We start from the raw sequence: 72,089 nt of genomic DNA, 5'->3' as shown, positions 1-72,089 counted from the left end.
TCTCAATTCCAGCCAATTCTGAGTTGAAAAAGTCAAATGGTGCGCCTTCCCTTCCAAGCTCTGCCATGCGCCCAAACAGTGTTTTACCCCCACATGTAGGGTATCAGCCTACTCAGGACAAATTGCAAAACAATTTTTGGGGTCCAATTTCTCCTGTTACCCTTAGAAAAATAAAAAATTGGGGGCAAAAATATCATTTTTGTGGAAAAAAATGATTTTTTTATTTTCACCCCTGGTCGTAATAAACTTCTGTGAAGCACTTGGGGGTTCAAAGTGCTCACCACACATCTAGATAAGTTCCGTGGGGGGTCTAGTGTCCAAAATGGGGTCACTTGGGGGGAGTTTCAATAGTTTAGGTACATCAGGGGCTCTCCAAACGCACATGACACCCGCAGACCATTCCATCAAAGTCTGCATTCCAAAGCGTCACTGCTTCCCTTCTGAGCCCCGACATGTGTCCACACAGTAGTTTTCTCCCACATATGGGGCGTCAGCATACTCAGGACAAATTGGACAACAACTTTTGGGGTCCAATTTCTCCTGTTACCCTTGGGAAAATAAAAAAATGGTGACTAAAAGATCATGTTTGTGGAAAAAATACGAATTTTTTATTTTCTCGCCCGGGCGTTATAAACTTCTGTGAAGCACTGGGGGGTTCAAAGTGCTCACCACACATCTAGATAAGTTCCTTAGGGGGTCTAGTTTCCAAAATGGTGTCATTTGTGGGGGTTTCCACTGTTTTGGTACATCAGGGGTTTTCCAATCGCGACATGGTGTCCGATCTCAATTCCAGCCAAAAACGTCAAATGGCGCTGCTTCCCTTCCGAGCTCTGCCATGCTCCCAAATAGTGGTTTACCCCCACATGTGGGGTATCAGCGTACTCAGGACAAATTGCACAATAACTTTTAGGGTCCTGTTACCCTTGGGAAAATAAGAATTGAGGGTGAAAAGATCATTTTTGTGGAAAAAATATGATTTTTTAATTGTACTGCTGTACGTTATAAACTTCTGTAAAGCCCTTGTGGCTTCAAAGTTCTCACCACATATCTAGATAAGTTCCTTGGGGGGTCTAGTTTCCAAAATGGGGTCACTTGTAGGGGGTTTCCACTGTTTAGGTACATCAGGGACTCTCCAAACGTGACATGGCGTCCGATCTGAATTCCAGCCAATTTTACATTGAAAAAGTCAAACGGCGCTCCTTCCATTCTGAGCTCTGCCATGCGCCGAAACAGTCGTTCCCCCCCCACAAAACGGGTATCAGCATACTCAGGACAAATTGCACATTTAACTTTTGCAGTCCAATTTCTCCTGTTACCCTTGGTAAAATAAAAAAAATTGAACCTGAAGTATTTTTTTTGTGAAAAAAAGTTAGATGTTCATTTCTTTTTAAATATTCAAAAAAATTCCTGTGACGCACCTAAAGGGTTAATAAACTTCTTGAATGTGGTTTTGAGCACTTTGAGGGGTGCAGTTTTTAGAATGGTGTCACTTTTGGGTATTTTTTTATCATATAGACCCCTCAAAGTGGCTTCAAATGTGATGTGGTCCTAAAAATAAAATGGTGTTGTAAAAATGAGAAATCGCTGGTCAACTTTTAACCCTTATAACTTCCTAGCAAAAAAAAATTTTGGTTCCATAATTGTGCTGATGTAAAGTAAACATGTGGGAAATGTTAGTTATCAAGTTTTTTGTGTGCCGTATCTCTGTGATTTAGGGGCATAAAAATTCAAAGTTGGAAAATTGCGAAATTTTCAAAATTTTTGCCAAATTTCCATTTTTTTCACAAATAAACGCAAGTTATTTGAATGAAATTTTACCACTAACATGAAGTACAATATGTCAGAAGAAAACAATGTCAGAATCACCGGGATCCATGGAAGCGTTCCAGAGTTATTACCTCATAAAGGTACAGTGGTCAGAATTGTAAAAATTGGCCTGGTCATGAACGTGCAAACCACCCTTGGGGGTGAAGGGGTTAAATAAAAATATAATAAAACTTTTGCAGTTAGCTTCCCCTTTAGTGACTAGAAGCAGCCCAGAATTTCAATTTTCTTTTGCTGTGACAAAAAACAAAGGAACAGCTGAACTGTAAGGTGCAATTTTCAGTGTGAAGCAATTGTTAAGGTCGGCCAGGGCCATAGTCATGGCCGAGGACACTGGGGCACCAGAGCACTAGCCTGCCTTCACAGACACACTACATTTCTCTTGTAGTTCATTTGCTTCTACATTCCTGGCGATGAGGTCCACCTTCCTTTTCGTCGGGTCGCCTTTGGCCTTGGATGAAAGATCAGAGACACAGCCGAAGTATAATTCAAAATACGAAACTTTACTCTTGGAACTTTGCAGTACATCCAGATCCGGTACAGCATTTACAGCAGTATTCACATCACACAACATTTCTTCCTTCCCTTCCTTACTTGCTCTGTTACACGGCTCGAGATCGTGTCGTACCGTTCTATACTTTTCCTCGGTATTCTCCCTGTGCAGTCTGGCTTCCTTTGAGAGTTCCCCTGGCCATTTCACCCTGGTCATGAGGGCGTCTGCCCATGCTAGGAACTGCCACATGATGAGTAAACTGCCCATCTGTCCTGCCGTGTACTCCAATGTAGTTTCTTCTCTAGAAACATCTGTAGCTACTTGCACTTCAGCTATAACTTTGCTGCTTCTTGCTCTGACTGTGGTGATGCTGCTCCCCACATTCTGGATGACTGGGCTCTCACTTTTAGATAACGATGCGGGCACCTAGTCTGCCCGGGCCAGAGGCCACCCGAGCTCTATGGGCGCTCTCGCCCTCACTGTCCGTAACCAGGAAGCTCCCTTCCCTTAAACTTAGGGACCCCTCCTATATTAACTATTTACATTCCCACTATACCCTCAATTGTCCTATATACACCTCAGTACCCCCATGTAGTCGCCCATTAACAATATTACATTAAATAACCTGGTATACACATACTAAACACAGCATAATAATGAAATTACGTAGCAACAAATTATACATGCATAGTTACAGTAATTAGCAGCATAGGGAGCTTAAAGGGGTAAAACCTTCAACACCTTACACAATGCCCCCCCCCTCGTTGATGCTCTTGGTTTTGGCCTAGAGGACTAACGATACAAATCTCTCACCTTAAAATTGCAAAAAAAATAAAAGTAAACCTCAAATATTCTTTCGATCATTAAAAAAATGATTTGCTGTCTGCACTTGTACCCTGTTAAAAAGGAGAAAAAAAAATCCACTGCAATATTTTCATCTGTGCTTTTGATTAATGCCATTTCCTCATCATTTTCTATCTGCCCTTCCCTTCCCTCTTACGTCTTTGGAAGGCGTCTGATGTTCATCCATAATCATAAGAAGGGTTGCATTGGAAGGGAGGTATGTGACATGGTAGCTGATTTTATCAGTGAGGCTTTTGTAGAAAAGCCAGGTATTTTCTTCTCCACCGCTGTGATGAATTGTTGATGACTGAGGAGGCAAGCTTCCCGAAATGCCCCGTGTGTTACAATTTCTATAGAAAGAGTGCAATGTCTGTCATCTTTCACCCTAATGAAAATGATGCAGTTTGCTTGCGATTATAGACTCCTATTGATTTCCAATTTTCACTAGGCATGTTGAAGTCCCTTGGGCTCTACTTGCTTGTAGATTCTTATCAGTCTTGCTGTAAAGAAACAGTGTGATAACTGGCACAGCATAACTGTACAATTCTTCTGTTCTACTTTCAATTTACTCCTTTATTGCAATTTCTTGACAGCAGATTTCTTCTTGGTGGTAATAGCCTCCTGTACTCTTTCTGATGATTGGGGTAAACTTTACAAAGAAGGTTTTTTTTTTCCATTAATATCTTAGCTGAAAAAAAAATCAATATGATGCAGCAAATTGATAATGCTACTCAGTATCCTTATTTTTAACAGCCATGTGTTCTGTATATTGTTAGCCTTGCTGAAAATGATGCAGAAAGATTTGTAACCACATGTATCTAAGGAAATGCAGAGCTAAGCGCTAATAAATTAAATTAAAAAAAATGTGGAATATTAACTTAAAGAGAATTAGTTATCAAAGGACAATAATCCAATGCTTTAATATTATTAGCGATACGGATGATGCAGATTCCTGTAACAGTGAGCTTGTCTGATATCAATAAAATAAATAGAATAAATATCAGGGTCTGTAACCATTAACTCTTCTGAACAATATCTTCTCTGAATTATGACCCCATCAAAGTTGAGCTGCAACAAGCAAAGGGGAGCTGGATGCTGTCATTTTGTGCTTGTGAGCTGCAACATGAATGAGCTGGCTTGAAAACATAGACTTGTCTCCACATCACATCCACAGTGGTGATAGAGCTTCACATGTACCAAGATTACATCCACAGTGGTGATAGAGTGTCAAATGTCCCCACATCACAACCACAGTGGTGACAGAGCTTCACATGTCCCAAGGAACGGCATAAAAAATAAATTAAAAAATAAATAAAACCAATTCTTCACCTGCTGTTGATTTTTTCATTAAGCCTCCCAAAGATCGCAGTAAGGCTCCGCCCACATTTATCCTGTGCTCTACGCTGAGCGCTTACACCGGGGTTTCCATGTAAATCTCTGAAATACAAGATTCAGACAGAACCCCCGGCAGAAGATTCACTATAATGAGACAGATGGAGACACTGTGGACCTCATGGGACCCATGATCTGGCAGTGTCCGTATTTTTAGGATTCCATAAAAGTGCTATCAGCCACAGTTTTGTGCACGTCTGAAAAGGACACCATTGAACAGAGGCCAGACGGAGTCCAAAGTATCTCTGCTGCCTTCATCTGACACGTTATGCAGGGATTTAGGGCCCCGGCACACATAGCGATCTCGCTAGCGAGATCGCTGCTGAGTCACAAGTTTTGTGACACAACAGCAATCTCACCAGCGAGATTGCTGTGTGTGACAGTGATCAGCCCCCCTGCCGGTATCGCTGATTGCTGCAGGAAATCCCAGGACTTTTTTTTGGTCGCTGGTCTCCCGCTGGCCAGCACGCATCGCTGCGTGTGACAGGCGGGAGACCAGCGATCAGCTGGTAACTAACGTACACATCGGGTATCCATGGGACGTGCGTCCCTTAGATACCCGATGTGTACCTTAGTTACCAGCACGCTGATGCAGGGAGCTGGTAACTAACGTACACATCGGGTATCTAGGGACGCACGTCCCTTAGATACCCGATGTGTACGTTAGTAACCAGCGCGCTGATGCAGGGAGCTAACTAACGAACACAGCGACGCTGCGCGCTCGGCGTCGCTGTGCTGATCACTGGTGAAGCTGTCTGTTTGACAGCCCACCAGCGATCACATAGCGATTCACCAGCGATCCTGACACATTGATATCGTTGTCAGTATCGCTGGTGAGTCGCTATGTGTGACTCCAGCTTTAGATGGAAACCTCAAAATAATTGTTCAGCGTAGAGCGCCGGATAAATGTGATCCCAAACATTATGTAAACTGTTCCCAATAAAAGCTTCAACTCAATCCACAAAAAAGCAAGTCCCCATTCAGGTCTGTCATCTGTTAATGGAAATATAGGGGGCTTCCCCATTACTGGTAGCACAAAGGCTCTGGAATAGCGAAATACCTCCTTGTTCCCCAAAAGAAATTCAGCAAATTCTCTGCTTCCAAATCCAAATGCCCCCTCCCTTCACACAGTATGCCTAAACCACATATAGCGCCCACTTTTGGCATTTCTGTAATGATGAGAGCCCACCTAATTTACAGGTGCATGTCTCCAGAAGCACGGACAGGGCATAATGTACTGGTCACTACTGCGTACCGGTCACTATAACGGCAGTTTGCAATTTTCACTCAGCAACATCCACTACTGCTTGTTTCTGGAAAACACCTATGGAGTCAAAATTGTCACTACATCTGTAGATACATTCCCAAAGGGGTATAATATAAAAAATGGAGTCACTTGAGGGGGGATTCTGCTTTTCTATTACTTAGGGGCTTTTTATATGGAATCCACAAACTATTCTAGGAAAATCTGCACTCCAAAAGACAAATAACGCTCCATCTCTCCTGAGTCTTGCCACCTCAAGGGCTCTGCCAATGTAACATGGCACTCTCAAACAAGTGCAGCAAAAGTCTGCACTGTAATATGGCGCTACCTCCCTTCTGAGCTTTGCACTTTGGCTGAAAAGTAGTTTTTGACCACATATGGGGTATCGGTGAACTCAGTAGAAAGTGCACAACAAATTTTGGGTCCATTTTCTCCTGTTACTCTTGTGAAAATACAAAATTTTAAGCTAAAAAAGATTTTTGTGAGAAAAATTACATTTTTTTATTTTCACGGCTTAACGTTATATATTCTATGAAACACCTGGAGGTTCAAGGCGCTCAATACACATCTAGAAAAGTTCCATAAGGGGTCTAGTTTCGAAAATGATGTCACTTGTGGGGGGTTTCCACTGTCTGGGCACATCAGGGGCTCTCCAAACGTGACATGGTATTCACTAATTATTCCAGCAAATTTTACATTAAGGCTGGTTTCACATTTGCGTTTTTTTGCGCTGGAAAAAAACGCATACGTGCTCATGCGTTTTTTCCCCTATATTTAACATGGGTGCGCATACCTGCGCGCTGGCATGCGCACGTATGCGATTTTCATGCGCTGCGTTTTTTTGGGGTGTGCGTTTGTATTTTCCAGACGCAGCATGTTGCATTTTTTGGCCCTGCAAAAAAGCGCATGCGCACGTATGCGCATGTTTTGCGCTAAAAATGGCCATTATAGCCTATGGATGCGCATACGTGCGCATTGGCATGCTTATGTATGCGTTTTTTTGCACATGCGTTTTTTTTTTTAACATTAGTTTAGACAATGGAATTTAGGGGTTTGGGTTAGAGTTAGGGTTAGTTAAGGGGTTTAGGGTTAGGGTTAGGGTTAGGGTTAGGGTCAGGGTCAGGGTTAGGGTTAGGATCAGGGTATGGTTTGGTTAAGGGTTAGGGTTAGGGTTAGGGTCAGGGTCAGGGTTAGGGTTAGGATCAGGGTATGGTTTGGTTAAGGGTTAGGGTCAGGGTTAGGGTTAGGATCAGGGTATGGTTTGGTTAAGGGTTAGGGTTAGGGTCAGGGTCAGGGTTAGGGTTAGGATCAGGGTATGGTTTGGTTAAGGGTTAGGGTTAGGGTCAGGGTTAGGGTTAGGGTCAGGGTCAGGGTTAGGGTTAGGGTATGGTTTGGTTAAGGGTTAGGGTCAGGGTCAGGGTTAGGGTTAGGATCAGGGTATGGTTTGGTTAAGGGTTAGGGTTAGGGTTAGGGTCAGGGTTAGGGTTAGGGTCAGGGTCAGGGTTAGGGTTAGGGTATGGTTTGGTTAAGGGTTAGGGTTAGGGTCAGGGTTAGGGTTAGGATCAGGGTATGGTTTGGTTAAGGGTTAGGGTTAGGGTCAGGGTCAGGGTTAGGGTTAGGGTCAGGGTCAGGGTTAGGGTTAGGGTTAGGGTATGGTTTGGTTAAGGGTTAGGGTCAGGGTTAGGGTTAGGGTCAGGGTCAGGGTTAGGGTTAGGGTATGGTTTGGTTAAGGGTTAGGGTTAGGGTCAGGGTCAGGGTTAGGGTTAGGATCAGGGTATGGTTTGGTTAAGGGTTAGGGTCAGGGTCAGGGTTAGGGTTAGGATCAGGGTATGGTTTGGTTAAGGGTTAGGGTTAGGGTCAGGGTTAGGGTTAGGGTCAGGGTTAGGGTTAGGGTATGGTTTGGTTAAGGGTTAGGGTTAGGGTCAGGGTCAGGGTTTGGGTTAGGATCAGGGTATGGTTTGGTTAAGGGTTAGGGTTAGGGTTAGGGTCAGGGTTAGGGTTAGGGTCAGGGTCAGGGTTAGGGTTAGGGTATGGTTTGGTTAAGGGTTAGGGTTAGGGTTAGGGTATGGTTTGGTTAAGGGTTAGGGTTTGGGTTAGGGTCAGGGTTAGGGTTAGGGTATGGTTTGGTTAAGGGTTAGGGTTAGGGTTAGGGTTAGTAAAGTCATGGTTTGGGTTAGTGTGAGGGGCCACCTAATGTTTGGAAAAAACGCAAATGCGGTAAAAACGCACTAAAAACGCTTACAAACGCATAAAAACGCTGCGTTTTTTTCATGCATGCTCATAAAAATGCTTGAAAAAAACGCAGCAGTTGTATGCTTTTGTATGCGTTTTTTCAATGCGTTTTTTTGCGGGAAAAACGCGCTGCAAAAAAAAGCAAGTGTGAAACTAGCCTAAGAAAGTCAAATGATGCTCCTTCCTTTCCAAGTCTTGCTGTGCGTCCAAACAGTAGTATTCCTCCACATATGGGGTATCGGAATACTCAAAAGAAATTGCACAACAAATTTTATGGAGCAATTTCTTCTGGTACTCTTATGAAAATGCAAAATTTGAAGCTTAAAAAGATTTATTTGGGAAAAATGTAATTTTTTTTTTCCACGGCTCTACATTATGAACTTTTGTGAAGCTCCTGTGGATTCAAGGTGCTCAATACACATCTAGGGGTCTAGTTTCCAAAATGTTGTCACTTGTGGGGGGGTTTCCACTGTTTAGTCACATCAGGGGCTCTCAAAACAAGACATGGCGTCTGCTAATTATGTCAGCAAATTTTACATTCAAAAAGGGAAATGGTGCTCCTTTGCTTCCGAGCCCTGCCGTGTGTCCAAACAGTGGTTGTCCCCCACATATGGGATATTGGCATGCTCATGAGAAATTGCACAACAAATTGTATGGTTCATTTTCTCCTGTTACCCTTGCGAAAGTAAAAAAAAGTTAGGTCTAAAAGAAAACTAAAAGAAAGTTGAATGTTTATTTTTTCCTTCCCTATTACATTCATTTCTGTGAAGCACTTGAAGGGTTAACAAACTTCTTTAATGTGGTTTTGAGTACCATGAATGGTGGAGTTTTCAGAATGGTGTCACTTTGGGGTATTTTCTGTCATTTAGGCCCCTCTAGGTCACTTCAAATGAGAGATGGTCCATAAAAAAAATGGTTTTGAAAATTTTGTTGTAAAAATTAGAAATTGCTGGTCAACTTTTAACCCTTATAACTTCCTAAAAAAGTTTTTCAAAAATTGTGCTGCTGTAAAGTGGACATGTGGGAAATGTTATTTATTAACTATTTTGTGTGACATAGCTCTCTGATTTAAGGGCATACAAATAAAAAGTTTGAAAATTGTGAAGTTTTCAAAATTTTCTCCAAATTTCCAATTCTTTCACAAATAAATGTAAGTCATATAAAAGAATCTTCACCACTACCACGAAGTACGTTATGTCTCCAGACAAATACTTCAGAATCAGTGAGATGTATTCAAGCGTTCCAGAGTTATGACCTCATAAAGTGCCAGTAGTCAGAATTGTAAAAATTGCCCTCGTTGGGAAGGTGAAAACAGGCTTCGAAGTGAAGGGGATAAAGCCATCCATTAAAAAGGAAAATTAAGTTAACTGGGGTAGTGTTCCTTTTCTACAGACCTCAAAACAGCTACTGTTTCTGTAAAGCCACAAAAATATATAAAGTGCTCTCAGTGAGAGAAACAAAATAGGAATCTTGTGGGTATGATACCTTTTAATGGCTAACAAATAATAGTGAATGGTGTGTAAAGCCACACACACGCTATAGTACAAATGCAAGTACAGAGCATGGTTGACACCAGAATACTTTGTTAATCTGAACAGCCTAGTGTACTGACTTCTGACAGATAACCCAACCTCTAGCAACTACATTCTTGTCTCAAACGAGAGGACATTTCAACTCTCCTTTTTTTTATTTCTTCTACCTCTTGCATTGTGAAGGACCTTTGGATGTGTGGCAATAATGTCACCATTGGTACTTTTAGCTTCAGAAGCTTTACTGATAATGCATGGCTGGAATTATCAGTGTAATTATTAGCTTATAAATGCAGATGACCACCTGACTGCCCAACCCACTGAGCCTTCTGCTGTGTACAGTCCTGCTGGAGGTAAAATTGCCAAGCTCTGTTGGAAAATAAGTTACTGCCAAAGTTGACTGACAGTAACTTTCTTTGCTCTTCTTTAAATCACAAGAATCCTCTACTAATGGTACGTTACACCTAGCGATGGACCAGCGATCCTGACCAGCGACATGACGCGGTCAGGATCGCTGGTGCATCACTAGGTGGTCGCTGGTGAGCTGCCACACAGGCAGATCTCACCAGCGACATCGCTGGGGACGGGGATCGCTACTTACCTGTCAGACGCGGCGATCCTGCGTCCTCCCACCCGGCTCCAAGCGTCGCTCATCGTCACAGCGGGAAGAGCCGCAGGAAGTGACCGACGAGGAACGGTCCAGCAGCTTCTCGCGCGATCAGCGATAACTAGCGGGGGAGCCGGTCGGAGGTAAGTATCACATGCAGCGATATCGCTAGCAATATCGTTGTAACGTCACAAAATCGGTGACTTTACAGCGATATTGCTAGCGATATCGCAGTGTGTAACGGGGGCTTAAGTCAGCTTTCCTCAATCAGAACTCGTACAGTCGACAGTGGGAAAAACTATTATGCTCTAAATTTACTGGGAAGTTTGATGAGATGCCTTAACTAGTCTACCATCCATACTTCCTAAAAAAAAAGTTTTAATGAGTTTTTAATTGATTTAAATAAATAAAACTTAGTAAAACAGAACCAATGTTGATATTATATAGGGACATGATTTTTAAATATCTATTCATAAAGGTTATCAATTGCATTACCTTTTACAAGTACATGGATTTCTAGCTGAGCGGTTTTTATCTGACTTCTACATTTATTTCTTTTAGTCTGATACATTAAACCTCCTTACCATTCTTACAATTATTTGGACTTTTTCCCCACAAATAGGAACCAGTAAATGAATATATCAAGATGTAAGTAAGGTGGGATGTCAGATTTATATACAGTGCAAGTTATATCCCTGCACCCTGACAAGCAGTGAGTGTACGCAAAGTTACATTCATTTCACTGCTAAAAGCATATGTCTTCTTATGGCACTTAGTTCTTTCTGGACATTAGAATTGCAGATGAAACATACATACTTGAAGGGTTTTTTGGGACTGTTACCATAGAAACTTATAAATGGTTCTTTGTGTACTACATATAACCAGGGACTCATTATGGTATTATGTTATGAGCCTGGTAGATGCTGATACTGTGCAGCCACTTGTTAGCCGGTCAGAGTCTTAAACCTGTCATATCAGATATAGAATCCTCACTGTTCTTGGGTTAGCATGAATGTACTAAGGAGAAGAGTTCAGTCGCAGACTTAAATTACTTTCCAACAGCTGATTCAGTAAAGTTTTTGTTGTAGCTCTTGCCACTCAGCCAGGGCCACCATTAGGGCATTACTGCCCTGACTGGCATATGGGGCTCGATGAGCAGAGGGGACCCGCATCGTGATTCTGCAGGTGCAGTAACTGACCCTGCGCCTGAGATGCAGGTTCAGTAAACTGTATTGCCGTGCAGGCCCACATGGTAATAGTTAACAGCCGCTAGCCAATAGGAGGCTGGCAGTTGACGTCAGCATGCACTTCACTGGCGCATGATGTCATTGTCATTCAATGGCGAGTACGCGCTTGAAATACCTGGAGGGAACATCGCCACTGGAGTGCTGCCTGGTGAGGAGAAAGTTTGTTTTTTTTATTGAAAGCAGAAAGCTGCAATATGTTTGGGCTGCAGGATGGAGCCACATGGAACATGTGTCTCCATCCTGCCCCATCTGTCTCCTTCCTGCCTCATGATCCTGCATCATGTGACATGGTGCAGGATGGAGACAAATGGGGTACAATGGAGACAAATGGTGCAGGATGGAGACATGGGACTGGATAGAGACAGATGTGCAGAATCATGGGCAGGATGGAGACAGATTGGGCAGGATGGAGACAGATGGTGCCAGATCATGGGGCAAGATGGGGACAGATGGGACACGATGGAGACAGATGGAGCAGGAAAATGGGACAGGATTAAGAGAGATGGAGCAGGAACATGGGGCAGGATGGAGCAGGAACATGGGGCAGGACGGCAACAGATGGGGCAGGAACATGGGGCAAGATAGAGACTGATGGGGCAAGATGGAGACAGATGGGGCAAGGTGGATACAGAAGGGGCATGATGGAGACAGATGGGGTAGTATCATGAGGCAGGATGGAGACGCATGGTTCAGGATAATGTGTCAGGATGGATATGATGGAGACAGATGGGGCAAGATGGAGACAGGTGGGGCAGGATGGGGAGATCATATGGGGCAGGATGGTGAGATCATATGGGGCAGGATGGGACATCACATGGACTGACAGAACTCTGGAGTTATTAGAAGTCGCAGACAAGTAAGAAGAAGCACTAGCAGCTGCTGGTCTACAGGAGCTATCTTGCAGCCCGTAGCCAGGTTGATGTGTACACACAAACCACAAGTCACAGATTCAATACCAAGGCCTGTGAATATGCTTTAGATGCCCTTATATATAGGCCTAGGCAGTTCATCACATGGAAGCACCAGAAAGTTCAAAGAACCGGGGCAGAAATAAAAAATTAAAAACATTGTTACCTTTTTGCTCATCACTGTATTCAAATTGGGAGCAATGACTGAACATTGTTACACATCTAAATTATAGAATCATAGAAAAGATAAGCAGCATCATCCAGCTCATTTATAGCAATCTCTTGGCCAAGGAAATTGACAAACTGCATCATATGAGTGCCATGACAGTTGGAATAATACAAAATTAAGTGCATCCATTCAGTCAAAAGGTGGATGTCCTTGCAAAATATCAGAGTCAAAAAGTGAGTTCATCACAAGCAGGGGCGTATCTAGGGGGGGGCAGCCTTGGCAGTTGCCCCGGGCGCAGCCGGCAGGGGGCGCAGTCCGGGCCGCCTAATGCAGCGGTCCGCAGTGTCCTCCCTGGCGGCTGCGTTCTGCCGCCCCCCTGGCCTGAGAGTCGGCGGTTCTCTGTGTCAGCTGTCAAGCTGACAGCTGGCGCAGAGAAGGTGCGTGTGCCGGCTCCCAGGGAACTGGCGTCTGTATAGACGCCAGTACAATTGCAGCTCTGACCGCTGGGCCAGAGCGACGTCAGCAGCGTGACATGTCATGTGATCACGCTGCTGACGTCACTCCCCGGCGTCCAGAGTAAACGCTCAGCACTGGTGGTAAGTGTGCTCCAATGTGGAGCTGAAGAAACCACCGAAGATGGGGGGTGTTAATGTCTGGCGATGGGAGATAATGTGTGGGGGGGTTAATGAGTGGGGATGGGGATTAATGTGTGGGGGGTTAAAGAGTGGGGATGGGGTTAATGGATGGGGGTTAATGTGTGGGGATGGGGGTTAATGAGTGGGGGGTTAATGAGTGAAGATGGGGGTTAATGTGTGGGGGGTTAATGAGTGGGGATGGGGTTAATGTGTGGGGGGTTAATGAGTGGGGATGGGGGTTAATGAGTGGGGATGGGGTTAATGTGTGGGGATGGGGGTTATTGAGTGGGGATGGAATTAATTTGTGGAGGGTTAATGAGTGGGGATGGGGGTTAATGAGCGGGGATGGGGTTAATGTGTGGGGGGTTAATGAGTGGGGATGGGGTTAATGTGTGGGGATGAGGGTTATTGAGTGGGGATGGAATTAATTTGTGGAGGGTGAATGAGTGGGGATGGAATTAATGTCTGGGGGGTTAATGAGTGGGGATGGTGGTTAATGTGTGGGGGATTTGGAGTGGGGGGTACATAATGTGTTGGGGGATTTGGGAGTATGGACGGGGGGGTTAATGAGTGGGGATGGGGGTTATTGTTTGGGGGGGTTAATGAGTAGGGATGGGGTTAATATGTGGGGGGTACATAATGTGTGGGGGGGATTTGGGAGTGGGGATGGGGGTTATTTAATGTGTGGGGGATTTGGAGTGGGGATGGGGGTTAATGAGTGCGGATGGGGTTAATGTGTGGGGGATTTGGAGTGGGGGATTTGGAGTGGGGGGGGCGCTGAACCAAATTCTTGCCCCAGGTGCCAGGAAGCCTAGATACGCCTCTGATCACAAGGTCTATCAGTTCTGGCACAGCAGCAATATGGCAGTGGAGGTGGCTCGTATGCTTCGTAATAGTGAGATTGTAAACATCCATGCATGTATCGTGTGACAAACGTTACACAAGTCTGGAATGGTGGTCCGATAAAAGGTGAAGAAGCTTTGACTCCAATATCGTCATAAGAAGTGTTAGCTCGAGTGCAAAAAAAAGTATGAAAAGTGGACTGCAGAAGATTGGAAACAGATGATTTGGAGTGATGAGGTTAATGTCAATAGACCTGGCTCTGACAGGTGCAAATAGGTCTGGAAGAAACAAGGGAAAAAGGAGCTAACAGATCGGGAAATTGAAGGAACTACCAAGTTCGGTGGAGGAAACCTGATGATATGGGGTTATTTCATAGTTAAAGGTGTAGGATACTTTACTAGGATCAATGATGGTCTCAATGCTGAGCTCTATGTGAGTGTCCACCAAGGGAGGAGTTACTTCATACACTTAGGGTATGAAAATGATGACATAGTGTTCCAGCGGTACAACAAACAGAAGCATACGTCGAGATTGGTGAAGACATGGTTCAATGACAATGAAGTAGAGGAGCTGGACTGGCCCTCACAGTCTCCAAAACTCAGCCTAATCGAACACTGGTGGGCAAAGTGGAAGATGAAGGTGTATATGTACACAAATGAGTCGAGCAGTATGTACCAACTTTGAGAACATGTAGAAGAGACGTGGAACCTGATTTCAGTCGAGACATGCTTGAATCTGATCGACCAGAAGGATTAAGGCAGTGTTGATAACCAAGGGTGGATTTCCAAAATGCAATGACATGTCATTTGACAGCATGGTAATGATTTTACCACTGATCAAAATCAATGTTTGCCACATTGTCATGCACATGACAGCATGACAAACACTGGATGTTCAGGCCCCCAGTTCAAACTTTTTTTTAACTCTTCGGCTGAACCCGCCGGACCTAAACATCCAGTGGTCCGTCCATCTCTATACATATACAGTGGGGCAAAAAAGTATTTAGCAATAGTGCAAGTTCCACCACTTAAAAAGATGAGAGGCGTCTGTAATTTACATCATAGGCAGACCTCAACTATGGGAGACAAACTGAGAAAAAAAAATCCAGAAAATCACATTGTCTGTTTTTTTTTCATTTTATTTGCATATTATGGTGGAAAATAAGTATTTGGTCAGAAACAAGCAATCAAGATTTCTGGCTCTCACAGACCTGTAACTTCTTCTTTAAGAGTCTCCTCTTTCCTCCACTCATTACCTGTAGTAATGGCACCTGTTTAAACTTGTTATCAGTATAAAAAGACACCTGTGCACACCCTCAAACAGTCTGACTCCAAACTCCACTATGGTGAAGACCAAAGAGCTGTCAAAGGACACCAGAAACAAAATTGTACCCTGCACCAGGCTGGGAAGACTGAATCTGCAATAGCCAACCAGCTTGGAGTGAAGAAATCAACTGTGGGAGCAATAATTAGAAAATGGAAGACATACAAGACCACTGATAATCTCCCTCGATCTGGTGCTCCACGCAAAATCCCACCCCGTGGGGTCAGAATGATCACAAGAACGGTGAGCAAAAATCCCAGAACCACGCGGGGGGACCTAGTGAATGAACTGCAGAGAGCTGGGACCAATGTAACAAGGCCTACCATAAGTAACACACTACGCCACCATGGACTCAGATCCTGCAGTGCCAGACGTGTCCCACTGCTTAAGCCTGTACATGTCCGGGCCCGTCTGAAGTTTGCTAGAGAGCATTTGGATGATCCAGAGGAGTTTTGGGAGAATGTCCTATGGTCTGATGAAACCAAACTGGAACTGTTTGTTAGAAACACAACTTGTCGTGTTTGGAGGAAAAAGAATACTGAGTTGCATCCATCAAACACCATACCTACTGTAAAGCATGGTGGTGGAAACATCATGCTTTGGGGCTGTTTCTCTGCAAAGGGGCCAGGACGACTGATCCGGGTACATGAAAGAATGAATGGGGCCATGTATGGTGAGATTTTGAGTGCAAACCTCCTTCCATCAGCAAGGGCATTGAAGATGAAACGTGGCTGGGTCTTTCAACATGACAATGATCCAAAGCACACCGCCAGGGCAACGAAGGAGTGGCTTCGTAAGAAGCATTTCAAGGTCCTGGAGTGGCCTAGCCAGTCTCCAGATCTCAACCCTATAGAAAACCTTTGGAGGGAGTTGAAAGTCCGTGTTGCCAAGCGAAAAGCCAAAAACATCACTGCTCTAGAGGAGATCTGCATGGAGGAATGGGCCAACATACCAACAACAGTGTGTGGCAACCTTGTGAAGACTTACAGAAAACGTTTGACCTCTGTCATTGCCAACAAAGGATATATCACAAAGTATTGAGATGAAATTTTGTTTCTGACCAAATACTTATTTTCCACCATAATATGCAAATAAAATGAAAAAAAAACAGACAATGTGATTTTCTGGATTTTTTTTCTCAGTTTGTCTCCCAGGTCTACCTATGATGTAAATTACAGACGCCTCTCATCTTTTTAAGTGGTGGAACTTGCACTATTGCTGACTGACTAAATACTTTTTTGCCCCACTGTAACCATGGTCCCAGTCAGGTGCCAGGTTTCAAAACCAAAACATGCCCAAAACCATAACTGCTTAGGTTTTTAAGAACAATTAGCAAAATTGATTCAAATGTAAGGTACAAATATGAAAAGACACATCCATAGTGATATACAAGTTCTTCTCACTAAAGTAGAATATCATCAAAATGTTAATTTATTTCAGTTCTTCAGTACAAAAAGTGAAACTCTTATATAGAGTCATTACAGAGTGATCTATTTCAAGTGTTTATTTCTGTTAATGTTGATGATTATGGCTTACAGCCAATATAAACTCATTATCTCAGTAAATTAGAACAATTAACAAAAAACACCTTCAAAGGCTTCCTAAGAGTTTAAAAAGGTCCCTTAGTCTGTTTCAGTAGGCTCCACAATCATGGGGAAGACTGCTGACTTGACAGATGTTCAGAAGGCAGCCATAAGCCATAATGGCTTACAGCCAATGAAAACCGAAAAGTCATTATCTCAGGAAATTAGAATACTTATAACACCAGCTTGAAAAATGATTTTGAAATGTTGGCCTACTGAAATGTATGTTCAATAAATACACTCAATACTTAGTTGGGGCTCCTTTTGCAACAATTACTGCATCAATGTGGCGTGGCATGGAGGCGATAAGCCTGTGGCACTGCTGAGGTGTTATGAAAGCCCAGGTTGCTTTGATAGCAGCCTTCAGCTCATCTGCATTGTTGGGTCTTGTGTCTCTCATGTTCCTCTTGACAATACCACATATATTCTCTATGAGGTTAAAGTCAGGAGAGTTTGCTGGCCAATCAAGCACATTGATACTGTTGTTTTTAAACCAGGTATTGGTACTTTTGGCAGTGTGAACAGGTGCCAAGTCCTGCTGGAGAATGAAATTTCCATCTCCAAAAAGCTTGTCGGCAGAAGGAAGCATGAAGTGATCTAAAAATTCCTGGTAGACGGTTGGGTTGACTTTGGTCTTGATAAAACACAGTGGACCTACATCAGCAGATGATATGGCTCCCCAAACCATCACTGATTGTGGAAACTTCACACTAGACCTCAAGCAGCTTGGATTGTGGCCTCTCCACTCTTCCTCCAGACTCTGGGACCTTGAATTCCATATGAAATGCAAAACTTACTTTCATCTGAAAACAACACCTTATACCACTGTGCAACAGTCCAGTTCTTTTTCTCCTTGGCCCAGGTAAGACGCTTCTGGCAATGTCTATTGGTCATGAGTGGCTTGACACAAGCAATGTGACACTTGTATCCTATGTCCTGGATACATCTGTGTGTGGTGGACCTTGAAGCAATGACGCCAGCAGCAGTCCACTCCTTGTGAATCTCCTACAAATTTTTGAATGGCCTTTTCTTAACAATCCTTTCAAGGATGTGGCTATCCCGGTTGTTTGTGCACCTTTTTCGATCACACTTTTTCCTTCCACTCAACTTTCCCTTAATATGCTTGGATACAGCACTCTGTGAACAGCCAACTTCTTAAGCAATGACCTTTTGTGGCTTACCCTCCTTGTGGAGTGTGCCAATGACAATTGGAGCCTACTGGAATAGACTTAAGGCCCTTTTACATTTAGCGATGCACCAGCGACCCGACCAGCGATACGACCCGGTCAGGATCGCTGGTGCATCGCTAAATGATCGCTAGTGAGCTTTCACACAGAAAGATCTCACAGCGACGCAGTGGACGATACTCACCTTTCACACACAGCGATCCTGACGTCCTCCCGCCCGCGTCCAGCGTCGCTCGTCTCACACAGCAGGAAGCCCAGCAGGAAGCTGACGACGAGAAATGGAGCCGCCCGATCTCGCGCAATCAGCGATGGACAGCGGGGGAGCCGGTCGGAGGTAAGTATCACACATAGCGATATCGCTAGCGATATCGCTATAACGTCACAAAACCAGTGACGTTTTAGTGATATTGCTAGCGATATCGCTTAGTGTAAAACCCCCTTAAAGGACCTTGTTAAATGCTTAGGAAGCCTTTGCAGGTGTTTTTTTGCTAATTTTTCTAATTTACTGAGATAATGACTTTGGGTTTTTTCATTGGCTGTAAGCCATAATCATCAACATTAACAGAAATAAACACATGAAATAGATCACTCTGTGTATAAGGACTCTATACAATATATACAGTAAGTTTCACTTTTTGTATTGAAGAACTGAAGTAAATAAAGTTTTTGATGATAGTGAGAAGCACTTGTACTTCCCCACAACCTAGTTGAGAGGTGTATTGTCAATAAAAGTAACTTTCATGGGAAAACATAACTTTAGCAAAAGTGCACCAAGATCCTTTGCCACTTTAACATCATTTAAATTTGGTGAGCAATTAGGCTATGTGCACACGATGCAGATTTCCAGCAGATCCGCAGCGGATTTTACCGCGCAGAAACGCTGCATATCCGCATTGTGATGTACAGTAGCATGAAAATCAATTGAAAAAAAAACCGCTGTGCAGACGCTTCGGATTTTTTCGCGCTGTTTTCTTGCGGTACAAAATATGCAGCATGTCACTCCTTTTGTGTGGTTTTCCAACTGCTCCATTCTCCAAATCCGCAGGGGAAAACTGCAAGAAAACCGCAATAAAAAAGGAAGAAATCCGCAGGAAAAATGCAGGTCATTTGACCTGCGGATTTCTTCAATTCTGCGTGGAAAAATCTGCAGGGCAAAAAAGTACGTCTGCACTCAGCCTTACAATCAATAAAGTCCTCAAGCCTCACAAAGTTTTCAAGGTAAGATCCAAAAGAAGGAACAATAACATTTTAGGATCATAGGGAAATACCTGTGTGCCTAGGTGGGCATTCTCTCATTCCCAAGCCCACTTGATGATATTGAGTCTCCCCAATCTGCATGGGTTCCTCAATAAGTATAGTAGGCACATGAGTCGTTAGATGGAGGTCAAGAGTCCTACAACTGCCTGTCAAACAGATCGCAGGGATATGGGTGAATCAAGGGAGTTAAGGGGGTTTTACACTTAGCGATATCGCTAGCAATATCGCTAAAACGTCACTGGTTTTGTGACGTTATAGCGATATTGCTAGCGATATCGCTATGTGTGATACTTACCTCCGACAGGCTCCCCCGCTGTCCGTCGCTGATCGCGCGAGATTGAGCGGCTCCATTTCTCGTCGGGCGCTTCCTGCTGGGCTTCCTGCTGTGTGAGACGAGAGACGCTGGAGGCGGGCGGGAGGACGTCAGGAACGCTGTGTGTGAAAGGTGAGTATCGTGCGCTGCGTCGCTGCGGCATCGCTGTGAGATCTTTCTGTGTGAAAGCTCACTAGCGATCATTTAGCGATGCACCAGTGATTCTGACTGGGTCATATCGCTGGTCGGATAGCTGGTGCATCGCTAAATGTAAAAGGGTCTTTAGAAGGAGTGAATTTTGCTAGCATGTTAGAAATGAATAGGGAGAGTCAAGCATTTCTGAAGCACTTTTTTCAGGTATTGTTTAGAGAAGATCAGATTTTAAAACTCTACAAAAAAAACTCTATGTGCACATGCCCTTATACCGCACCCTAGTTAATTTTAAGGTTGCACTTAGAAAATGTTTTAAACAATAAGCAAAATTAAAAGCGTAAGGACATCTGAAAGCCAGCGTAAAGATTCCGGATTTTTTTTTAATGTAATTTGCAATTTCTTTTAATAAAGTCTAGGAACCGTGTAGAAACCTCACTGATATCGATGTAGGCAAATTCCAGATGTTTGATGCTTTGATTTATTTGTACAATGCGACAAAACCTGTTGGCATGACAACAGTTTTTTTTCTTCCCCTGGCATTTTAACATTTTACAAGGACAAATGCACTTAAAAATAATTGGATTTGTTGTGTTTGCCTGACATTTGTGTTTCAATATCAGGTCTGCATTTAAATATCAAAGGAGAACTACACAGCAAACTTTGCATTTCTTTTTGGCCACAGAATATTTTAGATTCCGCATGTCACTTTACAAATACAGCATTGTAAGATAGTAGGAGGTTGTTTAAACACGGGAGGAACAAGAAGTGAAATGTTTACAGGCAATGCTAGGCTGAGAGTCTTCATTGTACAGAGCAGTTTTTGGGAAGGTTTTTTAGAACTTGACATGCTAGAACTTATTTTTTCACTCTACTGAAATTATTAGCATGTGATTTCAGCCCCCATGATGTCGTCATGTACTACATCAAGTTGTTTCAAACTTTTAAGAATTTGCTGAAACCAGCTAATCAAAAGATCAACCTCCTAAAGGGAGTCTGTCAGCCCAAGCTGACAATATAAGGTAATCAAGTGGCCTTGTAGGGGATATAGCCCCTATAAAAATTGCACCTTTAGGCTATGTGCACACGATGCGATTTTTAAGCGTTTTTGCCGTGATTTTCGGCGCGAAAACGCTTAAAAATTGTGTACAGAACGCCCCCCATGCATTCCGCACATGCTGTGCTAATGCTGCGCTTTTTTCCGCAGCGGAATCGCATCGCGGAAAAAATCGCAGCATGCTCATTCTTTTGTGCGGAATCGCAAAGAATTGCTGCGATTCCGCACCCATAGGAATGCATGAGAATCGCTTACTTCCCGCATGTGGCTATGCCCACCATGCGGGAAGTTAAGCATCTCATGTGCGGTTGGTACCCACGGTGTGGAGGAGAGGAGACTGTCCTCCAGGCCCTGGGTACCATAACCCTGTAAAAAAAAGAATAAAAAATAAAAAATCGGTGTATATTTACCTTCCGGTGTCCCGCGCTGCATTCCCGGCCTAAGCGTTCCCAGTAATGCCTTGCGGCAAGGCCCTGTAATGACGTAGTCTCGCGTGACTCTAGCGGTCTCGCGAGATCACTATAGTAACGCGAGATTACGTCATCACAGGTCTCGCAAGGCATTACTGGGAACGCTGAGGCCCGGGAATGCAGCGCGGGACGCCGGAAGGTAAATATACCCCGATTTTTTTATTTTTTTTAGCATTTTAACATCCTATCTTTTACTATTGATGCCGCATAGGCGGCCTCAATAGTAAAAACCTGGTCACACTTGTCAAACACTATGTTTGACGAGTGTGACCAACCTGTCAATCACTTTCCAAGCGATGCTTCAAATCGCTTGGAAAGTGCTTGAATATTGCACTCAAAAATCGCGGCAAAATCGCGATCATAATCGCGGTAAAATCGCGGTGAAATCGCGCGGGAAAAAACGCGCGATTTCTGGGAAGGAGTCCGGTTTTTAGTGAGCGTTTTAAAATGCTACGTGTGCCCACAGCCTTAGTATTTTATTCTCCGCATCCATACTGCAGAAGCTGGTGTTGAATCAAATATGCTAGCTAAGGTGCGCAGTGCCCCATGGTGTGGCCAAGAGGCTTAGTGCACCGTTCTGCCCACTGATTTTGCATGCACCTACCTTCCTCACCTGGTGATGGACAGTACTAAAAGAAGAACATTTGATTTTGCTCTTGGTAAAATGCAAGACTTTAATAGGAAGTTAAAAATACGATTCCATGAAAGAAATCTACACTTTTCAGACACTCTCAGGCATCCTTTGTCTAAGCTTCAATTTTTCTTCTTTTGGACTTTTCACATTTGGTCATAACGGAATTCAGTGTACCTGCATTCTATGAGCAGCATTGGGTGAGCTGGCTGCAACTTTTTCTTTTTCGCTGATGGACAGCACTAGCTTGCCTGAAGTGAGCACTGTCTGCAGAGAAAATACAAGCAAGGCAGTGCTGTCAATCATCAGATAGAAGCAGGGCATACAAAATCAGTGAGCGGGTTGGGTAACTAAGCCTCTAGGCCACACCAAGAGTGCTTCAGGCACTCTAATTAGCATATTTAATTAAAATTCAGTTTCTGCAGAATGAAAGCAACTATAAGGGTACCGTTACACTTAGCGATGCACCAGCAATCCCAAAACCGATATGGATCGCTGGTGCATCGCTAAGTGGTCGCTAGTGTGCTGCCACACAGGCAGATCTCACCAGCGACATAGCAGGGGTCAGAGTCGTTACTTACCTGTCAGACGCGGCGATCCTGACGTCCTCCCGCCCGCGTCCACGCGTCACTCATCGGCGCCACAGGAAGCCCAGCAGGAAGCGCTCAACGAGAAATGATCCAGGACGTTCTCGCGCGACCAGCGATGAGCAGCGGGGGAGCCGGTCGGAGGTAAGTATCAGACATAGCGATATCGCTAGCAATATCGCTGCTACGTCACAAAATCGGTGACGTTACAGCGATATTGCTAGCGATATCACTATGTGTAGCGGGGGCTTTAGAATGCTAAAGTTTCAATTTATATAATGGCTTTATTCCCTAAAGGACTTCAACCTACTCAGATTGGATGTTAAGGAATTCAACCTACTCGGATCAATGATCACTCAGGATGTAGCAATGACACTAAAAGTCAATAGAATAGCTATGGATAAATGAACAGCAAAGTTAGTGGACAATTTCTTAAAATTGAGGAAAATTTAATTGGCGACAAAGACACATCTCGTACATAGTCTGGTCTTTTCTGTTGTAACATACGGATGCGAAACCATAAAGACACAAGACAAAAGAAGAATCGTCACCTTCAAAATATGGTGTTGGATAACAATGCTTTCAATTCCATGGATGGCAAGAAGAATGAGCAAATCAAACCAGACATGTCACTTCAAGCAAGGATCACCAAGCTATAACTTGCCTACTTCGAACTTATCATACAAAGAGAGTAATCACTGAAGAAGGTCTTTAAGATAGAAGAAACAGGGTGAAGAGGAAGACCAGGAACCCGATGGCTTGATACTATCAGGATTGTGGTGGAAAAGACCCTGGTAGACCTATCTAGACTGGCACAAGATCGATCTTCCTTCAGATCGTTCATCCATCAAGTCCCCATGGCTCAAGATTGGGTGAAGACTGTTAAAAAAATGACTCCGTGAAAAATGCCCAAAGGAAAAATGCCCACAGAACAAAGCCCACAGCCATAAAGGCCCTCAGGAAAATTGCCCACAAGCAAAGTTGCCTACACAAAAAATTGCTCACAGAAAATTGTTGTCCAATTTGCCCACACGGACAAAATAACATGTGGGCAATTTTCCATGTGTTCAATTTTCTGTATGGTCAACTTTCCTTGTGGGCAATTTTCCTGTGGGCATTCATGACTGTGGGCTATTTTCTGTGTGCTTTTTTCTGTCGGCATTTTTTTTTTGGCCATTTTTCTGGTCACCTGAAAAATATATGTATTCCCTAAAAGGCTTTGTGTTTAGTTTATATTATTTTGGGCTGACAGACTCCCTTAATGATCCCAAATGCAACATATAAATGGGAGTTTGTAATTACTCCTCTAATATTGTGAATACTTTTACGGTTGTTGCAGTAAAAGCTCCTCATGTATGCATGGTCTAATGGAGATTTTAATGTTTGGCCCCAAATAAAACATTTCATAATGTTGTTTGCATTAGGACATGTTTATACATACAAGAAAAAACACATTTATATCATTCTTTTTATACTAGCATACTTATTATAATGTATATGTTCTTTCTCAAATACCAAAATGTGCGTCTGCTGTATTTTCCCTTGAACTATAGTAACATTTGCATGCATTTTATGATAGAATTCACTACAGGTCACTAACGTTTAAATAAGCCATAATCCATTTTTAAAGGTGAATGAGTTACAATAATTCCATTTTAGTTGAAAACTGCAGTTTCTATGGCAATCACTGACAGTCAATTCAGGCAGTCCCTGGGACCCTATTTCAGGATCCATTATCTTATGGAATAGAAAATGGCTTAAGCATATAGAACACAGGGTTCAGAAGAGAGGTTCCAAAAATACGGCATCTGCAGGCTCCTAAGTGCAGCTCGCTAACATTGTCACACTTACCTTATGTCATAGTGAAATAGCGGGATCCATTAATAGAATATAGAGAAAAAGCGCTTTCTCAGAGTAGGAACCATTATATTTGAGTTTAATTTACCAGTGTAAATAAAAGAGATGCTTGAAAATACTCAACCACAGAATATTCTACTTTTATAATCAATACTCTGCTATTTCGTACTGTACGATGTTATGAATTACGGGTCCACACCAAGTTCGAATTGCAAATGAAGGTTACCGTATATACTCATGCATAAGCCGAGATTTTCAGCCCATTTTTTTGGGTTGAAAATCCCCCTCTCGGCTTATACGCGAGTCATATACCAGGGGGGATCGGCGGGGGAGGGGGAGCGGGGGTGTCAGAGATCATACTCACCCCCTCCTGGCTCGTCTCTGCAGCCCCCCTGCTTGTTCCATGTTCTCGGCGCCCCTGCTCTTCCTGCTTCAGCGGTCACATGGTACCGCTCATTAAAGTCATGAATATGCGCATATACATATGGTGGATGTTCTCCTGAGGGATCTCCTCTCAGACCTGGATTAAGGCATCAGCCAACTTTTGGACAGTCTGTGGTACAACGTGACGTTGGTGGATGGAACAAGACATGATGTCCCAGATGTGCTTGATTGGATTCCGGTCTGGGGAATGTGCAGGGCAATCCATAGCATCAATGCCTTAATCATGCAGGAACTACTGACACACATCAGACACAGGAGGCCTAGCTTTGTCATGCATCAGAATGAACCCATGGCCCACTGCACCTGCATATGGTCTCACAATGGGTCTGAGGATCTTATCTCGGTACCTAATGACAGTCTCGGTATCTCTGGCTAGCACTTGGAGGGCTGTACGGCTCTCCAAAGAAATGCTTCCCCAAACCATTACTGACCAACTGTCAAACCGATCATGCTGGAGGATGTTGGATGCAGCACAGTGCTCTCTACATAAACTCCAGGCTCTGTCATGTTTGTTACATGTGCTCAGTGTGAACCTGCTCTCATCCATGAAGAGCACAGGGTGCCAATGTCGAATCTGCCAATCTTGGTGTTTTTTGGCAAATGCCAATCGCCATGCACGGTGTTGTGGATGTAGGATCCTCATACCACACTTATGGAGTCTGTTTCTGTTAAAAATGACACATTTATTTTGTATTTTAAGCAAAACATATATATTTTCATTCTTTTACATTTTTTACAAATTCCAAAAAAAAAAAAAAGACAAGGTAAAAGTTTGGGCACCTTGCATGTTTAGTAGTACCTATTAGCACTCCATTTTGCAAGTATCACAGCTTTTAAATGCTTTTTGTATCCAGCCAAGAGTCTTTCAATTCTAGTTTGTGATGAAGAGTCTGAGATTTGATCTTTATCTCTCAATGGGAGATCGATATGCTGGAGGGTTGCCAGATTATTGGTTTGAGGCCTACTCGAGTAGTGGTGGACAAACACACACAGACACAGGTTATGTATCTGCAGGATGTCACCAGATGCCAATTTAATCAGGTAGCTTATATATTCATTTGAGTAGGCAGTTACATTACATCATCGTGTTTCATTGGACAATTGATTATTCAACAATAAGTATAAATGGTTTCAACCAATCATATTCATATTCTATAACCAATCAGATTGTACTCGGCTGTTAATTATTAGTATTTATGCAGACGTGATGGAAACTTTAGTAGGTCTTGTGTAAGTTACACAAGACCCCAATATCAATCTCATTAATCTATCCTCATGACGGTTATAGCTCCGTTATCTGTGTTATTGAGGGTTACTAAGTGCTACATCCCCAGTATCTACCTAGCATGTGGACGTGTAGTTTCAATGTCCAACTGGGAGCAGTAGGCTGCTTATCCATCATGTACAATTTCTTATTAAGAATAAGGTTATAGGTGATTATCATCGTGAGACAGCATTTTTCATATACAGAGTGTGTATGTAAGACCCTAAGGCTGTGTGCACACGCTGCGGATTTTGCTGCGGTTCCGCAGCGGTTTTGGCCGCTGCGGACCCGCAGCAGTTTCTGCTGCGGTGTACAGTACCATGATTCCCTATGGGAATCAAAAACCGCAGTGCAGACGGTGCGGAATTTTCCGCGCAGATTATCTGCGGTTTTCAATCCGCAGAAAGAATTGACATGTCAATTCTTTCTGCGGATTCCCCTGCGGTTTGCAATCTCCTCCATTGAGGAGATGAAAAACAACGGGGCAAAACCGCAGAGCAATCCGCAGGTAAAACCGCAGGTCTTTTGACCTGCGGTTTCACCTGCGGATTGTACAAAATCCACGCGGATGAATCCGCACCTAATCCGCAGCGTGTGCACACAGCCTTAGAGTGTATGAAGGGACCCCAAAGAATCATGGTTTCCCTATCAGTGAGATTTTCATCCATTCTTCCTTGGAAAATTAGACATATACAATGGGGTGAAAAAGTGTCTGACTCCTTCCTGATTTACTATTCTTTTGTATTTTTGTTACATTTAAATGTTTCAGATCACCATTCAAATGTAAATGTCAGACAAATAGAATAAAGTAAACACAAAATGCAGTTTTTAAATGAAGGTCTTTATTATTAAGGGTAAAAGAAATCCAAACCTATGGGGTCCTGCGTGAAAAAGTGATCACCCCCTTAAAACAAAACATAAATTGACTGTGGTTTATCACATCTTTGGTAAGCTGAGTTCAAATTCCCCAGCCACACCCAGGCCTGATTACTGTCACACATGTTCTCAATCAAGAAATCACTTAAATAGGACCTGCCTGACAAAGTGAAGTAGACCAAAAGATTCTCAAAAGCTAGACATCATGCTGCAATCCAAAGAAATTCTTTTTTCTGAGAAAATACTAGCTATTTTCACAAAGTTTGCATTATTCATTCATAAAACAAGCAAAATAACCAATTGTTATGAATAAAAAGAGAAAAGGCAAACCTTCAGGCGAAGTGAGACTGAGAAGCCAGAAAGATCAGATCTCCTCCCCAGAAGGTTTGTCATAACACTGCGAGTTCAGGTTTCAAAGAGCATGTAAAGACAGGAAATAACTGGGGGGGGGCAGATTTTCTGATACTTTGGAGAGGAGAGAGAAACTAAACTAATTGAGGTGTGCCTGTCATCTCAGCCAATTTCCGTTTTTATATTTCTGTTTTTTCCGACCCTTTTCCCAGAGCCAAAATTCTTTTTTTTTTCTGTCCACATTAAGATATGGGGGCTTGGTTTTGTGGGACGAGTTGAAATTTTGAATGACACCATTCATTTTACCACATAGTGTACTGGAAAATGGACAAAAATTACAAGTGCGGTGAAATTGTGAATAAAAAACACAATTCTGACATTCTTTTTTTGGGAATTGTTTTGATAGCGTACAATTTGTGGTAGAAATCACAATATGATTGTCCTCATCAATACAATTATGGCAATACCCAACATGTCCAGTTTTTTATTATTTTTATGGTAATAAAAATCAGAAGTTTGCAGAAAAATACTTGAGGGGTTGTGGCACCATTTTCCGAGACCCTTAACATTTTTATTTTTCGGCCAATGGAGCTTTGTGATGGCTTATTTTTTGCGGGGCGAAACAATGTTTTTATTAGTACCATTTTGGGATAGATGTCCCTGGCACCCCACAATTGTGTAGCAAAGAGAGTGATGGACACTAATGGATGCTTTCCTCATAGATTGACACACTTAAATGCCTTTGTCAGGCAGTATGTATGTCCGTGCCTTAATATAGGCTCATTTTGTATTTAGGCCATGTTATGAACACAATAATTTATTCATGATAAATGGCACGACAACGTATTTACTTAAGGCCCCCATATACATTAAACCAACATCGGCTGACCTTGACAATATCGGGGAGCTCCACCGAGCGTCCAATTTGTATGGGAACCTTCTGACTATCACCAGACAAATGGTGTAAAGGCAGAGAAGGATCCGACATGTCCAATTTCGGACTGCTGTTCCTTTTGTCCTCGCTGTGATAAGTTGCCTCCAAAGCATGGCAGTGACTTTCACATGGAAACAAACGATTGCTCTATTGTCTATGGAGAACTCTATGTGTAAGCAGTCTATTGGCCAAGAGGCACCATGTGTTTGCAGTGGTGATCCTTTTGGCAGATTAGTGGCAATAAGAGATGAGTGAATTTGTTCGGATTTTGGCCCCGAATCTGATTTTGACATATTCGGGCCATATTTGAACACTGTTCATGCCGAATGTATGTCTTATGATCGGTTCTGAACATATTCGGTAATTTTTAATCCCAATGACCCCAATGTCGCTTGGCTGTGTTCAGCAAGTATTGAAAAAACAATATTTGAGTCCAATCGTATTCGGAACTGAATCCGAACAAATTCACTCATGTCTAGTGGCAATGTCAATCTGATGCCATTTAACCAATGAGGCCACAGAAGACCCAAGAGGGCTGATCCACAGTACTATGAACAGAGCCATAGCTAGGTTTTCCATCACCTGGCAGAAAGTTTTTGTTTGCACCTGTAGCTCTGTTCCTATATAAATTAACATAGGCAAAGTGTCTTGTTGGCACATGCCCCAGTAGCCCCTGTCAACGTGCCCATGCCATGACCTTCTTATAATGGCAAATTATTTTTAAAATTGATTAAATCTCATGTAAGCCTGCAATTAATTTGATATATTTTTACATAGATCCTTAATATTATGTGTAATTTATTGTTTCCTGTTTTATTATTAAACCCCCCCAAAATATTTCTTATCCATTTTATTATTTTTTTTTCTCATTCCAATAGGTTCTCAGCATCTCGGTTTAATCCTGCTCTCTTTCTCAAAATACCATGTTTACCCCCCAGGGTAAATGAAATGCCTAATCTGTTCAGTTTCACAGGATCCCTGCACAGAAATCAAGTCGCGCATTGTTTTCTTATCGAGAACAGACATCCACTGAAGTACACTGACTTTTAAAGATTACACCAGGCAGCGACTGCGTAAAACCAATGCACATTTAAAATTGTTGTGTAATTTCATTTCTGACGAAAGAAAATGTATCTGAATATATGTCGTCTACAAATCATCTATAAGCGCATGACATACATTACCACTATAGGTATTGTGAAGTGCACATAGACAATCTTTATGCCTCTCAGACAAATGGTTTTAGTTATTGCCAAGCAGAATAGATGTGTATATAGATAGAACTAGAGGCTGAGCTCAACGGAAGAGATTTAAAGGGACATTTTAGGAAGATCCACTTACCGTATATAGTAATTGCTTACAGTGAATGTCTGCTTTTCATCCTGATGTCATTCGAAGTTCCAGAATCCTGTGCTGATTAATCTCTTAATATACAATGTGGGTCATTTATATGGATACACCTAAATAAAATGGGAATGGTTGGTGATATCAACTTCCTATTTGTGGCACATTAGTATATGGGAGGGGGGAAACTTTTCAAGATGGGTGGTGACCATGGTGGCCATTTTGAAGTCAGCAATTTTGGATCCAACTTTATTTTCTTCAATGGGAAAAGGGTCATGTGACACATCAAAGTTATTGAGAATTTCACAATAAAAACAATGGTGTGCTTGGTTTTAATGTAACTTTATTCTTTCATGAGTTATTTACAAGTTTATGATCACTTATAAAATGTGTTCAAAGTTCTGCCCATTGTGTTGGATTGTCAATGCAACCCTCTTCTAGCACTCTTGACGCACTGATAGCAACACCGCAGAAGAAATGCTAGCACAGGCTTCCAGTATCCATTGTTTCAGATGCTGCACATCTCGTATCTTCACATCATAGACAATTGCTTTCAGATGACCCCAAAGATAAAAGTCTAAAGGGCCTGTCACACTAAGCGATATCGCTAGCAATATCGCTATAACGTCACTGGTTTTTGTGATGTTATAGCGATATTGCTAGCGATATCGCTGTGTCTGATACTTACCTCCGACCGGCTCCCTGCTGGTTATCGCTGATCGCGCGAGAACGTCCTGGGCTGTTTCTCGTCATCAGTTTCCTGCTGGGCTTCCTGTGGCGCCGACGAGCGACGCGTGGACGCGGGCGGGAGGACGTCAGGATCGCCGAGTCTGACAGGTAAGTAGCGACCCCCGACCCCTGCTATGTCGCTGGTGAGATCTGCCTGTTTGGCAGCTCACTAGCGACCACTTAGCGATGCACCAGCGACCATGCCACTAGTTTCAGTAATAAAATTGCCTGACAGGATCCCGTTATTTTCCCATGTGTTGTTGGCACTGCAGGGAATTGAACCTTTATTTTTAAGTTCTCCTTCAGATTTTGGCTAAGAGTCCGATCAATAGGACAGCCTTCAATCCACTTATTTTCAGAATCTTTCTGCCAAAGAGATTGTGCAAAGTTCTTTATAGAAAGTGCATCTGAAAAATGAAAAGTTTTTATGAACCTAAAAATACTGACAGACACATAAGTGCATATAAAATATGGATTTGCACCCTAAGTATACCTCTTCTCCACAGGTGATATTCTTGGCTGGTGATTTACATGTGTAACGGATACAAAATATATGCATATATTTTGTATCCGTTACTCCGTTTTCTCCTTTTTAAGATTAGCATATGGAGTGGTAATCCATGCACAAGGCGTTTTTGGACCATGGTCACCGCCTTGTCTCGTTCTCTGATACTGGGCATTATCATATATGTATTGATTTACATCTGTGTAGCAAACTGAACTGGAGTGATTCTCAGTATTTGATAACACTCTTTAACAAAAAGCAAAACCAAAAACCGCACAATTGTAATTTAGCTCAAATTGAATTCAAGCCTCATAAGGTAATTGGAAGCTTAAAATATAGATGAGCTCCACAAAAATAAGGTGCTACAGTCGCTGCTTTCATACTAAGTGGTGAAATACAATGCTGAGTTAAATACACACTCCAACCATTGTAAGCATTAAACTCAGGGGAAGCTTCAAACGAACATGGTGAACGGAGTGGAACTAATCTCAGGGTCTGGTAATTGAGCAGAACAGTAAAATTGGGCCAGCCTACCAAACCAGCGTATAAAGGAATCTCCTGAGTCACATCAATAGACAGAAACAGTAATCTAATGCAGTTTCCAATACAAAGCAGGTCAGAGGAAAATCAGAAAAACATGTATACTTGTCAGCCATGAGATGAGAACCTGATATTTATCTGATCTTTACTATAGTAGTAATGAATGACCCTTGATCCTATAATTAAAGAGGACCTGTCACCAGGTCAATAGAGGACAGTTTCTGATCATATTGTATTCCTGCTGCTCCCTTGAAAATTCCCTTTTTTTTCTTTTATGAAATCAGCCATACAGCCCCAAAGATATGGCATTTTCACTTTGTGCCCAGTATACAAATTTTTATGGTCTTTGCCTAGGGGTGTTTGGCAAAGGGTAATTATGTAGATCATCCTAAAGACACACCCGTAGAAGATCCCATGAGTAACATCCCAAACAACCTAATGACACACCTGTAGGAGATCCCATGAGTAACACCCCAAACATCCTAAAGACACACCCATAGGAGATCCCATGAGTAACATCCCAAACAACCTAAAGACACACCTTTAGGAGATCCCATGAGTAACACCCCAAACATCCTAAAGACACACCCTAAGAGATCCTGTTAGGGACAGCGAATGCACTAAATAAATAAATAATAAGTGCGCCGCCCGGGGTCCACCGTGCAGTAGGTGTTACACCGCTGCTAGATAATGGCAGACGCGCTATATGGCGGTATATTGCACGCGAGTTGAACGTCACCCGGTGTGCGCTGGACGTACTCTGTTGATTCACAGAGGCGCCAAAGTAATAAACATAAATACCGAGCCTGTTGGACTCACAGGTCTCAACGGAATGCACGCACACTGTCGGATGCTAGTTCTGTGTAGATATGCACTGTGACCTGCGGAGTGCCACTGACTGGCGCTGACTCTATGACTAAGTCCCTATCCACACACGTAATATCAGAGGAAGGGGGATCTTAATGAGTCTTTCGCAGGTTCATGCATCCGTCATCATTCACACAGTTAGCAACTAGAGTCTATACTAGCGCATGGCCAAGCGGCCATGCGAACCTTTTATAGCCAGGACCATCCGGAAGCTTCCAGATCCCTGAGATGGACCAATAAGATCTGGAGAAGGACCTGGGCATGTGACTCCCGATCTCCAATGGGAGATCGTCTCGTGAGCATGCTCAGTGGAGGGACAGAAGGACTTAGCCTCTGGAGTGGTTTGCTGCAGAACAGCCTGCATTGCTATTGCTGGCCCAAAAGTGGCAGCAACAGCCAGACCCACAGAGCAGGTCTGGACAGAGCGTCGGGAACGACAGGGCTGCTGAGCAAGCTCCTCTGCAGTTGATGGGGAATGGGAGACTGCAGAATGTGAGGCTCTGGATTCTTGCTGTGCCGCTGCAGGAACCTGATGCCTAACATTACCCGCCCTCCTAGGGCCCCCTCCCCCTTGAGCCTTCCAATCCATCAAATAAAGTTTTTTGCCACGTGCCACCCTGCGTCCCACAATGGTATTGACCTCAGACTGGTCCGAAAACAAGTCTGATGTCCCGGCAGATGACTTGGAAAACCAGAACATGTGAACAGGTTTGAGAAGGGACACGTGGAAGGCGCCAGTGTTATGAATGAGTCACCGAGGAGGAAAAAACAAAAAGCAAGCTAAGCCCAGAAAACCGGAGAGGTTGGTAACTAGCGGATTGCATACCCCTAATCCTATCCACAACAACTAGCAGTAGCCGTGGACCGTGCCTACGGTGGTCCTAGATGCCTCGTCACGGCCGGAGAACTAAATAAGCCTAGAGGAAGAAAGGGAAAATCTAAACTGCCCCAGAGCAGACCCCAAAGCAATAGACAGCCCCCAACATGTATTGTCGGTGAAACAAGATGAAAACACAAACACAGATAGAAAGATAGGCTGAGCAAATGATGGGGCCCTCACTAACTAGAAAGGACAGGAATGAAAAGCTGCTGTCTGCAATCACGCAAAAACCCTGCCAAAAAATGTCCAACACGTCTGATAGAAAAAGGCCCTGAAGTCGCTAGACTTCAATTCCCTATATCAGCACTCAGGTATATTCTGAAGACAGAGCAAAAGAGATCAACTGATCAGAGACAAAATGGGGATTCAGCCCAGTCCCAGCCAGGGCTGGCTGAACACAAAAACTAAGTAAACCAGACGAAAACTCATATGAACAATAGCAGAGAAAACTTAGCTTTAAGAAGGCAGGAACCAAACTGGAAACCAGAAGCCACAGTCAGGAGAAATCACCAGCATGAAACTAGGGAGTCGGCTGCCTTAAATCCAATCAGAAATTCCTGATATCCAATCACAGTCCTCTTCCTCAGGTGGCCGGTCTCTGCCATTTAGATCAGCTTCATTACCTCCCTTCACCAACAGAGGGAGTCCAGATAGAGAACTCACTACTCCTCTGTCAGCACAGCCAGCTCCATAACCCTCACCAGAAGCCAGAGGCAAACCCGAAAATGAGCTCACAACACGTCAGAGATGGCTAAGTCGCCAGGAGCAAAAGTTGGAGCGGGGCGCCGATGTGTGTCGGCGGGTGTCTTCATTCTCTCCTTAGAGGCTAGAATGGCATGCGGGGTGTGACCCAAACTGTCGTGAACCTCCTTTGCCTGGTCTGCCACCGGCAGGGGATACTGTAACCCAGCCAGCCTCTGCTTAGAGGACCTGCTCCGAGCACAAAAGGCGCATGCCTGAATGTATTTTTTAGCGTCCCGAGCCCTGTGCGGCGGCCACCAATAAGACCTTGCCAGGAGTTCTGTGGTCCGCCTGTAGCCAAAGTGACCACCCACCCTGGATGCGTGTGCCCACGCGAGAACCTTGAGTTGCAAGGTGAGGCAGGACAAAGGTCTTGCCTGGCAGCACTGACTCGAGAGCGACCGAAGCCATGGTCCTCAGATTCCCAGTGGGGGGCGCGGAAAGATCCGCGGGCACCTCCGCAGAGGCTACTGGGACACTGCCCCCATGCACCTTCCCACACAGCCCTTGCTCCATCCTAGTATTCTCCCCGAGGAGCACTCTATATGAGGGGAATGGCAACGGAGCCAGGGCACCCCGAGGAGCACTTGGTCGATGCCGTCTGGCATAGTGAGCAGAGACAGTGTCTCATGGTGAGATGGTGAAATTGAGAGCCTAAGGGGTGCTGCCTGATGGGTAATCTGGGATGATAAGGTCGAACCATTGACCACCCTGATGGGCACGGGGTGAGGAAGTGGCACCAATGGGATAGTGTGCTGTTGGGCGAAGGCCGAGGACATAAAGTTCCCTTCTGCCCCGGAGTCCACCAAGACCTCTACCTCCCAAGAGGAAGCACCGCTATCTAACGTCCCTTGGAATGCCGGTTTGGGGGAGAAGGCCTCCATAGCAAACAGACCCCCACCCATTACCACTGGACGCAACCATTTTTTAGACCGCTGCAGACACCTGTTAGCCAGGTGACCAGACTGTCAACACTGGTAACAGCGTGTGGAGCTTTGTGCCGGATGCGGCTTGGGACCGGCGCGGGAAACCTCCATCGGCTCAGGAGGTAAACTCTCCAGCTCGGGAGGTTCAAGAGGTTCAGGGAGGTTGGGAGGCAGGCTAACCTTCCATCTGGATTGAGCACGCTCCAGCCCGTGCTCTGAAAAACGGAGATCAATGTGGGTGGAAATGGCAATCAGCTCTTTCAGACTTACGGGAACCTCCCTGGTGGATAGAGCATCCTTAGCATGCTCCGCCAAACCTCTCCAGAACACAGGGACGAGGGTTTTATCAGGCCATTCCGGCTCGGAGGCCAGTGTCCGGAAACGGACGGCGTACTGGCTGACCGTCAGGGCTCCCTGTGTTAAAGCAAGTAATTGGAGAGAAGTGTCGTGAGTGACCCGAGGCCCCAAAAAGACCTGCTTTGGAGACTTGAGAAACTGAGCAGCACTCAGAACCACAGGGTCACCATGCTCCCACAGTGGCGTGGCCCATTCTAACATCCTGCCCGACAGGATGGAGACAATAAACTCCACCTTAGCCTGCTCTGTAGGGAATCGTGCAGCCAGTAACTCGAGCTGGATAGAACACTGGCTCACGAAACCCCTACAGGTGGCGCTGTCACCAAAAAATTTATCGGGCAACGAGAGGCAGGATATTGTCGGCGCAGGCATAGATGTGGCCCCACGCGAGACAGCCTCTGCGACTGCCCGGGCAGCAGCTGCAGCAGCATTCGCCGCTGAGGTGGAACTCTCGAGGGCCGTCAACCTGCCCTCCAGCTGCTGAATGTACTGCCAAAGCTGTTGCTGCTGCTGGTCCATCATAACTTGCCAGCCCCGGGCGCTAGTATAATGTTAGGGATGGCGGAACGCACTAAATAAATAAATAATAAGTGCGTTCACCTTCCGGGGTCCACCGTGCAGTAGGTGTTACACCGCTGCTAGATAATGGCAGACACGCTATATGGCGGTATATTGCACGCGTGTTGAATGTCACCCGGTATGCGCTGGGCGTACTCTGTTGATTCACAGAGGCGCCAAAGTAATAAACATAAATACCGAGCCTGTTGGACCCACAGGTCTCAGCGGAACACACGCACGGTATATGGTCACAGGACTAGGACCCAAGACACAGGGACAGTGTCAGTCTAGACCTACCGTGCGTGTGGTGTCACTACCGCAGATGCCGACAAGTGCTGCTTACTGCAGCGCAGCGACTAACACAGCCGCTATACGACAATGCCCAGGAGGGGGCGCACTGTCGGAAGCTAGTTCTGTGAACATATGCACTGTGGCCTGCGGAGTGCCACTGACTGGCGCTGACTCTATGACTAAGTCCCTATCCACACACGTAATATCAGAGGATGGGGGATCTTAGTCATTCGCAGGTTCATGCATCCGTCATCATTCACACAGTTAGCAACTAGAGTTTAAACTAGAGCATGGCCGAGCGGCCATGCGAACCTTTTATAGCCAGGACCTTCCGGAAGCTTCCAGATCCCTGAGATGGACCAATCAGATCTGGAGAAGGACCTGGGCATGTGACTCCCGATCTCCAATGGGAGATCGTCTCATGAGCATGCTCAGTGGAGCGACAGAAGGACTGAGCCTCTGGAGTGGTTTGCTGCAGAACAGCCTGCATTGCTATTGCTGGCCCAAAGGTGGCAGCAACAGCCAGACCCACAGAGCAGGTCTGGGCAGAGCGTCGGGAACGACAGGGCTGCTGAGCAAGCTCCTCTGCAGTCGATGGGAAATGGGAGACCGCAGAATGTGAGGCTCTGGATTCCTGCTGTACCGCTGCAGGAACCCGACGCCTAACAGATCCCATGAGTAACACTCCGAACATCCTAATGACACAACTGTAGAAGATTCCATGAGTAACACCCCGAACATCCTAAAGACACACCTGTAGAAGATCTTATGAGTCACACCTCGAACATCCTAAAGACACACCCGCAGAAGATCACATGAATAACACCCTGAACATCCTAAAGACACACCCATAGAAGATTTCATGAGTAACACCCCAAACATCCTAAAGACACACCTGTAGAAGATCCCATAAGTAACACCCCAAACACCCTAAAGACACACTCGTAGAGGATCTCATGAGTAACTCCCACTTGTCAAAGACTATTAAAATTTGCATATTGAGCGCACAAAATAAAAAGAACCATATCTTTGGAACCACATGGCGGATTTAAAAAAAGAAAAAATGTACCACTCAGGGGAACAGCAGGAACAAAATTAGACTGGAGACTGGCCACTTTTCACCTGATGAAAGGTCCTCTTTAAGCTTCAATTTTTTCCTTGTTATTAATTTGCATATTTTGCATTGGGGCATTACCTGGCTTATAGGACTCCCATTGTCAGCTGCCAGTCTCCACAAGAGAAAACATTAGAGTCCCCTAATATGACATTAAAAGCCTGTTACCCGGCCAATCAAGACCCTTCTCTGCACTAAGGAGAAGAATCCTGTTGATAAATTCTTTATTTTGTATATTTTAAAGTTGCCATGTGAGGACACAATATGTAAGGATTGTGTCACTAAATTCTTTGGCTGAAAATTCTTCTAAGCTTTTGCACCAGTATATTTTGACAAATGGATCCAATACAAAGAGAGTAGACAAAGTTCCTAGTTTACAAGGTAAAATGTCTTGGCTCAAAAAAGTGAGTTTAACATAAGTAACTGGCAAAACAAGAAGCAGACAAGAAGTCATAGGATGGTTGGATCATAACCAAAGCGAGGACACACACTTTTGCATGAAAAAAAGCTCCTTGACATACTGGCCTGTTGTGAACATTTTTGACCTGGCTTCTGAGTTTGGGCTCCCTCTGGTGGTTGCTGCTGGTAATGTAGCTGGTCTGGCTGACAGAAGTCAATCACCTGAGGAGGATGATTGGAGGTCAGGTGTTACAGACTGGAGAGATTTAAGTGAGCAACCTTCCCTCAGTTGTTGCCAGTGATTTGGTTTTCTTCCTGAGCATTTTGGAAGGTTGCTTGCCTCCTGCTTTGTCCTGCATCTTTCAGATAAGTTATTTGTCTGCTTCAATCTTTTTGCATTTGATCCATTTTTTGCTTTTCTCTGATTTCTGCTTTGCTGATGTGAGTCCAGCCTTGTTCCCTGCTGGGACCTGTGCTGGACTCTGTTCCATATGCCACAGCTCATGTCAGTCTTTTCAGTATTTCTAATCCCCTGTTATATCAGTATCTTTTGTTTTGCGTCCAGTTCACACCAGATTTCTGATTTAGTGGGGTAGAGGTCGTGTGGCCTCAATATTTTTCCATATCAGACGTGTTGGATTTTTTCTTTGTTTTTTTTGCGTGATTGCAGACAGTGTACTTTCCTGTCCTGTTCTATCTAGACAGTTTGGGCCCACTCATTTGCTTACTCTATTTTCTGCCTGTGTTTGTGCCTCATCTTGCCTCATATATGTTCAGGGGCTATCTATTCCTTTGGGGTTCTACTCCGGGGCAGTTTAGCTTTCCCCTTTCTCTCTTTAGGCTTAGTTAATTCTTCGGCTGTGCCGAGGCATCTAGGGCATCGTAGGTATGTCCCATGACTAATTCTAGTTGTGTTGTCAGTTTAGGGGTCTGAAATCCACTAAGTTACCAGCCTCTCTGGTTATCTGGTTGTCTAGCCTATTCCTCTACTATCCTCCTCAGTTACCTAATCATAACACTGGCCCTTTAAAAGGCAGAAGACAGCATGCACTCAAACAACAGCCCGAACCAGAGGTCCCATCAGGAAGGCAGCAGAGTTGATTAGGAAACTGTTCTTGGAGTTGGAAGAGCGAGCGAAGATTACGGTATATATGTTTGTACATATATTGTAAGGATTGTGCTCGTTGGTAGTTGGCAGTGTTCACACAGGCACATAGTTTCTTTTCCAAATTGAAAGGTTTATTAACTCCATAAACTTCCAGCAGAAAGTAATAACAAAACAAAGAGTCCATACAGCAGTATGAGAAACAGCGTTTCAGCTGCTCAATATTCAAAGTCCAATACTCTGCCTTGTGTAGAGTCTAAGGCTGAGTTCACACGTGGCGTTTTTTTCGCGTTTCCGCTGCAGTTTTATCCGCGCGATTTTGCCGCGAAAACGCGAAAAATAAGCATACCATGCATTCCTATGGGATTCCGCAATGCTGTGCTAATGCTGCGGTTTTTACCGCGGCGGAATCGCTTCGCGGTATAAAACGCAGCATGCTCATTAATTTGCGGAATCGCGGCGATCCCGCACCCATAGGAATGCATTGTTCCGCTTACTTCCCGCATGTGGCTGTGCACACCATGCGGAAAGTAAGCAGAACAATTGCGGATGGTACCCACGGTCCGGAGGAGAGGAGACTGTCCTCCAGGCTTTGGGTACCATATCCCTGCAAAAAATAGAATTTAAAATAAAAAATATTGTTATTCTTACCTTCCGGCGTCCCGCGCAGCATTCCCGCCTCTCTCCACGCTCCCGGTCCCAGTAAGCCTTTGCGAAAATGCCCGCAATGGCGTCCGTTCTCGCGGGATCGCGAAGTCTCGCGGTCATTCGCGCGACTTCATCGCGAATTACCGCGAGACATCGCGATCCCGCGAGAACGGACGTCATCGTGGGCATTTTCGCAAAGGATTACTGGGAACGGATGCGCGGGACGTCGGAAGGTAAGAATAACACTATTTTTTATTTTTTTTTACATTCTATCTTTTACTACTGATGCCGCATAGGCGGCCTCAGTATTAAAAAGTTGGTCACACTCGTCAAACACTATGTTTGACGAGTGTGACCAACCTGTCAATCAGTTCTCCAAGCGATGCTACAGATCGCTTGGAAAACGCTAGCATTTTGCAAGCTAATTACGCTTGCAAAATGCTAGTTTTTCCGTGGGAAAATCGCGGGAATTTAAAATGCGATTTTCCCGCGGAATGGAATTCCGGAATTCTCGCAGTAATTTCCGCGAGAGTTCCGCTACATGTGCACTTAGCCTAAATGAACTTACACAGGTCCTCCACCATTGTTTGCTCCTCTACTCCCAAACAAGGAATGAACAACTCAGCTGTCTTTTTATACCAGCTGCACCTCCTGGATTGGAGGGTGAATAGTTCCACCCATCTCATTTAATCATTCCGCATATATATTGGTCCTATTAACCCCCTCATCACCTCCTAGCCAGGATTCTGCCAGCTGCTTATCTATATACCCTCCCACTCTACCCAAAACCGGGGGCTGGGCATCTTCACCCAACCAATTGTGAACCCCATCCTGCCTGGGCTTGGCTCCATGTCAGCCATTATTCACTGATAATATTCTGGAATTAAATCTAACCCATAAGCCATGTGCTAATTCCTAAATTAGGAAGGCCTTATGTCACCTGCATGTGATACAACAAATGTCTGACCCTTCATAGCTATTGTGCAATTTTCATAAAACACCATCATACTCCTACATTGCCCCCTTTATAATTTAGCTGTATTTTTCTTCAGTCCCTACCACTCACCAAGGTCCAGGTAGGACTAAATCTCCATACCATCTATAGCTATACCCTTGTTATTATGAATATATTTAAAGGATAAAGGCTTTTCCTACTCCATCTAAGAGCAGCTTGATGTAGGGGCATAGACCCTGATTCCAGCGATGTGTCACTTACTATGCTCCTTGTTGAAGTTTTGATAAAATAACTTTTATCTGCTGCAGATCTAGCAGTTCTCTGAATGCTGAGCTTTGTATAACCCTGCCTACACCACTGATTGGCACAGTGTACACAGAAACCTGCCAATCAGTGCTGGGGGGTGGGGTTTTACATAGCTAGTGATTATGGAGGACTATCTGGTGGCACATTTACAAGTCCTCTAGTGATAATCTCCTGCTGATAAAATAGTGTTTGTATCAAAACTACATCAAACAGCCAAGTAAGTGGCACATCTCTGGAATCAGGGTCTCTGTCACTAAATTTATCTGCTTTAATTAGGTGGCAAAAACCTGGTGACAGATTCCCGTTAACAACACAATGAATGCTTCTTGCTAATATTAAGTTTTTGCTCAAATGGAATATGCTGAATCAAAACATATTCATAGCTTCATCTTCCTGCTGAATATTTATTTTGAGAACTGTATTTCCAGGTTTAGAGCTAATTATTCAAAATCAAATTCCTTCTAATGAGCTTAAAGTTCATCATCGCTGCCTCCGGGATGTGACCTTCTAAGGTTCCTGTTCCAGATAAGATCACATCGTGCTACGAGGATGGCAGAAAACCCCTTTGGATCCTGAGTCAGTTCCACTGCATGGATTCAGCAGTACGCTTTCTAATGAGCTTTATGTTTTATTTTTCCTCGTCCCACTTCTTCAACTCTCCGAACAGGATCTCTGCGCTGAAGCAGACCATGATGCAATTAGAAACAATTCTCTTTGAAAGAACTGAGCTATGCATTTATAGGGCTTAATTATGCCTGTGCCTAGCCATAAATAGATATAACTACCAAAACCCAACAATTGCCTTTCCAAAATTCCCATCAAGAAAATAATATAAATTGATAAATCTCCAACTTCAGTGCCAAAGCATACATATATGACTGTGTAGTGTACTATTTGCAGATGACTATTGAGAGACTGATATAAATAGAGGCAACTTTTTATAGCACAGATCCCAAAAAAAGTCTTGTAGCAATAAAATTAAATATTTCATAAAATAGCAGGAAACTCCTGACAATGCGCTACTTTTTGCAGTTTCCGTAAATGACTATACAATACTATTGAGCAAGCAGCTATATTAGGGTGGTTTCACATTAGCGTTTCAGGGCGCAGTGACGGCCTGCGCACGGCCGCCGCTAAGCCCCGCCCCCTGCTGTGCCTCCTCCGGTAGCTCTGCCTACAGGTGCATGACGCTGCATGCGTCTTGCGTCCCCTATCTTTATCACTGGGGATGCAGGCCGTGCGCAGTGTGTGTTTGGCGGTGCGTGTGTCCTTTTGACGGTGCGCCGAGCGCAACCAAATTGCAACAGGTTGCGTTTGGCGCTGGTCGGCGCACCATCAAAAGGACGCATGCGCGGCCAAACGCATACTGCGCACGGCCTGCGTCCCCAGTGATAAACATAGGGGACGCAGGATGCATGCAGCGTCATGCGCCCATAGGCGGAGCTACCGGAGGAGGCGCGGCAGGGGCGGGGCTTAGCGGTGGCCGTGCGCAGGCCGTTGCTGAGCCCTGAAACGCTAATGTGAAACCATCCTTAGTTAGGTAACCTGTATTTGGCTAATGAGCTGCAAACTACAGACTGCCATACAACCAGCAGTGAGAAATTGTGGATTCATACTTTTCCTAGCTCGGTAATGACAGATACCGGTGCAGTTATATTGTTTTAGACAAACATTAGGAATCATATGATTTCTAGCAAAAAGGTTTTATTGTATCATCACATTTACTTTATAGTTATCCTGGACACAAATTTGATCATTCCTGCAAATACACTTGTGTAGAAAAGCTCAAATGAACATTTTGTATATTTGTATTAGACAATTGTCATTGTGATTGTTTGAAAAAGTGAAAGTTTTATGATTATGTTTAAGGCTAGAGTCACACGAGCGTACATTCTCTCCTCCGAGAGATTCAGGCCGATTATGCTAGTAATCGCATTGACCAAACTCTGATTTGTTTGATCAGAATATCAGCATAGTTTGATCCGATTCTCTCAGATAATGAGAAGATGGGGAAAAAAATTCTCCATCTTCTCCATTCTATTAATACCAGCAAAATTAGTGAGAATGGGTAAAAACCATATATAGAGATGCACTATGATGGTAAACAATACCAATAAATTGTAATAAAGTGCTAGCTAATCTCAGAAAAATGTTCAATTTATTGAAAATATTAAAACAATACAAGGTAGGTAAATATTCAAGGACAAGCATAGTATCCAAAATGGGGGTAACAACTATACATTACTATTTATATAAATAATAAAAGACATACACAAGGTACACAGGCAACAATGTGTCAGCCTAGGACTCTCAATTCGCAGCAAATAGAATGTACTGATAATGAAAAAATGCAGAGCAGGCATAATACTTTAAGCGATGCAACCAAATGGGTAGTGTATAGTTTGGTACCCAAGCCCCAACGTGCGTTTCACCCAAGCTTCGTAAGTGGGCTTGTATTGTTTAAATATTTACAATAATTTGTATATTTTATGAGATTAGCTAGCACTTTATTGCATTTTGTTGGTATTGTTTCTCCATTCTGTCAATCCGTGAAAATCGGACTATGCCCAGAAAGATAATATCTGTACTTTTCGAAAGTGAATCTGTCAACATGTTTTTGTTATGTAATCTGAGGGCAGCACGAAGTAGGGGGCTGAGACATTGATTTCAGCTATGTGTCACTTATTAGGCTTTGTGCTGTTTTTTTTTTCAATAAAATTAGTGTTTTATAAACAAGAGAATAGCTGCCCGCATGTTTCCTGGTCCAACCAAGCCCCCTCCTCTGATAAGTAGCTCACTGTTAATATTTAATGTACACAGAAAGCTGTGGTGGGGCCAGATTAGCCTTTGAGCTTTGCTATACATTTTAAAGCTCTGAATGTGTCTAATCGAATATTATGGGCATGACTAATAGGCTGTGAACCAGACACTATGCATTATCTGCATATGAACAGCGCCCTACATGGGCCTCTATTGTGCAAACAAATACCAAGCAGTCACCTCCTCCACGATTTGTTAGGCTGTGAGTGGCTGTTTATTTAGTATTTTGCACCTGTGCTGCCGACTTGTTTACTACATGAGCTGGCTGCTGTCATGATCCAGTCCAGAGTTTGTTTTCTGCTGTCTACTCTTTGGACTGGCCATGCGGGGGTTAATCCCCTCTGCCTCGTTCTGGAGCGGGCTGGGCTATTTTAGTCCTCTGCAGCCTGCGGGCCAGTGTCAGCTATACTGCAAGCTTCCAAGCTAGTGCCTCTGACCTGTATTCCTTTAGTGTTCCTTCTGCCCCTGATTACCTGGACTTGTGTATGACTCGGCTTGATCTCTGGACTCTACTTCTGGTTTTTCCATTTCTGATACCATGCTTTCCTACTGGCTTTTGACCCTCTGGCTTGTACCCTGACAACGGCTTACGTCTTATGCTTCTGATACCACGTTCCTGGTAGATCCCGACTTCTCGCTCATCCCTGACTATGCACCTGCTGTCTCACTTGGTACTTCTGCTCCTGACAGTTGCTGACTTCGGCTAGTCTGACCCCTCTTTCATTACTTTTGACACCTGTGCTGTTGCTCTGTGTTACTACGCTGTGTGTGTGCGCATCACCCCCTGATGGAGGTTGCGCTGTACTGCACTGCAGCAGCATGCTACAGCTGCATCCTGTAGTGCATTTGTTCAGAGACCTCGGCAGGTAAGCGGCGCTGCCCCTTTTTCTGCTGTATTTTTGGAGGATTTTCAGTCCTCTTTTGTGGCTTTGCTACTAGTTGCAATTACAGCCCCCAAATTCTTTGCATTACTGAGGCTTTTTTTGTTCCCTACATTGGTACACCTTGCTTCACTTATAGTTTATGATGTGGATATGCCAATTTAAGCTGGAAATACCTGACACTTTGCTATCACTGAAAATCGTAGGCAACTTAAATGTTATTTTAAAATATATCCTGACATATGAATATAAATCAGATAACTTTAACATTTGCATTAAAATTTGGTTTGGATTCTTCACATTTCTTAACCTTTCTTAAAAAAAAAAAAATTAGTCCTGACAGGAACACTGGTTGATAATCACTGTTAAAATGCTTGCCAGAAATATCTAACACATGCTGAGAAAATTGTCTTTAAAGGTTAACACAGAAAGGCTTAAGCTTAAAATGTCAAAGGACGGCATATTTATTTTTGTCTATTAACTTTCATATCTTACAATTTAAGTTTTATGCATAAAATGTGCTATATCTGCCGTCTGTGAAGGGTGGCAGTATTTATGAGTACAATTCGTCCAATTTTTAAATCTGTGTCAATTTTGCAGCTCATTTGTATTTACTTGCTGCATTTACTTGTTTTATTTTTGCTTTTCATGATGTGATAATAAAATCAAATAGTGAAATCTGTTCCATTCGGCAATTCCAGCAGGACAATCGTGTATCATTGCTATTTGAGAACATTTGGCTTAATTCCACTGATCTTGTAGTGACTTTGTATAAGGGCTCATACTCGAGAGAAATACGGACAAGTGCAATCCGATAAAAAATCAGATTGCACTCAGACCAGTGTTATTCAATGGGTGACATCTCATCTGCGAGATATATATATATACACTCACTGGCCACTTTATTAGGTACACCATGCTAGTAAGGGGTTGGACCCCCTTTTGCCTTCAGAACTGCCTCAATTCTTCGTGGCAGAGATTCAACAAGGTGCTGGAAGCATTCCTCAGAGATTTTGGACCATATTGACATGATGGCATCACACAGTTGGCGCAGATTTGTCGGCTGCACATCCCTGATGCGAATCTCCCGTTCCACCACATCCCAAAGATGCTCTATTGGATTGAGATCTGGTGACTGAGGAGGCCATTTGAGTACAGTAAACTCATTGTCATGTTCAAGAAACCAATCTGAGATGATTCGAGCTTTATGACATGGCGCATTATCCTGCTGAAAGTAGCCATCAGATGTTGGGTACATTGTGGTCATAAAGGGATGGACATGGTCAGCAACAATACTCAGGTAGGCTGTGGCGTTGCAACAATGCTCAATTGGTACCAAGGGGCCCAAAGAGTGCCCAGAAAAAATTCCCCACACCATGACACCACCACCACCAGCCTGAACCGTTGATACAAGGCAGGATGGATCCATGCTTTCATGTTGTTTACGCCAAATTCTGATCCTACCATCCGAATGTCGCAGCAGAAATCGAGACTCATCAGACCAGGCAACGTTTTTCCAATCTTCTACTGTCCAATTTCGATGAGCTTGTGCAAATTGTAGCCTCAGTTTCCTGTTCTTAGCTGAGAGGAGTGGTACCCAGTGTGGTCTTCTGCTGCTGTAGCCCATCTGCCTCAAAGTTCGACGCACTGTGCGTTCAGAGATGCTCTTCTGCCTACCTTGGTTGTAACGGGTGGCAATTTGAGTCACTGTTGCCTTTCTATCAGCTCGAACCAGTCTGCCCATTCTCCTCTGACCTCTGGCATCAACATGGCATTTCCGGCCACAGAACTGCCGCTCACTGGATTTTTTTTCTTTTTCGGACCATTCTCTGTAAACCCTAGAGATGGTTGTGCGTGAAAATCCCAGTAGATCAGCAGTTTCTGAAATTCTCAGACCAGCCCTTCTGGCACCAACAATCATACCACGTTCAAAGGCACTCAAATCACCTTTCTTCCCCATACTGATGCTCGGTTTGAACTGCAGGAGATTGTCTTGACCATGTCTACATGCCTAAATGCACTGAGTTGCCGCCATGTGATTGGCTGATTAGAAATTAAGTCTTAACACACAGTTGGACAGGTGTACCTAATAAAGTGGCCAGTGAGTGTATATATATATATATATATATATATATATATTTTTTTTTTTTTCTCAGATGAAATCGGATGGAGAAAAAAATCACAGCATGCTGCGTATCTCAGACGAGACTCGCCAATGTATGTCAATGGGTGCGAGGAAAAAAAAAATCACATCGCACCACGCAAGCGCTGTCCGATTTTTACGCACCGTTGTCCTTTGAAAAGCCAGTAATTCATATGCGGCTACTGTAAAATCACACTGACAGGTTAGGATAGAACAGGTAGAATACACATAGAATAGGTGTGTGTGTATATATACATATATATAATATGTCAGTGACACACATACAGTATTTATAATTAAAAATAACAAGCCAACAATATACCTTACCTGTCCGGCATTCATTCCCACACCGCAATCCATATCTGGGTCTTACCGCCATGTCCGCCAGAGCTCCCCGCGCTCCGGTCTCCCGACAGGCTGCTGGGACCGGGGAGCACCGTGCTGTCACTGTGCTCCAGGCCTTGCAGCCTCCCCAGGTTCCTCGCTGTCCACGCACACGCACTCTTAGGGCTCGGCCGCTCGCTTTCCGGGTGTTATGGAAATATACAGTATATGTATTTCATCTAGATCTCACTTGCCTGCTATAGGCTATATACTCATATACACTCTAAAGTATATATTCCTATATGCACACTTAGAGATATAATCACAGCTGTCCTGAACTTTGTAATCAGTTGCTAAAGATGACCTAACCCCATGAAGCCAGAGCATTGTCTTGTGTCATTTGTCCCAGACATACAGAAGAGGAAGTTAGGCCAGATGGTCCAAGCCGATATTGGAGTCTTGCTGACATTGTAAGACAAGGGGCAGTATATCATCTGATGCTTAAGTAACCCCAGGTCGGACATCCATATATGTTTGTGTATTTAAACTGACCAATTAGATAAGAAGTTCAGCCTTTATGTTAATGAGTAACCACTCCTTTGTACGAACTGATAAAAAACCATGTATATTTCAATAAACCAGCAGAGTTTTTGCTGGAAAGGATTGCTGCTAACTAGGTTTGGCGTCTTTCTTTCCTTGAGCGCTCAATAAGACTGTCTAATTAGGACAGGCCACAGCACACACAAGGGTATATCTACCTAATCAAAAATCAATCCATGACACTAGGCTTCTGCCAGAGTCCTGACCTGGAAGTGATCTCGCTGGACGTTCGGTGTCAGGCATATCAGACCGCTTTGGCCATTCCTCGGTGCCTATTTATTATTTCCTGCACTTGCCTGTGTAGATGCTCTCCCAGGTCCCTGTACGCTTCCAGTGCGTGCTCTGCTCTGTCCCTGTACGCTTCCAGTGCGTGCTTTCCTCTGCTCTCTCCCAGTATGTTTTCCAGTGTGTGCTCTGTTCTGGTCCGTCCCTGTACTTCTGCCAGGGCGTGTTTTGCTCTGCCCAGGATAGAATAAGTAGAAGCTTGAGGGCACTACTGAATAGCCAAGGGATCTAAGACCACTGTGAGAATCATGTGGGAATAGTGGATAAGGGCAGGTATATCTCGCCCAGATTCCTTTCCTATGTGGCCTAGTCTGGTTAGTATCGCACCTGCTTGCTAATGAATAATGGGAGGTGGATATAAAAGGATGCCAGGTGGTTGTGTGAGTGTCTCAGCCTGGGAACACAGAGAGCCTGTCTGTGTGAGAGACACACGTAAGTGAAAGCAGTGCCCACTGCAACTGTGGTTTGGCTGGATGGGAGAAGCCCGCCAGTTGGTAGATAGGTTGTCCATTGTTTAGTTAGTGCCGGACAGGCAAGGATTTGTTTTATGTTTTATTTCCTTTTGCATTGCTTTCACCATTAATAAACCTAACCCAGGGTCAGTTACACCCGAATCCCAGCTCTACGCCTGAGTTTCATGCTGTACGCACGTGACCTTTGACCCCAGCAAAGCCGATCCCGGAGTGTTTTATCACATTGTGGTGCAGAACGCGGGCATCACGTCGCAAGCATGAGCATGGAGGACGTGGTGAAAGCGCTGGTACAGTCCACCGCCGTCCAGCAAGAAGCTAATCGGGTGATGATGGCCCAGCTAAAGGAGTTGGTGGACATGACAGTTACCGATCGTTCGCTTCTCCAGCAGGTGGCGCAGCGCTTGGCAAGCTTACCTGAGCTTAACCTGGAAGCAGAGTCGAGAGTGATTCACGTGAGTCGGTACTGGCAGAAAATGACGACCGAAGATGACGTCGAGGCATACCTGACCACGTTTGAACGGACGGCGGTGAGAGAAAAATGGCCGAAGGCACGATTGGCCGGCCTGATTGCCCCGTTTCTTTCCGGTGAGGCCCAAAAGGCTTATTATGACTTAGAGCCTGAAGCCGCGCAGGACTTTGACAAATTGAAAGCTGAGATCTTGGCCCGGCTGGGAGTGACGACCGCTGTCCGTGCACAGAGAGTGCATCAATGGACTTATCAGCCGGATAAACCATCGCGGTCACAGATGTTCGACCTGATCGACGTGACGAAGAAGTGGCTACAACCCGAGGTGCTGACAGCGCCAGAGATAATCCAGAGAGTCGTCATGGACAAGTACCTGAGAGCTCTACCGCCAGCCCTGAGGAAGTGGGTAAGCCATGGAAATCCTACAACGGCAGATCAACTGGTGGATCTGGTTGAACGTTACTCCGTGGCGGAAGGACTCCGAGACGACGCTACCCCACCTCGTTCTTCATCATCTCCACGTGGAACCGGTAAGACTGTTCCAGGGAGTAGGGGAGAAGGAAAAATCCCTAAGACCGTGGGGGAGGAAAACGGGACTGTCCGCACTGCGAGGCCGAGAGTAACGAACTATGGTCTAAGCAAGGGGCCCGTTAGGTGTTTCCGCTGCCAAGAGATGGGACATATTGCTGCGAACTGTCCGGTCACTACTGAACCCATGCAGTGCGACCTCACAGACTCTAAAAACCGCATGTCTATGGTTGCACGGGTAGTGAGTGTGAATGCCGGTCAAAAGGATGTGGAAAAACACTTGTGTGATTTAACTGTTGATTGCAAAAAGGTGGTGGCATTGTTAGACTCGGGAAGTGTGTTGACTCTGGTGAAGGCCAGTCTGGTGTCCGCCCCGACTGGACCATCAGACAAATTTTCTGTAATGTGTGTGCATGGAGACACCTGTTCGTACCTCACCACGGTCATATGCATTACTACTTCCTATGGGTCTGTGCAACATAAAGTGGGACTCGTCCCGGCGTTATTGCATGATGTTATCCTGGGCCGGGATTTTCCCCACTTCTGGCAATTGTGGGAGAATCAGTTGATACCCCAGGGTAATAGTGTACATGATTCTTCTCCCAGGGCGCGTGTGGGTCCCGAACCCCTGGAAGAGGTCTCCCCGGAAGACTCTGGGGAAGAGTCTGCGGGAAATGACCTGCAGTTCCCGTTTTCAGTCATGGCGGGTGACACGGAGGAGACCGGGGAAGAGGAGGAGGACGACAGCCGTCCACCTCCCCGTTTGCCAGATTTAGAAGTTCAGAAAGATGACTTCCAAAGCGAGCAAATAAAGGATCCTACCCTTTCTCAGGCTAGGACAAATGTAAAAGTGATAAATGGGGTACCCGTAGAACCTGGCTCTAGGCTGGCATATCCTTACATGGTTCTGGAGAATGATTTACTCTATCAGATAGAGAAAAAGGGGGAAGATACGGTGCAACTATTAGTCGTGCCAAAACCCTACCGGCGGCAGGTGCTGGACCTGGCCCACGGACATGTGATGGGAGGTCACCTGGGAGTCCAGAAAACCACCGAAAGGATATTACACTGTTTTGTTTGGCCAGGCATGCATCACGATATTCGAGTATATTGTGAGTCTTGTCCTGACTGCCAAGCCTCTGCACCTAAGCCCCGTTTCTGTAGCCCTTTGGTACCCCTACCTATTATTGAAGTCCCGTTTGAGAGGATTGGGATGGATTTAGTTGGGCCCCTTCCACGGTCTGCACGTGGACACCAACATATCCTGGTCATCTTGGATTATGCCACTCGTTACCCGGAGGCCATCCCTTTTGCGTAACACGGCCACCAAGACGATTGCCAAGGAACTGGTGCATGTGTTTAGTCGGGTCGGTATACCAAAACAGATACTCACCGACCAGGGGACCCCCTTTATGTCCAGGGTAATGAAGGAGCTCTGCCGATTGTTACAAATCGAACCGTTACGCACATCCGTGTATCACCCTCAAACAGACGGGTTGGTCGAACGGTTCAATAAAACTCTGAAGCAGATGCTGAGAAAGGTGATAGACAAGGATGGGAAGAACTGGAACTATTTACTTCCGTATTTGCTTTTTGCCATCAGGGAAGTACCCCAGTCTTCCACGGGATTCTCGCCTTTCGAGTTATTGTACGCCCGACGTCCTCGCGGACTGTTAGACGTTGCAAAAGAAACCTGGGAGGGTCAGGTCACTCCGTTTAAAACAGTGATAGATCACGTCGCACAAATGCAGGACCGTATTGCGGCTGTTATGCCTATCATCAAAGAACACATGATACAGGCTCAAGGAGCCCAAAAAAGAATCTATGATAGGGGCGCCAAGATCCGTACGTTTGCACCCGGAGATAGGGTGTTGATCCTGGTCCCCACGGTGGACAGTAAGTTCCTGGCAAAGTGGCAGGGCCCCTTTGAGATCAAGGAAAGAGTTGGTGAAGTAAACTGCAAAGTATACCAGGCAGGTAAACGGAAACCTGAACAGATTTATCATGTAAATCTGATAAAGCCCTGGAAGGATCGGTCTGCCTTGTCAGCGGAGCTGGCCCGTCCTGTCTGCTCGCATACCGTACCGGAGGTACGGGTTGCAGAGACTCTCTCGGAGCGGCAAAAGACTGAGGTCAGGCAGTTTCTACTTCACAACCAAAAGTTTTTCTCAGAAAAACCCGGGCAGACTATGCTAATGAAACATGACATCGTAACGGAACCTGGTGTCACAGTTCACGTAAAGCCCTACCGAATCCCGGAAGCGCGCCGTGAAGCCGTTTCCCGAGAAGTGAAGGCAATGTTAGAGTTAGGAGTCATTGAGGAATCGCACAGTGCGTGGTCCAGCCAGATTGTGCTAATTCCTAAACCGGACGGCACCATCCGGTTCTGCAATGACTTCAGGAAACTGAATGCGGTCTCAAAATGTGATGCCTATCCTATGCCCCGGGTCAACGAGTTAATAGATCGGTTAGGAAAAGCCCGGTATATTACGACCCTAGATCTAACAAAGGGATATTGGCAGATCCCTCTGGCTGAGGCTGCCAGAGAAAAGACGGCATTTGCTACGCCGGAAGGTTTATTTCAGTATGTGTATATGCCGTTTGGACTGCACGGGGCACCGGCGACCTTCCAGAGACTGATGGATCGAGTCCTGAGGCCACATAGGCGGTACGCTTCGGCCTATTTGGATGACATTGTCATTCAGAGCTTGGACTGGGAGACTCATCTCCAGAAAGTACAAGCTGTGATTGACGACCTGTGGGAGGCAGGTCTAACCGCGAACCCCAAGAAATGTCACATCGGGCTAGAAGAAGCCCGGTATTTGGGGTATGTAATTGGGAGGGGTGTTGTTAAACCCCAGGTTGATAAGATTCAGGCGGTTCAGGACTGGCCACAACCTGTCAACAAGAAGCAGGTGCAAGCCTTCCTGGGGATCGCCGGCTATTATCGCCGGTTCATACCCAATTTTGCAGCCATCGCTACCCCCCTGACGGATCTTACAAAAGGGAAAGACTCCGTCATGATTAAATGGAGTTTAGCGGCTGAAGAAGCCTTCCATAGCCTAAAACGGGCTGACTCCGGACTTCCGCAGCGAGTTTGTGGTACAAACGGATGCCTCTGATACCGGTATCGGGGCCGTACTCTCACAAGTGAGGGACGGAGTGAAACACCCAGTCCTCTATCTCAGCAGGAAGCTGAATAAACACGAGCAAAGGTATGCAGTCGTAGAAAAAGAGTGCCTCGCCATTAAGTGGGCTCTAGAGGCCCTCAAATATTACCTGGTGGGCCGAAAGTTCAGGCTGATCACTGACCATGCCCCTCTCAAGTGGATGCACTTGAACAAGGAACGGAATAGCCGGGTGACCCGGTGGTTCCTTGCCCTGCAGGCCTACACTTTTACGGTGGAGCACCGCCCAGGGGTACAGATGGGAAATGCAGATGCCCTGTCCCGAGTGCACTGTTTGGCGGGTGTCATTGCTCGACCGGAGTGGTCTGAGCAGAGGGGGGGGATATGTGAGAATCATGTGGGAATAGTGGATGAGGGCAGGTATATCTCGCCCAGATTCCTTTCCTATGTGGCCTAGTCTGGTCAGTATCGCACCTGCTTGCTAATGAATAATGGGATGTGGATATAAAAGGATGCCAGGTGGTTGTGTGAGTGTCTCAGCCTGGGAACACAGAGAGCCTGTCTGTGTGAGAGAGACACGTGAGTGAAAGCAGTGCCCACTGCAACTGTGGTTTGGCTGGACGGGAGAAGCCCGCCAGTTGGTAGTTAGGTTGTCCATTGTTTAGTTAGTGCCGGACAGGCAAGGATTTGTTTTATGTTTTATTTCCTTTTGCATTGCTTTCACCATTAATAAACCTGACCCAGGGTCAGTTACACCCGAATCCCAGCTCTGCGCCTGAGTTTCATGCTGAACGCACGTGACCTTTGACCCCAGCAAAGCCGATCCCGGAGTGTTTTATCACACCACACACAAAAACGTATAAATGAAGAGACAAAGAGAAGTAGTGTGTACTAAGGTCTTGATCAACCACAAATGAAAACAAAATATGGAAAAAATATCAAATTTTATTTCTGCCCAGGATCTCGCACCCTCTGTGAACTCTGCCTTGTCCTGAATCCCGTATCTCTCCACGGCTGCCCAGCTCCGTCTCATTCTCGGTGAGTACCCTGATTCTTCTCCTTGTCCTTGAGCTGATCCTATGGCACTAGCTATTGCAGTATACCTTCCTCCTGGACCTGACCCTAATGGTCACTGTATAGGGGTCGGTTCCACCTGGCTAGCTCGCCAAGGGTCAGTCGGTGCCGCTATCCAGTGGGTCCACTCTAGGTTTCGTAACACTGGGCCATATACAGTTTACAACCAGGATCGGTACTAAATGTGACCGTCCCAGCTGTAAACTACAGACGAATGAATGAGATGATGCTAGCGCTTGCTTCAGAGACCAGCACTGACATCACTGAGTCTTCCCTCCCTGCCGACTTGACCGGCGCTGAGCTCTGGAGCGTGGGAGAATGAATTGGCATATTCCCATGCTCCAGAGTTCAGCGCGCGGTTAGCACTGCAGCCTTGCAATGCTGGGGTCCTGGGTTCAAATCCTACCATCTGCAAGGAGTTTGTATGTTCTCCCCGTGTTTGCGTGGGTTTCACTGGGCTCTCCGGTTTCCACCCACATTCCACAGACATAGTGATAGGGAATCTAGATGGTGAGCCCCAATTGAAGCAGCAATGATAATGTATGAAAAGTGCTGTGGAATATGATATATGCATAAGAAATAAATAATAAAGAGATCCCTTGGGAAAGAGCGTTTGGAACCTTGGATTTTTTTTATATTTTTAAAGATAATTTTTGGATAGATATTATGTTTTGGTTGCATCTTACTGCATTTTTCGTTTTTTTTTTTTTCTTTAGATTCACGCCGACATTTAGGAGGTTAACAGCAGTGGTCAGAGCTCAGCTCCACCGGTTGCTGTGAGATACAGGCTCAGCTCCAATGCTTGCATCAAAGAACAGGACCCGACATATGACGTACCATTACGTCATATGACCGTGAGGGATAAAAGGGAATGTGTCTTTACAAAATTATTTCAATTGAATCAGGTTTTTATGTTTATTAAGATGTTTTTTTTTTTCATGATTTCTAAAATCAGAGATGTAAATATAGTGGGCTCAGGGGTTGCAGCCCAGTCTCACATAAAAGGTCCCTTTGAACATGTGTGAGAAGAGCAATACTATTAAACACGTGTGATATTTGGGGGCCCTGCTGAAGCATTTGCATTGAGGTCCATAAGCTTCATATTACCCCACTGACAAATGTTAGACTTTACAGCAGTCTTATTATCACAGACAGGATTACATTGACCGATAGATAAAACCTTTATGTACAGTATATAATACAGGATCCACCATTGTGATAGTCACAGCTCACCTTCTCCACCTCCCTTAAAAATGACCTTTATATAGATAAGAGCATGCTCAGAAAATACTTTCCTAAAAGTAAATAGGGTCAGAGCCAGTCTGTTACTGATTTTGATTTTTTTCTATGTGGCCATTGAAAACTCCTCTCTTTTCCATATTGCTTATTGACCTGATTGCACAATTCTTTCTCCCATTTACTCACCAAATAACAAGGTAAATTAGGAGAATTATTACCCCTTTACGTCCACACATGTAACCAGTGCCTGCTCGGGGTTAGATTACCATAGGTTTCTTTTCTTTTAATTATGAGTTATTTTATGATATTTTTCCAAGAGTGTCACACCACTCTATAAAGTTTCAAAAAACGTTGATACAGAAATATAAATTATTTTCAGACATCAAAGAAATGTAGCAAACACGAAGGACATTTTACAGCCTGAAAGGTTTTCATCAATGAAACAAATTAGTTAAGTCAAGAAAAGTAATTTGTCTTGTATTGAAATATTTGGAAATAAATGGAAGAATTTTAGCCAGGCTAAAATAGGAGGCATTTGTTAATAATTGTTGTAGTGTCCTTGTATGGATCTGTGTATATTTTTGAATGATTTAATTTTGACTTTTCTCACAATTATTGGCATATTTATTGTCTCTATCGATCTTCTTTCTTTAAACAATGCAGACAGCGACCATTGCTAAAAAAACAAATATGAGGAGCAGAGGCAATTAGCGGGTGAAATTGTCCCCGGTATTATTCTAGAAAGCATTTCCCATTGATTTGATAATTCATTTAACCTGATCAAAACATGTCATTCAGTTACGCAGCATTGTTTTTGAAATATTGTGGCGTCTAAAATTATTTTTCAGAGAAAAACTTAAAGATGTTTTTCAGGACAGTTTTTAAGGGTATGTGCACACAGAGTTTTTTTTTTAAACAGACAAAAACAAAGTTTTCTAGGGGAAACCCCTTCAGGAAATACTCCATCTGTAGAGAGTTTTTGGAGAAGATTTTTATGTCCTAAAATGGTTTTGAAGAGTTCTTGTAGTTTTTTTGATGAGGTGTTTTTTTCTCAGAAATGATTATTGCATTTAATTGGACAAAGCCTAGTTTAAAGTGAAATTCCATGAGAATCCGCTTCTACGAAGTGAAATACATTTTCTATTTTCCTTCCAATCGTTTTTCAAGACCTGAAGCAGAAACGAAAAACAGTCATCAAAGTGGCAGAACTAGCTCTATTGTTTAGCGCAAATTCGGCCAAGGGCAAAACCGAGACCCAGTCATCCTGATCAGCAGATATGAAACATCTCAAATAGGACTCCAAAGTCTGGTTTGTTCTCTCAGTCTGCCCATTGGTCTGAGGATGAAATGCAGAGGAGAAAGATAACTTACTTCCCAGTTTGGAACAAAAAGCTCTCCAAAATCTGGAAACAAACTGAACTCCTCTGTCCGACACAATGTTCTCAGGAATCCCGTGCAACTTAACCACCTGTTGTAAAAACAAGGGCAGCAACTCAGAAGAAGATGGCAACTTTGGGAGTGGTACAAGATGGATCATCTTAGAAAATCTATCACAAATCACACAGATAACAGTCATTCTCTAAGAGACAGGAAGATAGGAAATAAAGTCCATTGAGATATGGGTCCATGGCCTCCTGGGCACCGGCAGGGGCATCAACAACCCACTCGGACCGAGAACAAGTCCCACAGGACTGCACAAAATTCCTGGCATCACGAGATAAGGCAGGCCACCAAAAAGACCGACTCGCCAAATCTCTGGTACCAAAAATACCTGGATGACCACCCAACGCGGAGCAATGAATTTCAGACATTACTCTCTTCCTCGACTGGTCAGGGACATACAATTTTCCCATAGTGTAATGTTCAGGTTTGTCCTCCTGAAATTCCTCCAGGGCATGTCTCAAATCGGGTGAGATGGCGAAAAGAACTATACCCTCATTTAGAATGGTAGTAGGCTTGGTCACATTAAGATAATCTGAAAAGAAACTCCTAGAAAGGGCGTCTGCCTTAACATTCTTAGTGCCCGGAAGAAAAGAGACCACAAAATTAAAACGTGTGAAAAACAAGGCCCACCTAGCCTGTCTAGGATTCAGGCGTTTGGCTGATTCAAGATAAATCAAATTCTTGTGGTTGGAGAGGACCACAACTTGATGTCTAGCTCCCTCCAACCAATGTCTCCACTCTTCAAATACCCATTTCATGGCCAACAATTCCCGATTCCCCACGTCATAGTTACGTTCAGATGGGGAGAATTTTTGAGTAAAGAAGGCACTGGGATTCATCTTAGAAGTCACCGGATCTTTTTGGGACAAAACGGCTCCTGCACCAATCTCAGAAGCATCTACCTCCACCTAAAATGGGAGTGAGACATCAGGTTGCCGTAGAACCGGAGCAGAAGTGAATCTCCGCTTAAGCTCCTGAAATGCCGAGACTGCCGCTGGAGACCAATTCACCACATCAGCACCCTTTTTGGTCAGATCAGCCAGTGGTTTAACAATACCAGAAAAATTACTTATAAATTTACGGTAGAAATTAGCAAAACCCAAAAACTTCTGGAGAGCCTTCAAAGAAGTGGGCTGAACCCAATCATATATGGCCTGTATCTTGGCCGGGTCCATTTCAATAGCAGACGGGGACAAAATGAATCCCAAAAATGAAATCCTCTGTACACCAAAGAGGCACTTCGATTCCTTAACATACAGAGAATTTTCCCTCAAAATCCGGAACACAGTCCGGACATGTTCCACATGAGAATCCCAATCACTGGAAAAGATCAAAATATCATCCAGATAAATGATCAGAAACTTATCCACAAAGTCCCGGAAAATATAATTCATAAAAGATTGGAAGACAGAAGGGGCATTAGTGAGCCCAAAAGGCATCACCAGGTACTCAAAATGTCCCTCCGGAGTATTAAACGCCGTCTTCCATTCATCCTCGTGCTTGATGCAAATAAGATTATACGCCCCCCTGAGGTCAAGCTTGGTAAACCAACAAGCACTTTTAACTCTGGAAAATAAATCAGAAATCAGGGGTAACGGATACTGATATTTAATAGTGATTTTGTTAAGGGAACGATAGTCAATACATGGCCTTAATGAACCATCTTTCTTGGCCACAAAAAAAACCAGCACCTAAAGGTGAAGAGGATGGTGTAATGTGACCCTTCTCCAACGACTCCTCGATATAAGATGGCATAGCATCGTGTTCGGGTACCGATAAGTTGAAAAGCCGACCCTTGGGAAATTTACACCCAGGCATTAACTCAATTGCACAGTCATAACTCCTATTAGGAGGCAAAGATGCAGACTTACTCTCACTAAATACATCAGAAAAATCAGCCTAATAGTCAGGAATATCATGAGACTGGGGAGAGGTGGAGAAAACAGGAGTGTCAATAAGAACACATTGACAGCCTCAACTCACCACATACACAGACTTCCAATCCAAAACAGGATTATGAGTCTGCAACCATGGAAAACCCAGAACAATAGCATCATGCAAATTGTGCAACACCTAAAATTTACAATTTTCTTGGTGGTCCGAGGCGACCCTCATTTTCACCTGGGTCCAAAACTGGGGTTTATTCTCCGCCAAAGGAGTAGCATCAATACCCCTCAAAGGGATAAGAGTCCGCAGGGGTATCATAGGAAAACCACAACGTTTAGCAAAGTCTAAATCCATCAGATTCAAAGCTGCTCCTGAATCCACAAAAGCCTCTGCGGAAAATGTAAACAAGGAGCAGATCAGGGTAATTGCCAAAAGAAACTTAGGCTGTACACTGCTCACAGCAAATGTGTGAGCAAAATGCTTTTCTCGTTTAGGGCAGACAGAAATAGTATGAGAGGCGTCCCCACAGAAAAAATACAGCTTATTACGCCTTCTAAACTCCTGATGTTGCACCCTAGACAAAACCCGATCACATTGCATGGGTTCAGACGTTCGTTCGAAAGGCAGCAACGCCTCTCGTGTAGTTTTACGTTCACGTAACCGCCGATCAACTTGAATGGCCAATGACATAGAGTCATCTATACCAGAGGGAACAGGAAATCCCACCATAACATCTTTTACGGTTTCTGCCATACTGTTCCGAAAGAGAGCTGCTAGAGCATCGTCATTCCATTTAGTAAGGACCGCCCACTTTCAGAATTTTTGACAATATAACTCTGCAGAATCCTGACCCTGGTTCAATGCCAATAAGGTTTTCTCAGCTTGATCAATAGCATTAGGTTCATCATACAACAACCCCAAGGCTTGAAAAAATGCATCCACATTAGCCAGAATAGGATCTCCGGGTGTCAAAGAAAAGGCCCAATCCTGGGGATCGCCGCGCAGCAGGGAGATGACAATTTTAACCTGCTGCACAGGGCTCCCCGATGAGTTAGGTTTCAAAGCAAAAAATAGTTTACAATTTTTCTTAAAATTCAAAAATTTTTGACCGATCCCCAGAAAACACATAAGGAGTAGGGATTTTTGGTTCAACAACAGATGATTGGGTGAGATAGGCAGAAATTCCCCGCACTTCAGCAGTGAGCTGCTCAACACGATCAGACAATTGCTTAGTCTCCATTTAGAAAAAGAAAAAAAAAATCTCCTCCTGCAGCCCCAGAAAAAAAAGATGAAAAAATATACAAGGAAAAAAAAAATTCTGAATCTTTTTTTTTTCCTATTAAATTCTTTCCTACTTTAGAGTACCCTAGAGTCTACAGTTAGGCTGGTGATTCTGTTATGATTGGGTCACCAAGGAGGAGAGCAAGCCCAAGCTAAGCCACAGAAAACCAGAGAGGTTGGTAACTAAGCGGCTGTCTTAAATCCCAATCTGAAACCCCAGATCTCCAATCGTCGTCCTCGTTATCAGGTGGCAAGCCTCTGTTAATCAGATCAGCTCCATTACCTCCAGTGTTATGAATGGGTCACCGAGGAGGAAAACAAGACCAAGTTAAGTTACAGAAAACCAGAGAGGTTGGTAACTACGTGGATTGCAGACCCCTGATCCTAACCACACAACTAACAGCAGTCATGGAGCATACCTACGATGATTCTAGACGCCTCCTCACAGCCGGAGGACTAAATAAGCCTAAAGCAAGAAAAGGGGAAATCTAAACTACCCCAGAGCAGACCCCAAAGGAATAGACAGCCCCCACGCAAGTACTGATGGTGAGACAAGATGAAAGCACAAATACAGGAAAATGGGCTGAGCAAACGATGGGGCCCACACTAACTAAAAGGACAGGAAAGGAAAGATACTGTCTGCAATCATGCCAAAAACCCTGCAAAAATGTCCAACACTTCTGATAGCAAAAAATACCCTGAAGACTTTTCCCACTATATCAGCACTCTGGCATATTCTGAGAACTGAGAAAAAAGAGGCCAATCTAATAAGGCACAAAAAGCAAACTAGCACATACAATGACATAAGAGTGGAAATTTAGCACTGGCTGACCACACAAAAAACTGAATAGACCAAACCAAATCAAATGTGAACATAAGCAGAGAACAACTTAGCTTGAGAAGGCAGGAACTGAGCTGGAAACTAAGACCTCAGGAGGCAGGAAAAAATCACCAGCATGGGAATAGGGAGTCGGCTGTCTTAAATCCAGTCTGAGACTCCAGATGTCCAGTCCTCTTCCACATTATCAGGTGGCAGGTCTCTGTTAATTAGATCAGCTTCACTACCTCCTGCCACCACCAGAGGGAGCCCGGAAAGAGAACTTACAACTCCTCTGTCAGCACAACCAGCTCCCTCACCAGAAACCAGAGGCAGACCAGAAAATGAGTTCACAATACTCCAGTAACCACCAGAGGGAGCCCAGAAAGAGAACTTGCAACCCCTCTGTCAATCTGACCAGCTCCACTACCGTCAGTAATAACCAGAGGGAGGCCAGAAAGCGAATTCACAACATTCAACTGTACTAATTCTGGTCTTGCATGGCGTGATTCATCAGCTTATTTCTAGTGGGGCTGGGACAGGGGCTCCTTCCCTGCCCCTAATGCTAGGGGCGCCCTAGCTCACCATATTTCCCGGATTACTGCTGATGGTAAAGATGCCAGTGCCACGTACCTTGCCCTACCTCCTGAATCCACCCTCAGTCTGTACCCTTCCCCCACCCAGGTAAGAGGGGAGTAGTAGTGTACTGTAATATACCAACAAGACTAACAAGGTAATACGAACAGGGGTAACGGAAAATACCAATTATACAAATATACTCACAAATACAATAGAGGAATGCAGCGGGGAGTGGAGGATGGGGTTAAGCCAAAGTAGAGGGAATTTTCACACACTCAAAGCCTAGCAACAGACACAGATAAATCCACCAAACATGCCATCGCCAATAACAACCAACAACATCCTCCAGTCATGAAGCATAAGTTACTTTGACAGTGAGTGCTAGCCAGGACCCAGATTATATAGGAGATGGGAATGGCTAAGAGTGCACAGCTGAGAGCCTTAATGAATGAAAGCTTCCAGGAGCTCTCAACTGGGCAGATTAACCCCTGCACTGCTAAAAAAAAACTTACACCATTTAATATGAAGGTGAAGTGCTTCTTTTCAGCACAGGAGTAGGAGAAATCAGACGTTGCGATCTTCTGGTTGCTCTCTGTTAAGGTAAACCTGTGACACTGATTTAGGGAATAAGTTCAGTGGATTACATTCTGTCTAGAATTCAGTTGCTGAGAAAGCTTCACTGGTAGATCTAAACTAATGAGTGTTATATGCATTAGATCCCCGTTGTCGATTGTTAGCTTCATTTAGGAGATATGAAGATGGTTTGTAGACTCTAATATATAATTCACTTCTTATGAGTCATGAGAGGCTGATGTCAACCAAAGCGATAGATAGGTGCGCTGCCAAAATCCCACAGACCCTTCATTTTAGATATCACATCACATGTACCCATGAATGAAAACTTTTACCATGTCCCTATAAAAACATGGGATCACTACTACATACTGTGTAAATATCACCAAAGGCTGCTTGGTCCATCAATGTAGGTTAGTCTAAAGCCCAGTGCACAAGATACAGAAGGAAGGCACTGTTCTATTTCAGATCAGTACAAGTATCAAAAAAATCAACCCTCTGAACCTTTCTTATAGGGGCTGTCCGATACCTATAATGCCCTTTATAAATATCTATCTTTAACCTATAATCACTATTGTAATTTGCTTTATTACAAAACTCCCTACCATTCTTTACACACAGCTATTCCCACATATGTGTTTTTATTTTATTTACTTACTATGATGTTTCATTTGATAGCAGTCTCAAACAGGTTGTCACAGGAGGCTGGCCCAAGAGGCACTTCGCCTCACCTTCCATCTCCCCCTCTGATACAGGACATCATCAGTTGGCGGCACTGCGGTCACATACTACGACGTCTGTCATCGCCGTCACCTGATAATGCCACAATCCCTGATTCTGACTTCCGCCTCATTCTCAGAAATGAATCATCATCATGGCGTGGCTATAGAAGCATGGTGAGTGACAGCAGCTCTGCTTCCTGAGGTCAGTTCATTTGAGGTCATTGACAAAAGCTGTGGAACAGTACCGTCTCCAAACTTCTATCACTGTCCCAAGATGACTATTTGTTTCATTGGAAGAGGAAGCGGCATCAGAAGCAGGGACTGTGGCGATGGTGACAGAAGTGTGGCGGCTAATGAAGATGCATGTAGCGGGGACAGAAGCTGAGGTTACTTTTGCATCACCCTTCTGAGCCTGGACATCATCAGAGGACAGTGGTTGCAGCAGAGACCGCAGCACCGCCTCCTGATGAAATCTTGTTTTAGTTGGGGGGTGCTTGATTAAAAGCTGCAGATAAATGACTATGGGGCCATCCTCCTGTGAGAATCCCCTCAAATGAAACATTACTTGAAGAAAATGCACATATAGGGAATAAGAGGATAGGGAGAAATGTAGTGAATTTTATAATTAAGGTAAATAGAAAAAGGTTTAGGTTTTAAAGATATTTACAAAGCGCATTATAGGTATTGGGCAACCCCTTTTAAGCATTGTTTTTTTGGATATGTTTGATATCATAGAAGCTCTTAAAAACAAAAAAAAAATGCTGTATGAAGATTCACAAACAGTAAAAGCTATAATTGCATTCAAAGCCAAAATCTCAAAACTCTTGAACATTCCTATGAGTTTTAACATTCGACTGATCTACGAATCTGCATCCAGGTTGTACTTGACTATTCTCTTTCCTTGTATTTTTTTTTTCAAGGTATCTTGAACATTTCACAGTAAAACTATTAGGAAGATTTTTCAAAGAGTATTTGAAGGAATCTTTATGTGGATTTGCAGTAAAATCTGCTTTTACATCCTCGTAAAAAAACTTGTAAGTGTATACACATGGCTCTCTGCGAAAGATCATGGATTTTTTTTTACTTAGAACTTCCATAAACTGAGCCACAACCATGGAGGCCACCTATCTAATTCACATACTGCTTTCTTTAGTGCCAAATAGGTAATGAAATCCAATTCTCCACATGTATGAGGCATCCAGATATCTATACACCATCAGTACTTTTCAGTCCCTACTCCTAAGCTGCTACCACTACTCTTCTGTTTGTGGCTGGCCATATATAATTAATTTGTCAGACAAGCATTCTGGGCATATACTTGGGGGCCGTACAGAATGGCCAGTTGTGCACCCTGGTTCTGTCTAGTTATACTCTGATATACTCTCTAATGTAATGTGCTATCACCAATCTGGGACAACCCTTTCTTATTCAATAAAAGAGTGGGCAGCAATAGGCTGGCGATTCCTCAAAATATTATTTTCAAAAGTGCACAGAAGTAGCTCTAATGTCCCCCGAAAGGGCCCAATAAAGTGCTGCTTTCTTAAACTATTAGCAAGCGTTACTGCTAATTATGTTGTCCGGTAACCAGATTAGTGATAGGTAATCTTCTCGATCTAAATATTTGCCCTTGTTAAAAAAAAAACATACTCCCCTCCAGTGCCAGCACCATTCCAATGTTGTCGGCACTCGCGTTCCCGGGGATCTCGTGAGGTTGTTATGACACATGAGCCCTGCATCCAATCAGCACCGACTTAGCAGTCCCCAACCTTTGGACGTATAAATAATCAAGCGGAGGTGAGGTGTCCGAAGGCAGGAACAATGATGCAAGCGCAGATTGGGTGCAGGGTTTTTGTCATGTAACAGCCACATGAGAGCTTCCCGAATGCAAGTGCCAACAATGCTGGAATAACGCTGACACGGGAGATGAGTATAGGTGTTTTCATTTTAATGGGGGAAACATTCAGAATGAGAAAGGGTTGTCCTAGTAGTGGATAAACTCTTCAAAGTGCTTGGATCAGTACCAAGTCATTGAAGAAAGGAAAAATTAGGACCCTATAAGTAATATGTGGTTCAGTATCACAGGGACTGAGAGCATGACAGTAAGTTTGTGCTGAATCAATAGTACAGTCATATGTTAAAGTTTGGGCACCCCTATTAATGTTAACCTTTTTTCTTTATAACAATTTTGGTTTTTGCAACAGCTATTTCAGTTTCATATATCTAATAACTGACGGACTCAGTTATATTTCTGGATTCAAATGAGGTTTATTGTACTAACAGAAAATGTGCAATCTGCATTTAAACAAAATTTGACCGGTGCAAAAGTATGGGCACCCTTATCATTTTCTTGATGTGAATACTCCTAACTACTTTTTACTGACTTCCTGAAGCACTAAATTGGTTTTGTAACCTCATTGAGCTTTGAACTTCATAGCCAGGTGTATCAAATCATGAGAAAAGGTATTTAAGGTGGCCACTTGCAAGTAGTTCTCCTATTTGATTCTCCTATGAAGAGTGGCATCATGGGCTCCTCAAAACAACTCTCAAATGATCTGAAAACAAAGATTATTCAACATAGCTTTTCAGGGGAAGGATACAAAAAGTTGTCTCAGAGATTTAACCTGTCAGTTTCCACTGTGAGGAACATAGTAAGGAAATGGAAGAACACAGGTACAGTTCTTGTTAAGCCCAGAAGTGGCAGGCCAAGAAAAATATTAGAAAAGCAGAGAAGAAGAATGGTGGGAACAGTCAAGGACAATCCACAGACCACCTCCAAAGACCTGCAGCATCATCTTGCTGCAGATGGTGTCACTGTGCATCGGTCAACAATACAGCACACTTTGAACAAGGAGAAGCTGTATGGGAGAGTGATGCGAAAGAAGCTGTTTCTGCAAGCACGCCACAAACAGAGTCGCCTGAAGTATGCAAAAGCACATTTGGACAAGCCAGTTACATTTTGGAAGAAGGTCCTGTGGACTGATGAAACAAAGATTGAGTTGTTTGGTCATACAAAAAGGCGTTATGCATGGAGGCTAAAAATCACAGCACTCCAAGAAAAACACTTGCTATCCACAGTAAAATTTGGTGGAGGTTCCATCATGCTTTGGGGCTGTGTGGCCAATGCCGGCACCGGGAATCTTGTTAAAGTTGAGGGTCGCATGGATTCATCTCAGTATCAGCAGATTCCTGACAATAATGTACAAGAATCAGTGACGAAGTTGAAGTTACGCAGGGGATGGATATTTCAGCAAGACAATGATCCAAAACACCGCTCCAAATCTACTCAGGCATTCATGCAGAGGAACAATTACAATGTTCTGGAATGGCCATCCCAGTCCCCAGACCTGAATATCATTGAACATCTGTGGGATGATTTGAAGCGGGCTGTCCATGCTCGGCGACCATCAAACTTAACTGAACTGGAATTGTTTTGTAAACAGGAATGGTCACAAATACCTTCATCCAGGATCCAGGAACTCATTAATAGCTACAGGAAGCGACTAGAGGCTGTTATTTTTGCAAAAGGAGGATCTACGAAATATTAATGTCACTTTTATGTTGAGGTGCCCATACTTTTTCACCGGTCAAATTTTGTTTAAATGCAGATTGCACATTTTCTGTTACTACAATAAACCTCATTTGAATCCAGAAATATAACTGAGTCCATCAGTTATTAGAAATATGAAACTGAAATAGCTGTTGCAAAAACCAAAATTGTTATAAAGAAAAAAGGTTAACATTAATAGGGGTGCCCAAACTTTAACATATGACTGTATTTCACATTCATGGAGAGATAATACATATTGGTAACTGCTTATTTTTTGAACAAATAGTACACTGATACCTGTGTTTTGTGCATTCCGAGATGCCAATTAGAGAAAAGAGAGCAATTTTTCCAAAGGATTCTTTGAAGATGGAACGGTTAGACTGGAGGATAATCTCAGTTGGAATTTGACATAAATTAGCTTTTAGCTAGTTTTAAATACAAACAGCTTGTCTGTTTGTCTTGGAGAGAGAAGAATTGTAGCATACCGTGACAACAGATGTAAGTACTGCACAGCAGGTTGTACATGTTTCCTCAACACTCTCATCTCAGGTCATCATAGTTTACAGGTTTTTTTTGCAAACACAACTTTGTTTCCTTATTCTCTTTGTACTTAGTTGAGAATTTTTTTATCTAAAAAGATTTACTATTTGAATAAGGGACAGGTCGGAAGGTATTCAAGGCATAAATCACAGCATGGTTTTATAGAAGCAAATCTTCCTTGTCAACACATTTCTCCTAAAGATTTTCGAACAATGGCGTTGCACGTTTATTTATGTTTAGACCAGCATCATTTATTTGGAGACCAAATTGTTGACTTTTAAAAAGTAATTCACTGAAATAAAAAACATATTGGTGGTCAATAGAGATAAGCGGATCTTATTCGAATTCACCCAATTTGCCAAATTTTCCCCAAAAGTTTGATTCTCGGTGAGTAAATTTGTGCAAGTCTGATTTCTGGAAAGCTTGTACTTGCTCTGAAAATAAACATGGGGGAGATGAGAAAGAGAGAGGACTGTTGACCATAAGAGCTTATACTCTACAGGAATGACTCTGGAGAGGGAAAATGAATCTGCTGTGCAAACTTGCTCTTGAGTGAACTACTAATATGTGATTACCCAGGTATTGACCACCACTGTGCAAGGTATGATAATCCATAGGGGATAGCTTGTAGGGAATTATGGTGAAATCTGCCCAGAAACAGAAAATTATATTAGCCCTTTGATGGTTCAGCAGTATGGGAAGCCGGTGGCGGGCAAGGTTTTCGTTTTCGCGGCAAGTCTCAAAATGTTCAAATTTGCATGAAACCATGAATTTTAGGAAATTCGACTCAAACTCGATCCTCCATTGATCAATCCACTCATCTCTAATGGTCAGAAATCACAGGATATCATAACAATAAAAATACCCAAATATTTTTCTATGACTGTGTGTCACGATCCATTTTTGGATCTATGTCAGTTTGGGCTGCTCACATATAAACTTTTTTCCTTTCAGGCCATCGGGGGTTAATATTAGTTTTTCCCCCGGTGGCCGCTGGTGTTACTACATGTTTAGTTAGTCTGCGTCTGCTGGTGGTGACCACTCCCACCTTCCTATATAAGGTCACTTGGTGCATCAGCTGACTGTTGGTTATGACAGGTCCTTTTTGGATACCAACCGTGGTGAAGACTGGAGCTACCTGGTGCAGTGGTGGTTCAACTTGTCGGGAGCAGTGGTGGTTCTGCTGAAGAGAAGAGCTTTCTGGAGCAGTGGTGATTCCGCTGAAAGCTGAGTTCAGGAGCCTACCTCTGCTGCACGGTGCATTGGCAGCAGAGAAGGCTAAGTGTTGTTTTGTTTAACCCTGTCTGTTGTATCTCCCCTTGGTGTTTTATTAGTGCAGTAGTGGGACCAGTGTCCACACTTACCAATTCCCTAGTGAGGGATAGGTGCAGGGTAAGTGAGGGACAAGGTATCCTGCTCGGCGACAGGTTGAGAGAACCTGTATAGGGACGTCAGGTTAATCTAGGACTCAGCCACAGCAGAGTGCAGGAGGTGTCCTTTACCCCATCCCCTATAGCAGGCCCCACCGTTGTAATTGTTTCCCTGGTGTCCCCTTGTTTGTCCAGTTGTTTGGTGACCGACCGATCATCGGGTCCCGCCACGCAGGGCAGTCACATATCGTGACACTGTGGTGGCAGATTTCAAAGCACCACATGCTAGACAAAGCAAATTCATTAATACAAAGATGTTAATGATATGATTAATAATGCACTACTGTATTATGGTTGGCACTCTGGGTGGGTGGTGATGCTCAATGTTAGGATAGATATCTCAACAATAATGAGAAAGCCCTCAGAAAGCTTTAGTTGCAGTGAACAAAATACAGTATAATTTGTTGATCAGTCAGCCATGGTCATGGTTACCACACTTCACAAAATGGCCAATGTTTCAGTCCTCCCGGATATTAATCACACCCTTTTAGGACCAGTGCGGTGGATGCTCAGTGGAGACAGTGACTGCACACTGAGTGTAGGGAGAAATTAATTTATGACTAGCCACTCCCATTCATCTCCAACTGGATAGGACCATTGCTTCGATGAGCGATCCCCGCTAAACATTATGGAAAGTGTTATGTTCTACTTATGTTTATGAATTTGACTGCTGTTTTCTACTACGTGAATTATATATGTAACTCAACATGTCCTATTTTACTTTCTTAGCAGTAGGTTTATGTCAAGATATATTATTTGGCCAATAGTCTTTCATGCCAACAAAACTGCCAGCCTTCAGTGTTAAGTAAGTAATTTAATAAAGGTTGACATTTCTATAACACATTCCATTGTAGTTAGTTCTTATTAATATACAAGTAAAAACCCTCATAATGAGAACAGTTCCTTGACATGTTTTAAATTGAAGAGCTTTGTTTGGGAGAAGCATTAAATAACCATAATTAAGAAACCTCATTTGCATGTTTGTTGTAGTACTTAAATTAGTGTTGCCGGAACATTTTCTCTTGATGGCTATATTAAAATATGTTCATGATTATGATTGAGAAGCTATTACAGGCACACTGGATTCTCTGAAAAATCACTGACTTACATAAAATCTTTCATTTTATGCTAACCCCCGGCAGTTTCTACACATGGGTTTGCATTCTATGAAAATGTATCTCATTTATAGAACATCATTTATTTAATAATTTATTTAATTTTTGCAGCTTAGATTTTATGGTCTGTGTTTTATTAATACAGCATTTTATTGTAGCCATCGTGCATTTTGTATGAGATATTGTCAATGTGTTTGCAGACGTTACACCCATAAATAATTTTCAATGCATAAGAAAGGACAAAATATTTTTTTTATAAGAAAGCTGAGACTGAAAACCTGCAAGCACAATAGAAACATTTAAAGGAGTGCCTACAACAGAACATTAAATATGTTGTAAGTAATAAAACTACCCAGGAAAGATGCCTCGGGATGAAATCTCATTGCCGAGATCTCAATCTGCGCATGCGCCAACCCAGCTGCAATTTACCCGGAGGCCACCGCATTACAGCAGTGGGGATTTGTGGGGCTCTGGGTGGTGCGGCAGTATTCGGCGGTGTGCAGTGGTGCGGGGCTCCGCTGACATTTTCTGAAAGCCCAGAGCCCCACACCACTGCACACCGTCGAATACTGCCGCACCACCCTGAGAAGGGAGTGTGATCATCACCCTGCAGCATTGGACCACTGCAGAATCGCCTGACTCCTGCTGCCGCCACACTACTTGTAAGTACAGGGTGGGCCATTTATATGGATACACCTAAATAAAATGGGAATGGTTGATGATATCAACTTCCTGTTTGTGGCACATTAGTATATGGGAGGGGGGAAACTTTTCAAGATGGGTGGCGACCATTTTGAAGTCGGCCATTTTGGATCCAACTTTATTCTTTCCAATGTGAAGAGGGTCATGTGACACATCAAACTTATTGAGACTGTCACAAGAAAAACAATGGTGTGCTTGGTTTTAGCGCAACTTTATTTTTCATGAGTTATTTACAAGTTTATGACCACTTATAAAATGTGTTCAAAGTGCTGTCCATTGTGATGAATTGACAATGCAACCCTCTTCTCCCACTCTTGACACACTGATAGCAACACCACAGTAGAAATCCTAGTCTAAGGGGTCAGATTCCTTGCAGGAATGCTCGGATATGACACCCATAATGTGGTGGTGCCCCATCTTGCTGGATAAACTCAGGGAACATGCCATCTTCAGTGCATAAAGAGGGCAACACATCATCATGTAGCAATTTCAGATATCTGGTTGCATTGAGGTTTCCCATGATGAAGAATGGCCCCACTATCTTTGTACACCATATACCACACCATACCATCAATTATGGGTGTCAGGTCCGAGCATTCCTACATACATTCCTACATGAACATGTCCGGGAAAGTGGATTTGTCGTCGTGGGCCAGTTGAATGGCCACCAAGGTCTCCCTTTAGACTTTTATCTTTGGGGTCATCTGATGGCAATTGTCTATGCTGTGAAGATATGAGATGTGCAGCATCTGAAACAGATACTGGAAGCCTGTGCTAGCATTTCTTCAGTTGTGTTGCTTTCAGTGTGTCAAGAGTGGGAGAAGAGGGTTGCATTGACAATCCAATACAATGGGTAGCACTTTGAACACATTTTATAAGTGGTCATTATCTTGTAAATAACTCATGAAAGAATAAAGTTATGTTAAAACCAAGCACACCATTTGTTTTTCTTGTGAAATTCTCATTAAGTTTGATGTGTCACATGACCCTCTTCCCATTGAAAAAAATAAAGTTGGATCCAAAATGGCCGACTTCAAAATGGCTACCATGGTCACAATCATCTTGAAATTTTCCCCCCTCCCATATACTAATGTGCCACAAACAGGAAGTTGATATCACCAACCTGTTATGAATGAGTCACCGAGGAGGAAAAACAAAAACAAGCTAAGCCCCAGAAAACCAGAGAGGTTGGTAACTAAGCGGATTGCAGACCCCTGATCCTATCCACACAACTAGCAGTAGCCGTGGAGCGTACCTACGATGATCCTAGACGCCTCATCACAGCCGGAGAACTAAATAAAACTAAAGCAAGAAAAGGGGAAATCTAAACTGCCCCAGAGCAGACCCCAAAGCAATAGACAGCCCCCAAACATGTATTGATGGTGAGACAAGATGAAAACACAAACACAGATAGAAAAATAGGCTGAGCAAACGATGAGGCCCACACTAACTAGAAAGGACAGGAAAGGAAAGATGCTGACTGCAATCACGCACAAAACCCTGCCAAAAAATGTCCAACACTTTCTGATAACAAAATCCTGAAGTCGCTAGACTTCAATTCTGTTATGAATGAGTCACCGAAGGAGGAAAAAACAAAAATACAAGCTAAGTCCAGAAAACTGGAGAGGTTGGTAGCTATCGGATTGCAGACCCCTGATCCTATCCACAACAACTAACAGTAGCCGTGGGGGTTACTACGATGCCCTAGACCCCTCGATCACAGCCAGAGAACTAAATAGGCCTAAAGAAAGAAAGGGGAAATCTAAACTGCCCCAGAGCAGACCCCAAAGCAATAGGCAGCCCCCAACATATAATGACGGTGAAGCAAGATGAAAACACTAACACAGATAGAAAGATAGGTTGAGCAAACGATGGGGCCAAAGCTAACTAAAAAGGACAGGATAGAAAAGCTGCTGTCTGCAATCCGTAAAAAACCCTACCAAAAAATGTCCCAACCATCTGATAGGAAAAACAGGCCCTGAAGTCGCTAGGACTTCAAAATGACTATATCAGCTATCAGGTAAATTCTGAAGACAGAGCAAAGAGACAAACTGATCAGAGACAAAAACGGAACTCAGCACACCCCCGACCGGGGATGGCTGAACTCCAAAAAACAAGGAAAACAAAACAAAACTAATAAGTTCAATAGCAGAGCAAAAACTTATCTTTGGGAAGCAGGAATCAGACTGGTCTCCAAGAATCCAGCAGAGAAATCACCAGCGACTCAGAAGGGCGTCTGTTGCCTTATATCCAGTCAGAAGTTCCTGTTACCCAGTCATCATCTACAAGATCAGGTGTTTGGTAATCAGCCTCACTACCTTCCTTCACCAGAAGAGGGAGTTCATCAGACATCGACGGTGAAGGGGAAAATGAACTCACAACACAATTCCCTATATCAGCACTCTGGTATATTCTGAAGACAGAGCAAAAAGAGACCAATCTGATCAGGGACAAAAAGCAAACTGGCATAAACAGAGACATAAGAATGGGAATTCAGCACAGCCCCAGCAGGGGCTGGCTGACCACAAAAGCTGAGTAAACCAGACCAAATCTCATGTGAAAAATAGTAGAGCACACTTAACTTGAGAAGGCAGGAACAGAACTGGAAACCAGAACCTCAGGGCAGGAGAAAATCACCAGCACAAAATTAGGGAGTCGGCTGTCTTAAATCCAGTCAGAGACTCCTGATGTCCACTCACAGTCCTCCTCCTCAGGTGGCAGGTCTCTGCAATTTAGATCAGCTTCATTACCTGCTGTCACCACCAGAGGGAGCCCGGATGGAGAACTCACGACTCCTCTGTCAACACAGCCATCTCCACCACCCTCACCAGAAGCCAGAGGTAAATCAGAAAATGAGTTTACAACACCAACCATTACCATTTTATTTATGTGTATCAATATAAATGGCCCACCCTGTATATTCTGACTATAAGACACTCCCCCATTTTCCCTCAAAA

The sequence above is a fragment of the Dendrobates tinctorius genome, unplaced genomic scaffold (assembly GCF_039654945.1).
Source record: "Dendrobates tinctorius isolate UK_male_01 unplaced genomic scaffold, ASM3965494v1 ptg000029l, whole genome shotgun sequence".
Taxonomy (NCBI): domain Eukaryota; kingdom Metazoa; phylum Chordata; class Amphibia; order Anura; family Dendrobatidae; genus Dendrobates; species Dendrobates tinctorius.
This window is presented reverse-complemented; position numbering follows the sequence as displayed.